Source organism: Phragmites australis, chromosome 7, assembly GCF_958298935.1.
Source record: "Phragmites australis chromosome 7, lpPhrAust1.1, whole genome shotgun sequence".
Taxonomy (NCBI): domain Eukaryota; kingdom Viridiplantae; phylum Streptophyta; class Magnoliopsida; order Poales; family Poaceae; genus Phragmites; species Phragmites australis.
Genome location: NC_084927.1, coordinates 7,580,283 through 7,652,371, shown reverse-complemented (window position 1 = coordinate 7,652,371; position 72,089 = coordinate 7,580,283). Strand labels below are relative to the sequence as shown.

The 72,089-nt window shown below is 44.8% G+C and overlaps 1 protein-coding gene and 1 non-coding gene across 2 annotated transcripts; both read right to left on the bottom strand.

Moving 5' to 3' along the window:
* Positions 1-25,663: 25,663 nt before the first annotated feature.
* On the bottom strand, positions 25,664-27,629 carry LOC133923938 (putative inorganic phosphate transporter 1-13). Its single transcript, XM_062369247.1, has 2 exons — positions 27,113-27,629; positions 25,664-26,936 (listed from the first exon to the last, which is right to left on the bottom strand). The coding sequence occupies exons 1-2, from the start codon at positions 27,608-27,610 to the stop codon at positions 25,917-25,919; spliced, it is 1,518 nt and encodes a 505-aa protein (XP_062225231.1). The 5' UTR covers positions 27,611-27,629; the 3' UTR covers positions 25,664-25,916.
* Positions 27,630-32,649: 5,020 nt separating this feature from the next.
* Positions 32,650-32,788, bottom strand: LOC133925676 (small nucleolar RNA Z247). Its single transcript, XR_009910950.1, has one exon. It is a non-coding gene; the product is annotated as a small nucleolar RNA Z247 (small nucleolar RNA).
* Positions 32,789-72,089: the final 39,301 nt, after the last annotated feature.

Below are 72,089 nucleotides of genomic sequence, written 5' to 3'. Positions count from 1 at the left end.
ACCTATCCGTGGTAGTATAATCTCTATAATCAACCAAGTCCTGAATTTCACGTCTTAACCCTGAATAAAAACGAATCAGTGTATCCTCATCATTTTCTTGTATACCATAGCAAAGGACATCAATGTGTAGTTCATTATAGTATTCATTAACAGATCGACTACCTTGATTGAAGCGCTACAATTTCTTTATTAAATCTCTTTTGTACTCAGGGGGTATAAATCTACTACGCATGGCATGCTTTAATCTCTCCCAAGTAGTAGGTTCTAATCCAGCATTTACCAACCCATTCCACCAAATAATTGCATAATTAGTGAACTCACTAGTGACTTGTCTAACTCTATGTATGTCAGGAACCATGTGAGAATTAAACTTCTTCTCAACTATCATTTCCCAATCTAAATAAGCATCAACATCATATGAACCATCAAAAGAGGGTATCTTAAACTTGACCTTAGCGTAGTGATCATCATTACCTCGAACATTACCTCCCATGCGGTGGTTATGGTTGTTGTTATTGTTGTTCGACCGGAGCTGATGTTGTGCCCTCCAATCTTGTCCCACAAAAACACCAGCATCATCATCTTCATGTCTAGCATTGGGATCATCATTGTCAGAAGCATCTTTGTCGTGTGGATCCCGCAGCTCAATGTCGTTCACCCGTTTGACTAGATTAGCAATGCTTGCTCTCATGTCGTTCATCCTTGTGACAATGTCATTCAATGTTTGATTTTGTCTTTCCATCATGTCGTTCAACGCTTGATTCTGTTGCTGAACGAGGGTGTTAAGTTCTCCCTTGGAGACACAGTCCTTGAAATCCGTCGAATCATCTGCCATGGTTAGTAGAAAGCAAAGGACAAAACAAAATTATCCCTATCACTATTAGGTAGTGGAATCACACACACTCAAGCGTCTTACCACGCTCTTACAAGTGTTCTTACTAATGCAGCAGGTGGAAAAATCGGCGGCTACTTCTTGATAACTTGTCGAGCGAGGGTATGATTGCAAGAGAGGACCTGTTTTGATCAAGAGAAAGTGTAGCTTGGCACGGCACAATATGGTAGCAAGGAGTAGCAAAATCGTAATCAGATTAGTAAAGCTGAATAAATGTCCAAAGTAGTTATCGTTGCTGGTCCCTAGCGTGTCCCTAGACCTAGCACAACAAGCTGAAACAAAGGACCAAGCACAAAGAACACAGTGTGTTGCCACAGTCTGATTGCCTTCAATATTTCTGATTTTTACCACAATATTTTTCTCTTTTTTTTGCACACTTTCTTTTCCAGATGTTGTAGTACACAATTATAAAATGTCTAAAAAAGATAGGAACAAAATTTGGAAGCAAGCAAAGCCAAAACAGATCACAAAGAGGTAGACAGTAGGATGTGAAAAACGGGTGTTCAAACTTCTGGGCCCCGAAAGAGGGTCTAAACAGTCGAATTTGGGGGGTCAAACAAGGCAACGAGTCAAAGACAAGTTACTTTTCGTACGTCAGGAAATTAGCTTTCCAACAGCGTATAGAACATCCAAATCCAAGTTTGTAGGCAAAAGTTACGCCCGATTTAGTGAACATTGCTCAAACTAGGATTTCTGCGCACTTATTTTCTTCTGTCGGTTTAGGTCAAAGCTTCCCTATCAACCGAACACAGGACATGGCTAAGTAACTCTGCTTAGTGATGTAAACACACCTAGGGCAAAGCTTCTCTGGGGTATGGATGATAACAACAGCAGAAAATTAGGGCAAAGCTTCCCTACTCAATCGGTAAGCCCACGAAATTAGGGCAAGCAAGCAATCGGATCGCCAGATGAAAAAGGAGGGCTGCGATGGTAGGGTGAGTGATACAAGATGGCTTGTGACCAATCTAGTGCTAGCATGGCGAGAATTAACACAAGGCAGTTCGCGAGGGCAAATCGAGTGATGTAGTGGCTCGACTTGTTGGTGGGGGTGGGGGTGGTGGGAGAGCGGCGCGACAAATAGCACGGGTGTTGAACTAAGACCAAGAACACTACTCTAGACTAGCAACAAGACTCGCCCATGATGGACACAAACTCAACAACACGACACCAAAAACGAAAGTGCAAGGCCCAAAGGGTTGTAGGACAGCGGACAAGGGAAATATTTTTGGCTTTTTGTAGACTCTATGTGATGAAAACAGAACTAATATAAGGGAAAAACGAAATTACCTAGTGGGCAATCTGAAAATCTGATACCAGTTGATGAGAGGATTAGGCCAAATCTTCCGTTAGGTAATGGTAAGTTGATTGGTGGAGACTCGACGTTGACGATCCAAGGCTTCCAATCAGGATAGAACGCAACCCTTGCAATCGCTACACCACTGCTCCGTTGGTTATCATTCGTGCGTGGCACGATTGACCTCACCAAGAAGGCTAATTCCTGCAACCGAAATAAGAACACAAGCAAGAACACGGAACAACACAATTTGAAATTGCAAATATGATTAAGCTCATGAGTTGGGGTTTCACAAACCGAACGACGGTGAAACTGTTCAATGACAGATTAATCTAAGCAAAACCAAAAAAGTCTATGATGATGGCTATTAGATATATGAAGAGGGGCGTGCTAGGGTTTTGGGCGACCAGGGGGCGTCCACAACTTGGGCTTAGACCCGAACACATTTACAAGCCCGATATGGCCCAAAATAGTGACACAACACATTGTTTTGACGACACAAAATAATCCACCATAAATCTGAATCTGGCACTAGTACCAAAACAAAGCTATCATCCTTAGCTTTCCAACGCATCAAAGAACAACTTATTTGGACTCCATATGAAGAAGTTATGGCCGTTTTAGTGCGGCATTGTCTGCTTAATCCGAACCGAGTTCCGACTCTGACTTGAAGTTGGCTTGAGCCCCGTCCGACTTAGCTGTTCCATAGGTGCTTCTCCCATATTACTAAGCATAAAAAATTCACAAAACTTGAGTAGCATCTCATTCTTATAATTAGTAGTATAGACAGCGAGTAACAAATTCACCTCATGAGTTAAATGACATGCTCAAGTCCGTGTAATCGGTCCTTGTAATGGATCAATCACCGGAGGATCACTTGTAGCACGTGTATCTAAATGAGTGATTTCCTCATCAATAAAGGTAATAAAAAGATACTCTCTCTTTCTCTAAACTTTGGCTACCTCTGTTTGGGCTATCGAGTGATAATCTTTGTCGGACAATGCTCAATATGATGAGTTCGTAGGATGTCCAAGAGCAGCCAGAAACAGATAGACTCCAACTAGGTTGTAGAGACGAAAACAAGTGGGTAGTTGAATCTGACTAGGCGGTTGAACCCGAAAGGATGGTCAGATTCGAGAAGGTGGGCGATTTTGACTAGGTGGTTAGAGTGACTGGTCGGGACCCTGAGTGGGTGGTCGAAGCGACTAGTGGTCGAACCCGAGTAGATGGTCGACTCGACTAGTGGTCTAACTCGAGTAGATGGTTTAAGCAACTATTGGTCGAACACGTCTTGATGGTCAACTCGATGAGTGGTCAAAATCAAGTAGATGGTTTAAGCGACTAGTGGTCGAATATGTCTTGATGGTCGACTCAACTAGTGGTCGAACTCAAGTAGATACACAATCTCAGCTATAGCAAATAAGGCCAGACCGAGATACACGATGACTAAACAACAAGACTCGACACTAGAAACTAGAACATGATGACTCAACCAACAACAAAGACACCCATGATGGACTCAAACTCAATGACCCGGATACTGAAAACAAAATTGTGAAGGCTCAAAGTGGTATGGACAGTAGAAAAACTAAGAACTAAACATTTTTGTGGGGCAATTTTCTGGACTCTAGGTAATAGAAAACGATGAAGCAAAGGGGATAACTGAGATTACCTAACAGGCAACCGAGGCTCTGATACCACTTGATGCGCGTTTGCCTGATCTTTTGAAAGGTAATATGATAAGTTGATTGGTGGAGCTTCGACGTTGATGATCCAAAGGCTCCGAAAAGAACAGATCGAGAACCCTCGTAACAACTACACCACTACTCTGTATTTATCAACCGTGCCAAGACACCACTACTCCATGAATCATTAGGACGAGTAGCAAGATTAATTTCAATAACATTTATACCTCAAGTGGAAGTCTTACTTCCCTTCTTCTTGAGTTTTTCCAAGTATAGCTTGGAGTTCCTCCGACAATGGCCAGGCTTATGGCAGTGATGGCAAGCATCAGAAGCACCAGGGCCAGCCTTGGACTTTCCAACAGGTTTAGGCTTTGAGCTTGAGATCTCATCTAACGCTTTAGCCTTGGCCTTGCACTTTCTCTTCTTACTATCTTTCTAAACCATCATCATATGACTAGTGCTTTTCTTAATGCTTTCCTCAGTAGTCTTAAGCATCCCATGCAATTCAGGCAAGCTCTTCACCATGCTATTCATATGAAAAGTCAAAATGAACGACTCGAAGCTTGCAAGGAGCGGCTGGAGAATTACATACATAGAGAACTCAGGACCAAAGGGAAAACCAAGTTTTTCCAGGCTCTCAATGTAACCAATCATCTTGATCGCACGAGGACTAATTGGACTATCTTCTGTCAACCTGCACGCAAACAAGGACTTAGATTGAACCTCTCGGCCCTAGCTTGGTTCTCAAACATGCCTTAGAGTCCCACAATCATATCGTGAGCATCTGCGTAGGGCTGACTGAGTTGACACATGGGCAAGTTAGCTGACTTGGCGATGAGGTGGCAGTTGATATGGTTGGGTGACATGGCTTTAGGAGCTGACTTGGTTAAAGAGGCAACACGTGGTGACTTGCTACTGGTGGATGAAGAGGTAAGATATGATCTAATCTGGATGATTAAGGGAGAGAGACGGTGAACTGTCTATAGCCGAGGGGCGACTGGGGTTATATAGGCAGCACGAGAGGGTCTCGAGGCATAGTGGAACTCTCGAACGGCATCGATTCAATGTCGGACTCGGTGGCGGCACGGTGAAGTCAACTTAGAGACGACAACTGAGGCAGAGGTTTAAACCGTCAGGGCATTTTCGGGCAGAGGGAGACCGAAGGTGGGCTGGCATGGCTGTAGAGCTAGATCGGGAGCAGGCCCACGCAGGTAGAGTGGCGAGCAGGAGAGAAAAGTGGGCTGGTTGGCCGACTGGGCTGAAGGGAGGGAGAGAGGGGTTAGACCAGGGCAGGCCGGGTGAGGGAGAGGGTTCGGATTAGACAAAAGAGTGGACTGGGAATTAGATTAGGTTTCCTTTTCTATTCCATTCCTTTGGTTTCAAACCTAAGCAAAATCAAATCAAACAATGCCAAGTAAAACCAAACAAAACCAAATAAATCATACATGCCTATTTCTAGCATGGATGCATTCAAAACAAATAATAACCCTATTCAAATTTGAATTTTAATTTTGAAAATAGGCTTTTTTTATTCTAATTATTGAACCTATAATCTAATCTTGAAAAAGTTTAGAAATTTGCAAAAATTGAAAATCAGGGTGTGACACTATCAAACTCTTGCAATAGTATAGGACTTGTTGAGTACCTTCTGTATTCATTCTTGCTATCACTCGGATGAGGAAGCAGATGCCAATTTCGCTGGAGATGAAGTCACGTATGAGGACTAGATTAGTGGTCGCATTTGCACCCTAGCTGCCTATGGCTTTGGGTTGTTGTTTCGCTGTGTTTCTATTGTCTAGGATTGTAATATACTCTATGGTTTAAGACTTTTGTATTATTGTAACCTTAATACTTTATTATATGATGTATGATTGTGATGCCACAAATATTGTACTATACTACTACAAAAGCTATTTTTCGAGACACCCAGGGTTCCTTTCCACAAGAGGTTCATATCACAAACCGCCTGAGTAGTAGGCTAGGGCCCCATGCATTTTCGGTCGGCATATGGAAACTAATTTCTAAAGGCTGTTCCTTATGTGAACCGCCTCTGGAAATATCTCCATTATCATAGGTGGTTCACATACGGAACCGCCTTTGAAAATGATCTTTTCTATAGGTGGTTTCTTATATGAACCGCATGTGATTATGCAGCCTTTTTCCCCAGGTGGTTTACATAAATAACCTCCTGTGGAAATGGAGGCCGTTATTTATGTAAAACGCCTGTGAAAATGGAGTTATTTCCAGAGGTGGTTAACATAAGGATCCGCCTCTGAAAATTAGTTTTCACAGGTGGTTCTTTATGTGAACTGCCTGTGGTAATCTCTCCATAAACAGTATCTATCCGCGGGGAGCTCCATTCAGAGCGAGCTCACTGTAACCGAATAGTATAGCTCAAACGTGGCCGCGAGATTTGAAAACAAAGGGGGAGATTTTGTTTTTGAATTCCTTGGAGGAGCCATTTAAGGTAAGAGTATCCCATCCCTAGCTAGCATCTTTTGAAGTGTAAATTTAGATTAAAGGTTTAATTAGGGTTTGAATGTGATCCAGAGATGCTTGTGGTTCTAGCCATTTAGATCCTCGAATTAACTAAAACTTGTGGCCAATTTTGATTCAATTGTGTTTATTCACATGATTCTAGCATTATATTTCAAAAATGTAGCTTCAAGTTGATGTTTTTAGCAACTAGGAGGTTTTAACATGAATGGGGAATTTTTAGATCTAGATCTCGATCTTGATCTAGATATAGAGGGGGAGAGAGTACAATGAATCCATATTGTTTTGACCTATAAATTTGCACCAATGTAGATTCAATTGCGTAGACATATTATAATCATAACAAGCCCGATTTTTCCATTTTTTAAAAAACTTTTTTATTATGGTTTTCTTATTAATTAATTTATGTATCTAAATTTGTGATTGAAGTTAAAGATGGACAGAGCATGGATGTACGATGCACCAAGACATAAAGAAATATACATCAAAGGACTCTCTACTTTTATTGAAGCCACCGAGAATGACACTTTGACTAAGAAGATAAAGGAAATGTATTGTCCATGCTCTAACTGTAAAAACAAGAAATTGTGGGACAAATCAAGCAAAATCAAATCACACTTGATCATGAAACGTTTTGTCGAGGATTACACATGTTGGTCCAAACAAGGCAAAAAGTGTACATGTGAATCAAATGATGACATCGTTACTGATGAAGTGGATGGTGATGATAAGAAATTCGAAGGTGACATTGATATTATGATGGATGATGATGATAAATTTGATCAGGAGGAAATGTTGCACCATGAAGGACTGCATGTTTAAGGGACATGAGAGGTTTAGATAATTTCGAGGCATTACTGAAGGCATCAAAGGAACTTTTGTATGAGGAATCGAAGGGTTGTGAAAAGGAGTTTATAGTGTTCCATTCGCTGCTTCAACTTCTAAGGTTGAAGGTCAGCAATGGATGGTCTGACAAGAGTTCCTCGAATTTGTTTAGTCTCTTAGCAAACATGATTCTGAAGCCTAACTCCTTATCAACCACCACTTATCAAGCGAAGAAGCTTATCTACCTGTTGTCACAGGATATGCAAAAAATGCACATGTGTCTGAACCACTGTATCCTCTACCATAAAGAGTACAAAACCTTGGATAGATGCCCAGTGTGCAATGCGAGTTGGTACAAGAGGAATGATGATTCTTAGGATGAAGATGCTTCCACCAATGCGAAGAAGAAGATGCGTACTATTGGTCGTGACAAAGAAGATACTTCCTCAATGTGGAGAAGACGGGAAGAAGTCCTGCATGGTGATGTTGTACTTGCCAGCCATCTCTCATTTGCAGCCTTTGTACTCGAACCCTAGGGACTCTAAACGAATGCATTGGCATTTCGATAAGTGCAAGAAGGATGGTACTAAGCTTCAACACCTCATTGATGCTAGCTAATGGAGAAAGTTCGATGTCATGTATCCAGATTTTGCTAAAGAACCAAGGAATGTAATGTTTGCGTTGAGTACCAATGGAATAAATCCTTTCGGTGACATGAGCACCTCACATAGCACTAGGCCAGTGGTCCTGACTATCTACAACCTTCCTCCATGGCTGTGTATGAAGCGGAAGTACCTTATACTGTCCATTCTTATCTAAGTACTAAAACAACCTAGCAATGATATAGACATGTTTTTGGAACCATTGATGGAAGATATGGTGAAAAATGTGGAATGATGGGGTCCGGGTGTGGGATGAGTTCCGACGAAGTACTTCACACTGAAAGCCATAATTTTTTTTACCATCAGTGATTATCTGGCACTTTTTTGCCTATCGAGATAGGTTAAATCGAAGTAAGGATACACTGGACATCTATCCAAGCCTTGGATGAAACCGTATCTGTGTACCTTTCGTACTCATAGAAGGTAGTGTACACGCAACACCGATGGTTCTTATTCAAAACTCACAAATACTGTAAGATGGAGAAACGTTTTGACAATACGATTGAGGAAGGTACTAGTTCAAAACCTCGAAGTGCGGTACTAGTGTTGGAAGTGGTCAAGGAACATCAAGGTTGTTTTTGGGAAGCCACTAAAGGGTAAAAACAAGGAAGAAAAGTGAGACTCTGACCGGCATGTTGTGGAAGAAGATGCCAATTTTTCTTTAAGTATTTTCCCTACTGGAAGGACTTAGACATTCGCCACAACATCGATGTCATGCACGTTGAGAAGAATGTGTATGATAGCATCATTTGCCTCTTACTAGAAAAACCGGGCAAGGCAAAAGATGGAATCAAGTCACGTAAGGACTTGCTACATTTTAAAATCAGGCCAGAGCTACACCCTGAAGACACACCAAATGGGAAACATTAACTTCCCCTAGCTAGCTACTCTCTGACACCTAAGGAGAAAAAGGCACTATGCAAGTGCTTACGTGAGGTGAGAGTCCCGACTAGTTAGTCATCCAACATCAAGAAACTAGTCATGATGAAAGATTTGAAGCAAATTAGCATGAAGTCTCACAATTGTCATGTGATGAAGATTAAGATGCTCCCTATTGCAATCATTGGTATCAAGCTAAGATACATAAAGGTGGCCATCACAAGGTTGTGTCACTTCTTCAATGCAATTGCACAAAAGGTAATCGTTGCTAAAACAACTGGGTGCTCTATATAGTTACCTGATAGAGACTCTGTGCCAACTTGAGATGTACTTCCCTCCATCATTTTTTAATGTCATGGTACACCTCTTGGTACACATCATGAATGAGATAATTGCATTGGGCCCGGTATTCTTACATCTGATGTATGCGTTTGAGCGGTACATGGGCATTCTCAAGGACTATGTACAAAATCGTGCTCACCCAGAGGGTTCCATGATTGAGGGCTATGGTACTGAGGAAATCATTGAGTGTTGCATTGATTACATAAAAGGTGTGAAACTAATTAGTATACATGTATCTCGACATGAGGGGAGGTTGTTTGGGAGAGGGACCAAAGGAAAGAAAAGATCCATCAATGAGGATTAGAAAGCAGTGGAAGAAGCACATTTCACCATCTTGCAATAGCTCAAGATAGTGGAGTCGTACATCGAGCAACACCTGAATGAGCTTCACATAGAAAATCAAGGCCGCTCAGATGATTGGATGTTGAAAGAGCACAAACGTCGCTTCACCGCATGGTTCAAGAACCAAAACCTACTAGATGGTGAATCCGTAGATAAAAAAATGATGAAAATGTTGGCTTGTGGCCCATCAAGTTTAGTTACGTCATGGGAAGCATATGACATTATTAGGTTCACATTTTATACCAAAGCAAAGCACATGAAGAGCATGGCCCAAAACAACGGTGTTCGGACAGAAGTCTATGACACAATAGGGGAAAAGAGCACCTACTATAGCACCACACCAAAATAGGTCAATCGTGCCAGTTCCAAAATCGCATTAGTGTTAGTTTTAGAATCGGCACTCTATGAGGGTCTGACTATCAATGTCAGCTTAACAACCAATACTAATGAGGTTTTCTAGAAAACAAAAAAAGGAAAAAGACTAGGCAAACAAGATGACTCGATGCATTGAGCTGAGTCTGTTGCCAGCCCCACATGAGAGAGCTCATCATTGCCGTTGGGCTCCCGCCACTGCTGATCCTGGTCCTTCACTCGCCAAGGACACCACCATCGCGGATCCAGGGCCTCCACTCGCTAAGGATGATGCCGCCATGGATCTGGCCCCTAGGCTCGCCGAGGATGCTCACTGGTAGACCCTTGCTCTATCTTGCACAAAGAAAACACAGGGCACGAAGACCGCTGCCATAGAAATCGCAGGGCACAAAGGCTGCCACCGCCATAGAAACGTGGGGCACGAAGGCCGTCGCCACAGAAACCGTGGGACACGAAGGCTGCCACCACCACAAAAACGTGGGCCATAGTGAGTGTGATGCGCGGGGCTACGGTGAGATGCTCTTCACAGGGACACAGCGAGCGGATAGGGCGGAAACCATTGCTCCACTGCATGATGGGTGACAACGACTAATGTGACGGTGTTGAGGTGGCCCCTGCCTTATCCATTCACTCACCACCACCTGCTGCCTCTTGCTCCCCCACTGTTGTTGGTGCATGGATCTCCGACCCTAGTGAGATCTATGGGCGGATCCCACCATGGATCTCACAAAGGGCGGAGTTGCTGGCCGGTGGGAGAGACTAGGAGGAGGAGGCCAGTGAGGGCATGAGGGAGAGAAGGATCGGTCAGGGAGGCTGGGAGGAGGAGGCTGGTGAATGGATGAGGGAGAGAGAGAGAGAGGTTGGTGGGGCAGGAGGAGGACGGCGACGGGGAAGAGATAAGGTGGAGAGAGAGGATGTGAGGGAGAGAACATGCGAGGAGATAAGGTGGAGAGAGCCGAGCCATGAGCGGACATGAGGTATGCTAGAAAATGATTCAATGAAAATTTCGGGTTCAATCCTCTCATCAGTGCTGTCGGAGGGTGAACTCCTAAAGTAGGGATCCAGAGGGACCCCCTTTGAGATTCGGCCGGGGGGATGATTCTGAATCTGTTTTGCGGGTGAAATAAATGGGCGTAAATGCGATGGCAGGTGGGATGGAAGGATCAGATGCGGAATGTAGTAAATGCTTAGGAGTTTTTTAGACAGGTTCGGGCCGCACTGAGCGTAATACCCTATTCCTGTGTGTGCTATAAATGCTCTGAGAATGTCTCTCAGATGTATTGTTGGTTACAAGGATGTTTGTCTATCCTAGAGCTTTGGGCTCCTTGTTCTTCGGGGGTCTCAGCTTCTGTGCCTTCTTCCTCGGCTTCCTTCGATCGAACCCCGTCCGAGAGTCATTCTCAAAACCGTCCCCTCTCCAGGGTGCCCGCCCGGCTTTAAATAATAACCGGGCAATAGCGTGCTCAGAAAGGGGATGGTGCGAGTTTCAAGGCACCATAAATGGAAAGCAACCATCATGGGCTGCTGCGTGAGGTGACGGGGAGGGTTGAAAATGCGCCCCGTCTGGTCTTGTTCGTTATCATGCCGTTCTGCAACGGGCGCTGTGGAGAGGGCCCACCAGGCAGCCACCGAGCAGCCCGGCGTGCCCGTTCGGTCTTGTACACCTGCCACAGCCGGGCAGCAGGCGGGGCGTCTTGGGCCCTGTGAGGTTATCCCGAGGCGCGCCGGATGTCGCGGGATGGGACCTGTGCATTAAATGTCCCCACGCCTCCCTGCCAGGCCGGGACAGGGACTGACACCGAGCGTGGCAAGAGCAGTTGGAAGTGACAAGCCACGCGCCCTCTTAAATGTGGCATCGGGCCTTTCACTGGTTGACACCTGACCGCTGGACCTCTGTGGGGGCCACCGGTGAATCATCAACGAGGAGGGGGCGGACATGGTGCGGAAGCTGATGGTGCCTGAAGGTCAGCAGGAGGCATCGGTGGTAATTCCAGCGAGCTTCCCGCCCGTCACGGACCGGCCGGAGCGCATCGTCGTCTTTGTCTCCTTCGTGGTGGCCATGCTGGTGCCACCATTCTCGACATTCTTCCTCCAAATCCTTGACACATTCGGGATCCAGCTGGCGCACATCAGCCCGAACTCGGTCGTCATCTTGGCCATCTTCGCGCACTTCTGCGAGATGTTTGTGGGAGTGCCACCGTCGGTGGTGCTGTTCCACCACTTCTTCGTACTGCGGCCGGCCAGGAAGAAGAGAGGCTCCTGCACCGCGGACGTCACTGGCTGCTGCAACTTTCGGCTGCGGGACGGCTTGACGGAGCTGTACATCCCCTAGGTGCTGCGGAGCAAGTGGGACGACTGGCGGCATGACTGGGTCTACGTCGACGTCAGCCCTCACGACCGCCTCACACTACCGGAGGTGGTGGCGGAGCCCCAGAGGTCCATCTGGGAAATGGTGCCGGTGGAGGACGAGCGGATACAGCCAGTGCTAAACCACATCGACAACCTGCGCCAGGCAGGGCTGACGTCGGTGATGGTGGTGGCGGATTATCTGTGCCGCCGCCTGGTGCCCCTGCGGGAGCAGGCCCGCCCTAGGTGGATGTACACGGGCCCCCAAGACATCACCAGGACCTGGATCAGCGAGGACGGGGACCTGGATGAGGCGGCACTGGCAGGCCTGCTCCGGGTGGTGACCGGTGTGGAAGACCTGACCTGATCGGTGCTTCCCCGGGAGCAGTTGGTGCTCTGCACGGACCCGGGCTGGGTGGTGCTTCAGGCGACGCTGCCCGTGTTCGACGCCCAGGGTCTGGTCGACCGGCTAGGGCGCCAGAAGCCCGGGACTATCCAGATCCCCGGGGTAGACGAGGAGACTAGCGGCGGATGGAGGACTAGCGGTGGGACGTCGCAAGTGGCAGGCCGCAGGCGAGCGGCAGGGAGGCTGCGGGCGGCTGGATGCAGACCAGTGGCAAGGGCGCCACGGGCGGTAGGCCATAGGCCGGCTGTGGGGCTACCGCAGGCAGCAGCCATCAGGGCAGCGGAAGAGGCACCGCCGACGGCAGAGCGGTGGCCCCGGGGGACAAGGGAAAGCGTCCCCGGACATTCGTGCCCCAACCGTCGTCTTCGTCGTCGTCGTCACCTCCATGATAGCGGCCGTCGGTGGGTGGCGCGAAGGAGGGAGGCCGGGGTGGCCAGTCATCCGGCGTGGAATCCGCGACGAAGGCAAGGTCCAGGGCGCAGGAGCCCGGAGACCAAGGCCGGGCCAGTAGCGCCACAGCAGGCGCCTGGGCCAACCCGCCATCGGAGACGGGCTCCACGGCGGCCCCTCAGCGGCTCGAGGGACAGAGCTCCGCACGGAAGAGGAGGAGGCCAGACTCCGGGCCAAAGCCGCAGGGCGAGGAGTTTAAGATTCTAGAGTCCCGAGCGTGTTTTGCCTGGAGTAAGTTAGGGGACTAACCTTTGTTTGCTTTCAGGCCGCCCAAGGACGCCGCCGAAGACCAAAGGCGACAGGAGGTGCTAAGGCCAGCTCCTGCCCCTGAGCCGAGTGCATCAGCCGAGCCGGAGCCGCAGGCACCGCCCTGCCCCGAGCCGAGGGTAGCAGCCGCGCCCGAGCAGCCGGCGCCGACCGAGCCCGCCCCAAGTATTTCGAAGGTGGGGCAACTGGCCGCGACGAGGGCGGTGTCGATGTGGCAGCAATCGGGGACCCTAAGTGCCTCTGCAGAGGGGGCTCGGAGGGGACCCTGCGCCCGACTGTCGTCCAACCAGGCCACAGAACCCCTCCCAGACGTGCTAAGAAGCGCTCGGTAGGTGATCGAGCGGCTGTAGGTGGCCGTGGCAGGGGAGCGGGGAGCGGGCGCAGCTCGAGGCAGATTGCGCCGCCCTCGTCGAGGAGAGGGGGCACCTGGAAGAGGTCGGCCAGCTTTTGGAGGCCCGTATTGCCTCGGCCTGTGCAAACCATGAGAGGGAGAAGCATGCGGTGGCCGAGGAGCGAGAGGCCCTAGAGGAGGTGCGCGAGGAGGCAGTCGCCGTGCAAGAGGAGGCCACCCGCTTGGGGAAGATATCGCGGCGGCGGGCCGCGGAGCTGCTTGCCAGGGAGCGGCTGGTACGAGCTCGGGAGGAGGCCATCGTACCGCGCGAGAAGGCTGTGGAGACCAACCAGGCAAACTTAGCCCGCTGGAACGACGAGCTCGAGTGGAGTCGCGCGGAAGTCTAGGGTCAGGAAGAGGAGGTCGCGATCCGCGAGACTGACGTCGAAATCACGGCGATGGCTCAGGACGCCCGGGAGGAGCAGCTCACTCATAGCGAAGCGGAGGCTGCCTCGGCGTCGGTGGCCCTAACTGCCCGGGAGGTGCAGGACACCAAGTGGGAGGCTGAGCTGACCGCCCGGGAGCAGGCCCTTGCTGCCCTCACCGAGTAGGTGAAGTGGGGACAAGCTGAAGCCCCGGTGACCCGCAGCATCCCAGCCAGTGCAGCCGAGGGGTTAAGCCTTGAGCAGCAGCTGCAAATCATGAAGGACGAGCTCGAGACCGTCATCGTCGAGCGGGCCAACGTCAACCTGATGATGCGGGACATTCTTCGGCAAGCACGGAGGTCCATGAGGGTGGCCGGGCTCGGGCGAGTCAACGTGGGTGAGAAGGGGATGGATCGAGAGACCATTGGCCACATCACCCTCGGCTTCGAGGAGATCAGCCGGTGACTGAAGGTTCTTCCCCGGGCCGTGTAGGAGTTAGCCTCCCGGGAAGGGCGCGCTCTAGCCCAAGCGGTGGCCGAGCACGTCCTGGCCTGTTACCGAAGCCAGGATGCCAACTTCTCACTGGACCCAGCCCGGCAGGGGGTGGTCGAGGCTGAGGAAGGGGCCGCCCGGGAGGCTGTCCGGGGCGTTGCCGTCGAGGTGGCAGCTTGCTTCACCCGGGAGCCGCCACCGGTACCGAGCAGTGGCAACAGCAGCGAAGACTCCTTGCCGCCTCCAGAGCCCGCCGACCTAGATTAGGCTTTTGTTTTTTGTTTTCTATTGACTTATTGTAAATATGGGAGTGATCCCTCCGAATGGCTCTTCTTTTTCGAATATAATGAAAGCTTTTCCTTGGGATCGCAACTCCAATGTTGTTTTGATGCTTGATGAAGTCTTTTCTCTTTTCACTTGATGACCCGAGGAGTACTTAGCCGGACCGAGCCCGACCTTTCCCCCCTCCCCCCGTCCCCCCCCCCAGAACGAAGTCGCCCCGACCACTCATCGTCCGAGTAGTGAGGCCTCTCCGCGCGTTCAGCCCCCGAGCCCTCGTGAGTCCGCAGCAGCTAAGTCAAGAGATAAAGGCACAAACTTCCTTGCTCGAGAGATAGGTCGATCCAGCACAGAGCACGCCACGACCAGTGAACGTTTTTCCACTTTGCGACCACTCAAACAAGCAGACCAGAGACACGTGCGGGCGGAAATGCGACCAAAAGTCCCCACGGTTTGGTGATGTCCGGGCTAGGATGGACGGGACCGAGCACCGATAGCCCACCCCCAGGGTCTAGGCTCCCGACCGCTCTTTGCTCAAGCGGTAGGATTACCCGAGAACCCCAGAGGCTCGGTAGTGCCCGAGGTACTGCCAAGCGGGCCGAACACCACGACCACCATGAGGGCCTTCGGTCAGACACTGCCGTTCGTACGATACACCTGTCTACTATCCGTTCAGTTGTTCCGAAAAAAACAAACACGTGGGCAGGGTTTTGTGTGCGAGGAGACCATCTCGCCGAACAGATTAGAATGCGAGGGTCCCGAGGATAGCTCGGGAACAATAGATTGCTGAATAAGTAAGAATGTAAATTCGTATGACTTTAGCCACTCACCGGACAGCTGTTAGCCTTTCGCCGGACCGATCTAGGAGGGGTACGTGCTCCGAGCTCGGGGTGCCCGGGAACTTAGTTCCTTTGGATGGAGCGCCCAAGCATTGGAAACCATGAGGGAGAGCCAGGGGCCAGGCGGTCCCGACCACTCATGCCCGAGCGGTAGGACTACCTGAGGACCCCCTAAGCTTGAGCAGCGGCCTGGGCACTGAGGCCCTTACGATCGGGCTGCTTTTGTTCTTGGTTGTTGATCTATAAGCTTTGGGAAATAGGAAAAGATATTTTATTTGGTGCGCTTTGCTAGTACGGTACTCATTATAGACTGCTCTCGTTTTTGACCCGAGACCTCTCGAATACCCGGACCGGCGAAGTATACAGACAGAGGCATAACCCAGAGGTCCTATGGTTCGGTGGCGCCCGGGAAGGACTGACCAGACCGAGCACCGACAGCCCGCCCCTGGGATTTAGGCTCTTGACCACTCTTTGCTCAAGCGGTAGGATTACCCGAGAACCCCAGAGGCTCAATGATGCTCGGGGTACTACCATGACACCGAACACCACAACCTACCACAACAGACTTAAGTTAGCGGCAACTGCTTGCACACATACCGATCGGGATTCTTTTATCAACAGGAAAAATGAGAGAGCATGTTTTTCTCGCACAATCAAGCATCTCACCAGATAGATTAAACATATGGATTCCAGAGAGAAAATAAAATTTGATATAAGAACTAGACAATGATAATATGTATTGACAATTTTGTACAGGATTGGGTAACTTACATGGTTGGTGGTAGCCCCCGGCCAACTTGGGCGGGGGGGACCCCCGGCCTGGTTGGCCCGAGCAAAAACATGCCCAACTAAGGATAGAACTAGCGCAGATGCTCGATGTTCCACGCGTTAGGGAGCGGTGCCCATCCTCCACAGCCAGCTGAAAAGAGCCTTCTCGCGGGACACCGATCACGGTAAAGGGGCCTTCCCACATAGGGGACAGTTTATTCCTTCCTTCGTGCAATTGAACGCGTCGGAGAACTAGATCCCCAACCTCGAGAGACCGGGCCCGGATGTGACGCTGATGATAGCGCCACAAGCTTTGCTGGTATCGGGCTGCTCGGAAGGCGGCACGCCGCCGGCGCTCTTCCAAGTAGTTGACATCGTCGCGCCTTCGCTGTTCTTGTTCGCCTTTGGAGTAGGCATGCACCCGAGGGGAGCTTAGAGTGAGCTCAGAGGGGAGGACCACCTCAGGGCTGTACATAAGGAAGAATGGCATCTCCCTAGTGGCGCGGCTTAGCGTGGTCCGTTTGGCCCATAGCACAGCAGGTAGCTCATTGATCCACCCTTTCCTGTGCTTTGCGTGCACGTCGTAGGTTCGGGTTTTGAGCCATTCAGTATCTCAGCATTGGTACGCTTGACCTGCTCATTGCTCCAAGGATGAGCGACAGAGGCGAAGTAGAACTTGATGCCGAGGTCCTCGCAGTAGTCCCTAAACAGGGCACTTGTGAACTGAGTGCCATTGTCGGTGATGATCCTGTTCGGGACGCCAAAGCGACTTGTGATACTGCGGATGAACCGAAGCGCTGTGTTCTTGGTAACCTTGATGACTGGAACTGCCTCTAGCCACTTGGTGAATTTGTCGATGGCGACGTAGAGGTACTCATAGCCCCCGATTGCTCGGGGGAATGGACCCAGAATGTCCAGCCCCCAGACCGCGAAGGGCCATGATAGGGGGATGGTGTGAAGAGCCTGAGCTGGCTGGTGAATCTGCTTTGCGTGGAACTGGCACGCCCTGCAGCACCAAACCAACTCGGAAGCATCCTGGAGAGCTGTAGGCCAGTAGAAACCTTGCCGGAAGGCCTTCCTGACCAGCGTGCGGAACGATGCATGGCCACCGCACTCACCCTCGTGGATCTCAGTCAGAAGCTCACCGCCTTCTTCCCGGGTGATGCATTTCAGGAGGACACTGTCCGTGCCGCGCCGATAGAGATCCCCATCTACTATGGCATAGCGTTTGGACTACCGTACAATCCACTCGGCAGAGGCATCATCCCCAGGAAGGAACTTTTCTTTCAAGTACCCTCAGATCTCGTCGATCCACGAGGCATCTTGAGAACCACCGGCAAGCACAACGCACTCGCCTAGCGGTGGCACCTTGATGGGGCTCCCCACTGAGGGCGCCACCTGGGTTCCCTCAACATTCTCCGTCCAGAAGATATCTCGACTCCCGAATGCCCAGGCGTCACCCCGTAGAAGGGGAGTGACGGCTTTAGGCACCTAGAAGGCACCTGCAGCTTCTCGAAGGCCTCCCGGGAAAGGAGGTTCAGGCCTGCACCCCCGTCGATCAGCACTCTGCTGACCTTTACATTGCAGATGATGGGGGACCCTACCAGGGGTAGTCACCCCACGCCTGCAATACTTGCGGGGTGGTCGGCCAGGCTGTACATGATCGGGGAGTCCAACCATTTCAGAGGCCTTGTGGCCTCCGTGCCCGGGGTTGTCGAGCACACCTCGCGCCGCATGGTCTTGACGGTGCGGCAGAACGAGGGCGTGTATGCGCCTCCATCGATGAGAGTGATGGTGTGCTCAGGCTCTTGAAAGCCGAGCTCTTGGTTGTCGGGGACGGCTTTGTCTTTGCCGCCCCTGCGGGGCTCTTCACGGTTCCTCTGGCGCTGCTCAATGAGACCTTTGACTGTGCGGCACTCCGTGAGGTCATGCCACTCGGTCTGGGGGATCTGGCACCACTTCCCCAGCTCGGGCCTCGCAGAAGCGGGGGCCCTTGCGGGAGCAGGAGCCCTCCACGGAGCCGGAGCCCTCGGAGGGGCTGGAGCCCTTGCGGGTGCGGGCCTTCTGTCGGCGGCCGCCTGGCGCGCTGGCTGGCGGTCAGGCTCCTGGGCTGGCCCATGGGCAGGGCCCTGGGCCGGCACGACAGGGATAGCCTAGCGCCTTCTTCTCTTTTTCTTTTCCCTCCTCTTAGAGCGGGAAGGACCTGTTGATCGGCAGCGGGTTGCTCAGGGCGCGGAATGTGCCACGCCCGAGCCTCCGACGCCTTGGCGCACTTGTTGGCCAATGCGAAGAGTTCCACGGTGGTCTCGACCTCGTGCGTGCCCAGCTTCTCGAGCATCCGCTCATCACGGACACCCTGCCAGAATGTGACAATGATGGCGTGGGGGGTTATCTGCGGGATGGTGTTGCGGACCTGGCTGAAGCGCTGGATGAAGCACCGCAACGTCTCCCCCTCCTGCTGTTTCACGGTGTGGAGGTCGCACTCTAGGCCGGGGCGCATGAACGTGCCCTGAAAATTAGCCACAAATTGGTGGTAGAGGTCATCCCAGGAGCCGATGGATCCTGGGGATAAGTTCATAAGCCAAGAACGGGCAGAGCCCGTCAAGGCTACATGAAAGTAATTGGCCATTACCTTTTCACTACCGCCAGCCTCTTGGACAGCGGTGGTGTATATTTGGAGGAACTCGACGGGGTTGATGGACCCGTCGTACTTCTCCGGCAGTTCTGGTCGGAACTTGGTGGGCCATTTAACCCGGTGGAGCTCGCTGGTGAAGGCGCAGCAGCCTGTCCCATACCCTGCTGCGTGGGCAGTGCCCTTGGGCGGTGAACGCCGGCGAGCCGGAGAGCCCCGGTGGTCATGGGCCGGCATGGAGGAGGCCTGGTCCTCAGCTTCGGCCTCATGCCGGTACTCCCGCTGGCGCTCAAGGGTAACACGCGCGTCTTCGACGGCCCTCTGCTCATTGAGGTGCAAGCATAGGTCCTGAGCTCTGGTAGTGGCCAGGGGGGCGGCACTCTGATTGGAGGCCCCCCAGCCGGTTCGGCCGCCACCCGAGGATGGACCGGCCTTGGTTGCGCCACGGTGGGAGGTAGCGCGGGAGCTTTCGGCCAACACCTGATGGTGAGCTGTGCCCACCAAGGCGGCCACCTCCTGGAGCCAGCGGCCTTTTGGGGTTTCCCCCACGCGCCTGTGGGTGCCTGAGGAGAGCTTACGCCACAAGCAGCGCGCTCCCAGGACTGGCATCGCCGAAGGCTAGCCTGCACCACAACAGCACCCGGCGCTGTCCAGACGTGGACCTCGCGGCAGGAGTTTCTGCCGCTTGCTGAGGGTTAGGCGGTGTGCTTGCAACGGCGACAGCGGCCCTGCTGGGCTCGGCGCCATGGTCCCCATGAGAGGGAAGCGCCGTGCGGGCAGACCGTGGCTGCTGCTGAGGAGCAGCAGCGACTGGGGCCTCCTACGCGATGGGCTCCATTTCCTCACTGGAGCTGGAGCCGGTGCGTCGGAGACGATGACCACCTGCCATTTTTCTGCAGGAAAATAAGACAAATTCAGGGATGCAACCCCCCTACCAGGTGCGCCAGTTGTTGGAGGGTGAACTCCTAAAGCAGGGATCCGGAGGGACCCCCTTTGAGATTTGGCCGGGAGGATGATTCTGAATCTGTTTTGCGGGTGAAATAAATGGGCGTAAATGCAATGGCAGGTGGGATGAAAGGATCGGATACAGAATGCAGTAAATGCTCAGGAGGTTTTTTAGACAGGTTTGGGCCGCACTGAGCGTAATACCCTACTTTTGTGTGTGTTATAAATGCTCTGAGAATGTCTCTCAGATGTATTGTTGGTTACAAGGATGTTTGTCTATCCTAGAGCTTCGAGCTCCTTGTTCTTCAGGGGTCTCAGCTCCTGTGCCTTCTTCCTCGGCTTCCTTCAATTGAACCCTGTCCGAGAGTCGTTGTCAAAACCGTCCCCTCTCCGAGGTGCCCGCCCGGCTTTAAATACTCATCGGGCGATGCTCAGAAAGGGATGGCACGAGTTTCAAGGTGCCATAAATGGAAAGCAACCATCATGGGCTGCTGCGCGAGGTGACGGGGAGGGTTGAAAACGCACCCCGTCCGGTCTTGTTCGTCATCACGCCGTTCTGCACGGGCGTCGCGGAGAGGGCTTACCGGGCAGCCACCGAGGAGCCCAGCGTGCTCGTTCGGTCTTGTACGCCTGCCACAGCAGGGCGGCAGGCGGGGCGCCTTGGGCCCCGCGAGGTTATCTCAAGGCGCGCCGGATGTCGCGGGATGGGACCCGTGCATTAAATATTCGCAAGCCTCCCTGCCAGGCCAGGGCAGGGACTGACACCGAGCGTGGCAGGAGCAGTTGGAAGTGATAGGCTACGCGCCCTCTTAAATGTGGCATCGGACCTTTCACTGGTTGAAACCTCACCGCTGGACCTCTTTGGGGGCCACCGGCGAAGGACTTCTTAGGCCATAGGGGAACCGAATGCTCGGGGGTCAGTGTTCATAGCCCCGAGCACTCTCTCCTGGATATACCCTTTCTTGGTCCTTGGGGAACCGAGTGCTTCGGGGCCACTGTTCACGGTCCCGAGCACTCTCTCCCAAAATTGACTATTCAGATCCGCAGGGAATCAAGTGCTCGGGGGTCGCTGTTCACGGCCCCGAGCACTCTCTCCCGGAACTAATGTCCTTGGGTCCTCGGGGTACTCGGGTGCTCGGGGACCACTGTTCGCAGCCCCGAGCACACCCTTCCCGGTACTCGACTTTTCTGGCCGTTGGGGAACTTGGGTGCTCGGGGGCCACTGCCCGTAGCCCCGAACACTCTCTTCTCGGCACTTGGTCTTCTCGGGTACCCGGGGACTACTGTTCATGGCCCCGAGTACCCTCTCCCGGGACTTAGTCTTTTCGCACTTCGGGGAGATAATCTCCGTGGGAGGGTGCCACGTGGCAACCTGCTGATCTGGCCTCGGGACTCGGGGACCCCTGGTTCTTGTGTCACCGACAAGTGCCAGTTCAAATTAAAAACAAACACTGATAGTATCAGTACTGGTTTTTAGTATGAACCGACACTGATAATAACTTATCAGTGCCGGTTATTTTTTAAAATTGGCATTGATACTGATTTCCTTATGAACTGACAGTGGTAATCGCATTAGTGCTGGTTCTAACTAAACCGGCACTGATGGCCTGGCATGAGTGACTTTTTCTATTGTAGTGTGGGTTCATAGATGAAATCTAGGAACTCGACTATAGAGTGAATCTGCAAATCCCTGTCTTTCAGTGTATTAAATCGGTCAACCACCCAAATGGTGTGGAGGTGAACAACTACAGGGTTCACAACTATTGACCTTAGCATTGTAGGCCACAAAGATGACCCGTAGGTACTGGCTGATTACGTTGCACAAGTTCTATATATAATTAACCCCGTGAATGAAAAGAAGCACATAGTCTTTGCCGAAAAAGAAAGAATTGTTAAAGTTGACAATTTGATGATGTGCCGCTTTTCGGAGATCCAGAAAAGATAAAACTTGTAGAAGCAACCCTCGATAGATCTTTGATGCCCTACATGCACCTTGATGGTGTAGGGAAAATAGTTCAAGGCAAATAGTGCCATGTTATGTAACTTAGTTTTCAATGTGATTTTTATGTTATGCAACATATTTTCTAATGTGATATTCATGTTATATAACTTAATTTCCAATGTTATAATAGATTCGCAAATGTGACAAAAATAGATAATATTTAATAAATCTAACAAAAACATATTTAAAACATATTTAATTTATGTTGAGGGCATGTATGGAGTAATAATATGCTTTAATTTATATTTAGGGCATGTATTAACTAAGAAGCTTAATTTTTTTATTAACTATACACATTGCCATAATAAAAATATGTATTGCAATGATATGACATAATATACGAGATTGTATTAAGGACATGTATTAAATATATGCATATTGTATATGTATTAGAAGAATATTTCCTAGGAATAAAATAAAAAACATATTTAAAACTTTTCCACATGCGAGTACTATAGTCTATCGCATGTGGAAATGAATTTCCATAGGCGGTTCATTAAGTCAAGGGCCTATGAAAATGCATTTCCGCAGGCAGTTTCATAAATCAACCTTCCATAGGCGGTTTTTTAAGTAAACCGCATATGAAAATGCATTTCCATAGGTAGTTTCTTAAGTCAACTGCATGTGGAAATGAATTCTATATATAGCTCGCACGAGATGTTGTGAAACCCTAGTCCCGTTTACAAACTTAGATAGCACTGTGCCGACAAGCTGCTTAAGTTCCGCTGTCGTGCCCTCTCCCTCTGACCATAGTTCCACCGCCGTTCTCCACTGCTGACGCCGACACCGCCCTGGAGTCCAAGAGCTGACGCCCTCGCCCTCGATGCCATCCTCCACTGTCACGTCCTCTCCCTCTGGCCCCCGTTCCACTGCCATCCGCCACCACCGACACCAACACTGTCTCGAGTTTGAGCGTCGATGCCCTCTCCCTCCGACACTGTCCACCACCACCTCGACTCCCGAGGGACCTCCTTTGATCCGCACGTCTGCCGACGCGTCGTCCACATTACCGACAACAACCTGAGTGGTGAGTGCCCTTCCCCCTTCTCTCTCTATTTATACCCGGCCAAACCATCGTAGCAGGTGCTCTGGCTAAGCCGTGGTCCTTTCTTCTCTTGTGTGATGCCCGACCATCGCGCCGATGTGCTCTGTGTGATACTCGGCCATCATGATGTCGTCCTCTATGTTCTGTATGATGCTGTCATGCTCTGTCTATACATCTATATAGTAATTATTTATAAATTGATAATTACTTCTTGGCATTCGAATATAGCCTACAAGTGGTACGTAATGAAAGGTGGGAGACTCGATACGGCCAAGCCAGATGCGATGGTGGTCTATACACACTTTCAGTAATAGCACACCTCTAATGTTTGTATCTCACTATATGACGAATAGTACTATTGAACTAACAAATATGTTACATTTATTTGAAGTGTCACCAGCAAGGTTTCAACTCTGTTCTTTGTGGATACTATATTTACCAGTTTCTTAGGGTAAACAGGAGGTACATAATGAACTCAAGGATGTAAGTCATCATTGTGCTTGCACGTTCTTATTTAATCTTATTTCCATTGTCAGTAGTGTTTAATTCTTTTAGTTGTGTTTTCATTGCAGGCACGGAGGATCGAATATACTAACACCTCGCTCACCGATGAATATATCCAAAACGTCCAACGTGACATATGCTGGTTCATCATGCACGAAGTCATCCACAAGAATGGTAGGTTCTTTGACCACAGAGGTCAATCGGCTAGCCATCCGAGGCTTTGTGAGTGGGAGAGAAAACAATATGTGTTGAATATTTGGCTTGTGATGTAAATTGACTTGTGATGTAAAAATATTATACTTGTGAATATTATTATACTTGTGTTAAATCTTGAACTTGTGTTGATTATTGAAATACTATTAAAATCTGTGATGTAAAAATCTATCTTAAAAATGTGATAAAATCTAGATGGAATAAAATATATGCCTATTATGAATTTTTGAATGAAATGCATACCATGGGTGGATCCTTATATCACCCGCCTATGGTATTCTATATATCTGCAGACGGATGTTAAAGTGCATCGCCTGTGAAAATCTATTACTAGAGACGGCTTACTTAAGAAACCGTCCGTGATAATAGATTTTCACAGGCGGTTCCTTAAGAAGACTACCTATGGAAACAAATAAACACAGACGACCCCTTTAAGTAACCGCTTATGGAAATATATTATCACAGGCGGTTCCTTAAGTGAACCACCTATGATAATAGATTTTTACAGACGGACTCTTTTGCCTTTGTGAAAATCGTCTATTTTCATAGACCTTCGATTAGAGGTAGGTGGCTAAACGTATGTGGAAACGGGTTACCACCCGCCTCTGAAAATTATTTTTATAGTAATGCTATACGTATCAGCTACTTGATTTAGAGACTGATACATGATGTATAAGAGACTCCCATGTACCTAAGACTTGGAATATGCGTGGGTTAGAACTTTTTATTTAAATTGTGTCACGCACCCAAGAACATGAACTCAAGAACTTTGGCTGTAATATCGTACTGAGATATGAGAAGCATATGTGGATTGCTCTCGATTTCTTGTGAGCTTAAGCTTTTATGTAAATCGGTTGGTACATGCAACTCAATACATATCGGGTAAGATAATTAGGTGAAGCATACGTTGGCTTTATAGGTAGGCCCTGTTCCCCAATGTCTAGGCAAAAAGAATGAAATTAGAACATTATAAATTTATAATGGCACGAAACTACTTTTTAGACAAGTTTACTCATCATATTCCATCCAAATACTAATAAAGGTAAATCTTCAAAAATAAACCCATGAAGGTATGGACGACGGTGAAGGTTAAAATATTATTTATGGGAAATGTTAAAATAGTTTTGATTTGACGTACTGTAGAATGTCTATGTTCACGGGGAAGCTCGTGGCTTCTAGTGGAACAAGGGGTTTTTTTTCAATTAATGATATGATAAAACATATAAATGACCTCAGTGGCTGTGGCTCAGAATCGTTGAAAGGTGGGTATTGAGCTCGTTCCCTACCTATGAAATGGTTATGAAGCTTTGCCCCGCTTAGCTAAACGGAGACATGACGTAAAGACTACCACGAGCTTTTCAATTGATGATGTTTTAGCCAATATAAAAATATGGGATTTAGCTAACATATGAACAAAGTATAAGGGATTTCAATTCCAACCCTTTTTACCGATTTTTCCTCATATTTACTGTCGTATTGATTTCGTAGGAAATTGTAGGCAGGTTACCAGGATATGTCGCAAGCAATGGATGTCCTGCAATAGCATTGCAAGCATTAATTAACACGCTATGTTCGTTGGTCGCTGGAGTCATACGTGGAGATTATTACGAGAGTTACAACAAGATATTGGACAAACTCTTGTTAGGAATATACCGCGGATCTGCTGAGATTACCCAAGACTAGTATGCAGTACATAACATTGACACTGACTCGCCCGTAGGGATCGAAGAGTCCGTCCATGCAGCTGGGTCAAGGTCAACGTGGTTTTATTAGCATACAGCTATGTCCTATTTTTCTTTTCAAAATGGCTGCAGAGCTACCTATTATATTGAAAAAGAAGAAACCATCATAACGTGTGAGAGTATAAAAACAAGTTTCTTACAAAAAGGAAAGCGGGAGTTACTGATTTCAAAACTTCCATTGCGGCAAACATACATAATATTTATTGGACCTACCCCATGGTTGTAGTCTTAAGAGGAAATTACAAAATTACCATTAGACAAACCCTAGGTTGCCGAATTACCATTAAAGACCGCGGCCTTGGCATCATGGAACATTTGCAAGGAACCATGAATAAAAAAAAGCTCATGGCACATTTGCATGGCAACATCAATAAATAAACATATATCGACGATGTAGTAGCACACATATATACCGATGTATGTACCGTGAAGAGAACTCGACTAAATAGCCACCACGCGTATACACTCAGCCGCAGCAACCGCTGCGGCGTCATCCTGTGGCTGTTGTTCTTCCATTTCTCCTGTTATATCCTCTAGGGACTTCCCTTTCGACTCGGGCAGCAGGAGGGTAAACATAAGACCAACTAGGTTGCACCCAACAAGCGCAAACAGCATTCTTCGGACGTCTTTTTCCGTGTTCACAAAGCCAAACACGCCGATGATGGCGCCGATCTTCCCGAACGCCCCAGATATCCCGTGGCATGTCGAGCGTAGCCATGACGGGAAGATCTCCGCTGGAATGATGAATGTTGTGGTGTTGGGCCCAAAGTTGGCGAAGAACAAGGTCATTCCATACATGACAGCAAAGCCGTACTTGTTCCCTTGTTCGATCCAGTGATCATAAGGGACGGCGAGGCAGAGTATGAAAATGGACATCATGGTGAACCCGAGCAGCTGGATCTTGACACGGCCAATGCGGTCCACGAAGATGACGGTGACAAAGTACCCTGGCAATGTAGCGCAGAGTGCGATGGCCGTGTGCACTTCGGTTATTTTGATCATGCGCTTGAGCGGGTTGTCTTTGTCCGGACATGGAAGCAGCCCTACCTTGGTGAAGATGTCCTTCATGAACAGGTTAAGCGAGTAGAAGGTAATGTCGAGGACGAGCCAACACACGGTGGTGCCGAGGAGGTGGATACCGTGGCGGCGGAGGAACTCCGCTGATAAGAGACCATACTGGTCTTGCCTTGTGAGCTCGTTCACGGCTTCTTCTTCGGGGATGATGTGTACGTTGAGCACGGTGGACATGTCTGAGGCAGCCTTTTTCGCGTTCTTGGCGACGAGCGCGGTGTACCGTGCCGTCTCGGGCATCTTCATGCGCCAGTAGTAGGTGAGGGCTGCCGGTATGGCGCCGAACATGAGAACAATTCGCCAGACAAAGTCAGCGTTGGATGGACTGCTGTTCTCAAAGGCCGCTGACACCACCATGCCAACGATCCCAGCTGCAAGGTTGCCAAAACCCTGCAAATCCATCAATGCAGATGTGTTAGCTATCGCCTATCGATCGGTTGTGCTCATTCAACATTCATAATTGCAAGCAAAGATCTTCTTAATTAGGACATCACAAGAAAGCATCATCGATGCCAATTCAACATCCATAATTTCAGAAGCAAAGAATGGGCCATATATGTGCTCACTTGCATGGCGAAAACAGCCGCGATAAAGGCGCCGCGCGTCCTCTTGTTGGCGTACTCCGACATGATGGTTGCCGAGAGCGGGTAGTCACCGCCAATGCTGACGCCGAGCCAGAAACGGAAGAAGCAGAGCACGGTCACCACGTTCTTCCCCTTGCGCTTGCTGAAGGAGAGGCCGGAGGCGAGGGAGCAAGCGATCATGAGGACGAGCGTGACCCCGTAGATGAGCTTGCGGCCCATCTTGTCACCGAGCCAGCCGAAGACGAGCTGGCCGGGGACGGCGCCGCACAGCGCGATGCCGTTGATGGTGGCGGATACTACGCGAGGAGTTGATCCCTGGTAGTACTGGTAGGTGAGGAGTTCGGCGACGAGGGAGATGGAGAAGAGGTCGTAGGCGTCGGAGAAGAAACCCATGCCGGCGATCATGGTCGCCGTGAAGTGGTAAAGCTGCGTCCTTGCCACATCCAGGGCGTGCAGTACTCTCAGCTGGCCGCGAGCCATTGGTCTCACCGACACTACTCTTTCTTCCTTCCATTGTTATTATTGCCGACGTGAAAATAAATAGAGCTGCACAAATGGTTGCTTTCAGGCGTTCCAGGGGTAACGGTTGTCTCCAAAGAGATAAACATAAATAACTGCCATAGGCATGTAATTTTCTGTTCTGTCCTGGAATGTTTCTACTATCAGACGCTAACATATGGATAATATGAGTGATGCTCCGAACTATAATAAAATTGGTTATTGAAAGCTCAAAAACGTATAATGAATTTCGATAAACATCGGATGCTTGTTGCAATATAGCACTTACCATTGCAATAGTTCTCTTAAAACATTGCCTTCGTGTTCCAAAGAAAGCGTAAAAATAATTGCCTCCTAGACATTCCATTTGGTTCGCCTGTTTTTGTTTTTTCCGAAGACACCTTATAATTGTGAATGGTCTGATGGAGACAATAAAATTCTTGGATATTTGTCTTAACATATGTACTATATTGAATATAGTTTTGAGGGATTTGAAGAGAAAAATGTTGCAAACCTCGCAAATTACACTTCAAGGTACACTCTCTCCCTCTCTCGCCCTCCTTAAATATAAATATTTTAATGTCTATAGTGTGTTTCAAAGAATGACATCCAATTGGAGTGTCGTGGTGCTACTTTCGCCTTGAAACAAGTGGTTGTAGAATAACATGTTGCAGCATATATACTAGACCATGTAAAAAGTGAGAGAAAAAGGAAACTGGTAGGAAGCTGATAGAAATCAACAATACTGAAAATTACGTGCTTGATTCTTCCTTCAACGAAACTGGTAGGAATTTGCTGCTAGTCGATCGTCGTACAAGTCATCCCGGACGGCAGGAACAAACAAGTATTATCTTTCAATCCGGCAAATGATTGACCTTTTTTTTCTCCCATCTGGCCAATAGATTAGGGTGTGTGACGTACAGGATGACACCTTGGGATTGTACGCGTCAAGAGCAATATCCTCCGAATCAATTGCAGATACCAGATTCTGTAAGACTGATGATATGCCAATGCCGTTGACTGCACGCGTTATTATATATGGTCTGTGTGAAATAATCAGAGGTGCGGAAGTTTGGATGGAAACGTAGTGCCTTCTCCTGGCGGGCGTGTACGTGTTAATATAGGCGAGGAAACTCCCCTCGCATGGATTACAATTGGTTTGCATGTCTTGCGGTGATCACAACTAACTCTATCTAGAGTACAACAGATCTAACTAATAGCTGATCAACCTTGCACGTCATGCAAACACAAACTCTGAATTACATTTGTTTATCTAACACTCCTCCTCAATCACAACCGCGTGAGAGGTTGAGATTGTGCTTGAAGTTCTCCAGCTGTCAAACAGTCATTGCTTTGGTGAATCCATCTGCCACCTGATCACCTGAGGGAACAAAGTCTATCTGCAAAAGATTTCTAGAAACTCTTTCCCTAACAAAGTGATAATCAACCTCAATATGTTTAGTTCTAGCATGAAACACTGGATTAGACGAGAGGTACTTAGCTCCTAGATTATCACACCACAATTTGGCAGTCGGTGGAGTATAAATACCAACTTCTTTTAATAATGTCTGAATCCACATTATCTCTGCTGTTGCATTTGCAATGGCTTTATATTCTGCTTCGGTGCTTGATCTGGAGACTATGGCTTGTTTGCGTGCACTCCAGGATATTAAATTTGACCCAAGAAAAATAGCAAACCCTCCAGTAGACCTTCTGTCATCTAGAGAACCTGCCCAATCTGCATCTGTAAAACCACTGATCATCATTGAGTTAGACCGACTAATCTTGAGACCTACCCTTGTATTCTGTCTCAAATACCTTAATATTCTTTTTACTACTGTCCAGTGAACCTCAGTAGGTGCATGTAGAAATTGACATACTTTGTTAACAGGGAATGCTATATCAGGTCTGGTGAGAGTTAGATATTGCAGAACACCAACTATACCTCTGTAGTTTGTAGCATCTTTAGTACCCAAAGGAGATCCTTCAAACGTAGATAACTTCTCACTAGTAGAAAGTGGTGTGCTAACAGGTTTACATTCTGACATATTTACTCTTTTAAGTAAATCAGATGCATACTTATCCTGTGTTAAAACTATACCATCACGTACCTTGCTCACTTCAATTCCAAGGAAATAACGCAATTCTCCTAGATCTTTCAATGCAAAGTCCTGTCTCAGATCATGTAGCAGACTTGTAGTGGCTTCTGTAGTTGAACTGACTACTATAATATCATCAACATAGATCAACACAAATACTGTTACTCCTCCTTTGTTAAAATAAAACAAAGAAGTATCTGCCTTTGATGCACTAAAGCCAAGTTTAATCAATTTAGAACTGAGTCTAGCATACCATGCTCGTGGTGCTTGCTTCAAGCCATAAAGAGCCTTGTCCAATTTGCATACAAAGTTGGGCATTGTGATGTCTACATAACCAGGAGGCTGTTTCATGTATACTTCTTCTTCTAGTATCCCATGGAGAAAAGCATTTTCTACATCTAGTTGCCTCAAACTCCAACCTTTCGAAACAGTAATAGATAAAATAGTCCGAATTGTAGTCATTTTTACAACTGGACTAAACGTATCTTCGTAGTCTATGCCATATCTTTGTTTGAAGCCTTTAGCTACCAACCGAGCCTTATATCTGTCTAGACTCCCATCAGCTTTAAGTTTCGTTTTATATACCCATTTGCAATCTATGACGTTGCTGCCTTTCTTAGGTGGAACCAAGTGCCAAGTTTTATTCTTCATTAATGCATTGTACTCTATATCCATAGCTTCTTTCCAATGTTTGCTAATTAGAGCTTCTTCTACACTGTGTGGTTCATCACTAATAGCAGCAAGACCATAGCGAATACGACCATCAGTAAATACCTTAGGTTTCGTGATGCCATCCTGGAGTCTGGTTCGTGGCCGTCCTTGTGAAGCTTGTACCGGTTCTGGAGCTGCATCTGATTTAGGATCCGAGGCCTCCGGCGTAGAAGATCCGGCTTCAGGCGGCGACGCAGAGACTCCAGAAGGCGACGCAGAGACTCCAGAATCAGGCGGGGCAGATCGGGCAGATCCCGAGTGGGATTCTATCGGAGTAGCACGGTCCCCCTGGCGCTGGACTCCGCGTGGCGTCCGCACGTGGAGACGAGCCCGGATTGGCCCATGTGTCGCCGGAAGAGGTGCCTGCCGATCCCGGAGCTGCTTGGCGTGGGAAAAAGGACGGACTCGTGCCTGTGCCATCTCCGGATGTTGTGCCCTGTGTATCATCTGTTTCTCCACAAAAATTATTAGAGTTTTCACCATTAAACATATGATCAACTACAAATTCTCCCCCTGTTGATGGATTAAGCAAGGAAGGAGGAAGAATAAGAATTTCAGAGCGAATTCGAGCGCCTGCATTGGCATGTAGTTTAGCAAAAGGAAAAATATTCTCATCGAATATTACATCGCGAGAAATATAAATACGTCCTGACGTTATATCCAGACACTTAAAACCCTTGTGGAGATTGCTGTAGCCAAGGAAGGCACATTCCTTAGACCAAAAGGCAAGTTTATGCTTGTTATATGGGCGCAAATTCGGCCAACAAGCACATCCAAAGACGCGCAAAGCTGAGTAGTCAGGTTGGGTATGGAACAGGTGCTCGAGAGGGGTCTCAAAATTGATGACTTTGCTGGGTGTTCGATTGATGAGGAATGTAGCCGCAAGGAAGGCTTCATCCCAAAATTTGAGAGGCATATGTGCATGAGCTAAAAGAGACAACCCTACTTCCACAATGTGTCGGTGTTTTCGCTCAGCGGTGCCATTTTGTTGGTGAGCATGAGGACAGGAAACTAGGTGAGAGACCCCAATTTTTGTAAAAAAGGAGTTCAGTCTCTCATATTCGCCTCCCCAGTCGGTTTGAACAGCAATAATTTTTCGACCAAAAAGCCTTTCAACAAGATTTTGGAAATCTTTAAATTTGTCAAACACCTCAGATTTGATCTTAAAAGATAAATCCAGGTAAATTTGCTATAATCGTCAATAAAACTCAACGTAGTATTTGTACTTGCCCACAGAATCTGGCGCAGCACCCCAAACATCAGAGAATATGAGCTCAAGAGGATAGGTGGAAGTACTCGTAGCTCTAGGATACGGGAGCTGATGACTTTTTGCTTGTTGACAAGCATCACACACAGAACCTTTGCTTGAATCAAAAGAATATGGAAATTTATATGTTTTAAGAATCCTTTCAACAATAGGAAATGCAGGATGTCCTAAGCGACTATGCCATCTATCAAGTGGCACTTTATTGATTCCAAAGACTTGCTTGGGCGTAGGTGCAGGAGGAAGGGGATACAGCCCCTTTCGACAGGGTCCCTTAAGAAGAGTGCTCCTCATGTCCCGATCCTTTATAAGAAAGAAATTGGGGTGAAATTCAAAGAAGACATTATTGTCGGATGCAAGGCGATGAACAGAAATAAGGTTCTTTTTGGTAGAAGGAAGATGTAAGATGTCATGAAGATGTAGATTACGATCTGGGGTAAGAATTGTAGATTGACCAATATGTTTAATGTTCATACCTGCACCACTAGCGGTGTGGATCTGATCAGCACCATTGTATCTGTCACGGACAGCCAGCTTCTCAAGCTCTCCTGTGATGTGGTCGGTAGCACCTGTATCGGTGTACCAACTGTTGTCGATGGTGTAGGAGTTCATTGCAGCCGCCACATGTCTCTCTTCTGGAACGTAGCTTTCATCAAACCGGTGCCAACACCGATCTGCAGTGTGGCCGGTTTTGAAGCAAACTTGACACTGTGGTCTGGAGTTGCTACTGTTGGAGCCACCACGGTTGGAATTACCGCGGCCAGTACCTGCACTGTTGCCTTGTCGTTGATTGGTGTTGACGCTGTTGGTGTTGATTCGTCCGCGTCCACCAGAGCCCCGGCCACGGTTGGTACTGCGGCCACGGCCAAAGCCTCCTCCACGACCACCTCGGTTGGCCATATTGACCGAAGATGCAGAGTGACCATTGCCTAAAATCTCCATGCGAGTCTCAAAAGCAAGAAGTTGAGTATAAGCATCTCTTACCGACACAGATTCCTTGCTTGCAAGAAGGGCAGAGACTATGGGATTGAAATCTAAGTCAAGCCCGGTGAGGATGTATGTCAAGAGCTCTTCATCTTCAATTGGCCTGCCGGTAGCCGCCATCTCTTCTCCAAGGGTACGCATCTTGCCGATGTACTCCGTGATGGTCTGGTTTCCCTTCTGCGCCGTGGCCAATGCGAGCCGTGTGTTCACAGCCTGAGCTCTATTCTGCGACGAGTACATTGCCCCGATCGCAGACCAGAGATTCACCGCCGTTTCTTGAGCAGCGACTTGGGAGAGAACATCTCGTCCTAGGGAGCCGAGGACGAAACTCAGGACCTGTTGATCCTTGGCATACCATTCATCGTATGCTGGGTTGGGGATGAGAATTTCCTTGCCAGCGGCATCCTTGCCATTAATCTCTTTAGCAGGAATTGGTGTTGCCCCGGTAAGGTGTCCCTCCAAGCGCGATCCTCGGACGGCAGCGAGTATCTGCGCCTTCCACATTGTGTGGTTGGATTTGCTGAGTTTTTCGGTGATGGCGACTCCCACCAGAGGATTGACAATGGCGGAGGAGGAAGCCATGATGGTGGTAGATGGATTTCAGTTTGTGGAATTGGCTCTGATAACCATGTGAAATAATCAGAGGTGCGGAAGTTTGGATGGAAACGCCGTGCCTTCTCCTGGCGGGCGTGTACGTGTTAATATAGGCGAGGAAACTCCCCTCGCATGGATTACAATTGGTTTGCATGTCTTGCGGTGATCACAACTAACTCTATCTAGAGTACAACAGATCTAACTAATAGCTGATCAACCTTGCACGTCATGCAAACACAAACTCTGAATTACATTTGTTTATCTAACAGTCTGGACACTACGTTCAGTTCAATTGAGAAGCCATAGTGCAGTCCGATGAGACTAGGTACCCTGCTCGTAATTACCCATTTTGTAATAGTTTTGTTCTAGTGCCTACCACCTTTCACTATAAAGTGATCAACAATTCCCGAGCGCTTTATTTTAAATGGCCAATGGTGTAATACATATGCTATACATTTTAGTCTTGCTGGCAATTACGTACATGTTGGTGATTTTTTTATCAATAATTTACTTTCACTTTCGGAAAATATCCAAATTATACTAGAAATAGTGTCTTAGTCATGTATTTTCATTCGAACTCTGGTACTGTATAGAATGATGTTATTTTGCCACTTTCGTAATGTTGACTACTTTCGTAGTCGTTGAATTTGGGACGAACTATGAATAATTAAAATGCTAGTTGTGAAGTGCTATTAGAATTGTCACTGTGCAACATTTTTTTTTTTTGTCGTTGATCGTCTTGATCACTTATCTGTTTCTAGTGGCTAATAAAACCTTCGCGCACAAAATTGGATGATGGGATATATAATAAAACCGTCGCATACTTAATATCTATTTTTTTTTTTTAAAGCATACTTAAATATCTGATGGTCTAACAAAACAGTCACATACTTAAACCACGACGATCTAATGAAACCGTCGATAGGCTAATGAAACAATCTTGTATTGATATAGCCGTTGGGCGGATAATACCGTCGCGTACTACAATGACTGACGGTTATACAAAATCATAACGCATATGTATGACCCATGATGTTCAATCGCTGACGGTGTCCCGTTAGCAATACATATCCCCACTAGTACACAACACAGCTACACAGGCAGGTGGAAACATTTTTTCACAGGCGTTTAACGCACCCACCTAGGAACAAAGGCATGTGGAAATGAATGATTTTCACGGACGCAAAACTGACCACATGTGGAAATGGATTCTACAGACGGTTGGCATAAGGAACCGCCTGTGAAAATTTATTTTCACAGGCGGTTCTTTATGTCAACCGCCTATAGAAATACATTTTCACACCTTTCCACAGACGGTTTCTTAAGTCATCCGTCTGTGAAAGTACCTTTCCACAGATGGTTTCTTAAGTCATCCGTCTGTGAAAGTTTCACAAGTGGTTTGTTAAGTCAACCGCGTGTGAAAATGAATTTTCACATGTTGTTCCTTAAGCCAACCGCTTGTGGTATGTATTTCTTTCAAAAAAATAATTAGAATATATTTTATTCCCTCCAGATTTCACACAGTTTCAATAACATCACAGATATCAATAGCATCACATGGCATCACAGATTTCACAAATTTCAATATTTAACACAAGTACAATAATATTCACAACATCACAATCCTATATTGCTAAAGTCTTTCTTCTCCCACTCACAAAGCCTAGGATGGCTAGCTACTTCGCCTCCGCGATCAAATAATCTGCCATTCTTGTGGATGACTTCGTGTATAATAAACCAGCACATGTCATGTTGAACGTTTTGGATATCTTTGTCTGTGAGAGATTGGTTGGTTTTATTTTGGACCATCCGTGCCTAGATTGAAAACACAACTAAAAGAGTTAAAACACTACAGGCAACGAAAACATAACCAAATAAGAATGTGCATGCGCAATGATGACTTATGTCCTCAGGATTTGTTATGTACGTCCCGTTTACCCTAAGAAACTCGCAAACATAATATCCACAAAGAACGCTATTGAAACCTTGCTTGTGGCACTTCAAATAAAAACGCAACGTATTCGTTAATTCAATAAGACTCTTCATCATAAATAGCGAGATGGAAGCATTAAAAGTGTGTTATTACCGGAAAGTGTGTACGGATCGCCATCGCATCCGGCTTGGCCGTATCATGTATCCCACCTTTCGTTACGTACCACTTATAGGCCATATTCAAATGCCAATAATTAATTATCAATTCATAAATGATTTATAAGAATTTAATGTATGGGGATTTCTTTTACCTCTGTATAACGTCAATGAAATCTTGGTAGGATTTTTGTTGGAGATCGGCTGAGTCAAGGACCACGAGTTTGCTCGACTTGGGCATCAGTATTATATAAATATAGTGGTCGCTACATGAATACTTATGTTAGATTCTTGATCGATCAACTAAGTTGAATACTTATGTTAGGTTCATGACGTATCACACTTACTTAAAGTTGTAGGGAGCCAAGATGTAGTACTTGTCCTGCATTTCTAGTATAGCCCTTCCTATGTAGGCTGACATTTCGAGCCTTTTTTATTTGGCCAAGTCTTTTAGGACCCTTGCTTTATCCTTTTTACTCTTCCCCTTAATCTGAGGGTCATCAGTCCTCAAGTTCACGACTATTTTGGGCTGGGCAATTCGTTGCGGATTAATGAATCCGACGGGCCTCTTCAACTTTTCTACATCGTTAAATTGCATCCTACAGAACAAGTCACTAGTCATTAGCTTCTATAGCATACATTGGTAGATATATGAACGTAGGGGTAGATTGTAGGCACTTACAGGCACCACACGCTTATGAGATTGATGTCGAGTTTTTCACGGCGGAACAAAGCGCGTATGTCCTTAAAATCCAACATGAGATAGGAGTCTCCGCTTAGATAAACGTTAGCGGGGACAAAAGCAGTGATTACGGAGAACCCCACGCGACATGCCCTCATGTACCATTCGTGGAATTTCCTCATCTCCCATGTACCTTCTTGGAGTGGAAACGATGGCAGAAATGGCTTGCCATGCTCATATTTCTCAGGAACATCCGGTGTAGGCAAAAATCCATCTGAGGGGTACTTAATGTTTTGCCAGTCTCTTTCGCAAGATCACCCTTCGCTGGAGATTCCTGAGCGGATGATGCCTTTTCTTTTGAGGACAGAAGCCACCTCTTCACCGGATCAGGTAGAGTCTTCTCATATGGGGTAATCATTTTAGGGACTCTCCGATGCTCAGGTGATGGATGTGCCGGAGGCGCAGACGCTGGAGGCGGAGGTGCCGGAGTTGTAGACGGTGAAGCACGATGCGAAGTTGCATGAGGTGAGATACCGGGCGCGGGGGCGATGGTGCCTGAGGCGGAGAGGCTTGGATCTCGGGCTGAGGTGCCTGAAGCAGAGAGACTTGGCTCTGAGGCTGAGGTGCCTGAGGCAGAGAGGGTTGGCTCTAGGGTGGAGGTGCCTGAGTTAGAGATGCTGTGCACTGGGACAGCCGTGACGCTGGCGATTGTGACTTCTGACAGCTGAAGATGATATCCCGTCTGGGCCATAGAATGAAGTTGCCAACAACCTCATCGAGAATCTCGATACCCTCAGGTGTGCTGATGTCAAGCTTGTACTTCATGAAAACCGGCTGCACCGAGTCGACTTGTACCTTGGCGTAACCGGCCGGAATATCTTGATTGTGAAACACACGGCCTGAAATGGCCTAGCCAGTGGCAGCCTCGACAGTGAAGTCTCCCTTGCCGACCGGAACATGTAGAATGCAAGGGGTAGCCTCTGTGATATCATCCACAGGATATCTCTTGCTATCGACATGCGTGGACCCAACGCTTCTCCGAAAGCCTGGGCTGGTTGGTTGCTCTATCAGCATTAATGCCGCCCTTTTCTTTTCCTTTTAATTCCACATCTTCATGAATTGGATCTTAACATATTCTTGTATTTGTTCCTCTAGGGTCTTCTTATATCTATTACGGATCTTGTACTATCCCGCGGCATCTGGGAACCCATGCTTCCAGCCCACTTTTGATCCGATGCCTCGAGTGTGACCCGGGTGTTCCTTGTTCCCCAAGGCCTTGGTAAGCAGGTCATTCTCCCTGTTGTGCTCTAGAGACCCTTCATTAGCAATCCCTTGGATGGTCTGGGTCACCTCCATGGTCTTGGGGCTATTAAAGACTAAGTCCCCAGACTCGGTTCGTTGTGACCGAGCGTAGACCCAGTTCCTACTTCGCTCGTCACAATTTTCCAAAGGGTTGGGTTTCTCAGCCCGGGCAGCCTCTTCTTCTTGCCTCCTCCAATCAGGAATTTTGGGGGCGTACCCAGACGAGCCCAGATGATGGTGGTGCTTGTTCTTTTTCGCAAGGTGCTTGAACGATTCACCCAGTTTGATGGCCTCAGGTGTGGTCTTCTACCTAACAAACTCTGCCCATTGGTCTGGTGTAATTTTTCCATATTTATTAAAGGGTACCAGGTTCTTCTTCACGAATTCCTTATTCAGCTTACTCTTCCAGCCCTGGAAGCTCTTTCCCATAGTTTTCAATGCATTCTGTTTGGCTACTTCCTCTGTTCCCAAGGGGAATTAGATGGTTCTCTGCAATGTTACCCAGAGGAACTCCTTCGTCTCATCCGGCAGCAACCACCAATCTGTTATAGTGAATGGGACATACTCCTTGACAAGAAATCCGCAACTGTTGCGAAATTTGGCGCAAGCCTCACGAGGTGCAACAGGCTCCCCTTCAACACCGACCTGTGTTATTGTGTAAATGCCGGACGGCAACTTGTTTCTACTACGCTCGCCCCTTCTTCGTTTCAGCATAGGCCCAGAGGGACCCAAAGTTTCGGGCACAGAGGTAGTGGTGGGTTGTGGCGCAAAATGTTGTGACGCAGATGATCTACGCGAAGATCTTTGCACCCTCACCCTCTAGAGAAAAAAAAGGAGAGTTGACATAAGCAAAAGATATTCCTCAATTTAAGAAGTATAAAATGCATTGACTTAACTAAATACCTCTTCGGCGGGATCGTAGTCGTTGTCACTTTCCCGACGTCGGATCTCCCAATCGCACGAAACAGGGCTCGGGCTGTGATACAAGCCCGAGCTTTCACTGCTATTGGAGGACGGCTGGTGCGGGCTTGGGCTCCTATCCAACCTTCTGCTTGCATCCGCCCCATCTTGTGCCAGGACGTCCTCTATTGGGAGTGGCCTCTGTGCCGGGTTGCCCTCTATTGCAAGCGGCCTTTGTGCCGGGGCGTCCTCTCTTGGGAGCGGCCTCTGTGCTAGGGCGTCCTCTATTGGGAGAGGCCTACTTGCTTCTGGTTTCTTAGGCTCCATGATACTTACTCGACAACTGGATTATTGTTACATCGAAATATGCAATAATATTATTTTAGAGGAACGAAAAGGAATCATTGTATGTGTAAAAGAACAAGTTATGAACACACCAGAATAAGAATCATCAATTTTATGGTTAAATTGCTCAAGTTCAAGGATTCAATTCCATGCTTATATGATTTATTGCCTTGGGTACTTAGACCTTGGATGGTTTTTGGTAATCAGATTTGCCTGATGTGACTGCCTGCTTAGTTCACTCGACTAATGCCATACTGGGCTAAAAAAGTCACTTTTTTAGTGTCCTGTTATTACACTTAGTTAAATGCTATTCTTTTTAATACATGAAGTGAATTTCGGATGCTTGCAATGCCATCTATCTGCTTCTGTCGCATATATGTGAACTTCATTCAATTTTAAATATTTTGTTGTTCAGGTTGAAATCATTATATAATGAGTCGCCCGAGGATAAGACCATTACAGTATATAGGTGTGATCCTTTAGTTGACCTTTGCCGTGGGCCACAAGTCCCAAATACTTCCTTTGTCAAAGCTTTTTCATGTCAAGGTAATCATTTTTTGTTGTGCAATTAACCTCTGTGTTTTTCTTTTGAAATGGAATGTTTTAGATTTGAACTTACAAATAAACTTTCAGGCTTCATCATCATACCGGAGAGGAAAAGTAGACCGCGAGAGCCTGCAGAGACTATATGGAATTTCTTCCCCCTGATTCTAAACGTCTCAAGGTATAGCATATAATTTCTGCTATCAGTTCTTCACTGATCATAAGGACAATCGTAAACTAATACACAGTATCTAACTCTGGAAAACATGTCATTCATACTGCATAAGTTAACAATAGGTGGTAGTGCACTGAATCACCTTTGTGCTACTGTGGCTCATTTGATTCATGAACAATCATGATGACAAAGGTCACTAGGTTATTTTCTGGAAACCTTAGGTGCTGCCTTGTGCTGTCTTGTACTAACTACCCTAGAATAAGTCATTCTCATGACATATATTAGAAGTATGTTCTTTTCAGTCAACAAAATTAGAAGAGGTAGTGAAGCCAAATATACTTATCCTGCATAAGAGTCCATAAATTTCATAAATTCCCTAATAGAACGGAGTATTCGGAACTTCCTCGATTATGTGAAGTTTCTGATAAACGAGGTGCAACAGGCTCAAGTTCAAGGATTCAATTCCGCAGCCAACTAATAAGCACAGTCCAACATTTCTCTAAACCGAAATTGATTGTTGGTCAAGTATCTGTTCTCTCTTTTCCTTCAAATAAAAAATTGCTTTACAGTAGCAGTTGTCCTTTTATAGAACTAAAACAAAAGGTCAAAATACCTATGTACAATGCAGCATGTTTCGATAACTCAAAACATCAGTATGAACTATGGGATATAGAGAGGATATGCAATTTTGTTAAACATACATGTGAGTTTGCAATAAGTTTTTAACTGCACAGATCACAAATATGTTGAAGAGAGAGATTTGGATCTAAAATCAAATGAATTTATCCTGATATTATGCAGCTGAATAATGTTCTACGTGCAAGTGCATATACTTCAAAATCCAACTTTATAGTATCAAGAATCTCATGAAGGGAAAAGCCACTGATACATGTACGACATTTGGCGGTTTGGAGGGATAGGACATGAGTGTAGTGTACCAACAAATACAAGGAGAAATGCCGTCTCTTTTTTCTTTTTCTTGATATTCAACTAATGTTCATCATGGACGACCAAATTACCAAGAAACGCATCACAGTTGTCTTTGCACCCACTAGGCTTTCCAAGGGAAAATTATAAAAACATACCTACAATTTGCAGCGTGCTCCTCCTCGGTGGGTCGTCGTCGGGGTCCTCCTCGGCGGCGTGCACCTCCTCGGTGGCGTCGGCGCGGTCCTCCTCAGTGGCAGCGGCTCCTCCTCGGCGTCGACGCGGTCCTCCTCGGCGGCGTGCAACTCCTCGGCGGGTCGTCGTCGGGGTGGCCCTCCTCGTTGGGGGCGGCGGTGTCGTGGGGTGGCCCTCCTCGTCGGGGGTGGCGGACGGAGGGAGAGCGCGGGCGGCGGCGAAAAGGGAGAGCGCAGGCGGCGGCAGTTCAATCGGACAGCCTGAAGGAGCGGTCGAAACTTCGTCAAAGTGCTAGGGTTTTCGGGGCTGTGCGCGCTTATATAGAAATTATTTCCACATGCGGTTCTTAGGTCAACCGCCTGTGAAATGATTTTTTTCCTTGTTTGGGAAATATTCTTCTATTACATATTAAAGCATCTTAAATTAAAACATATAATTACCCTAAATATAAATTAAAGCATATTATTACTCTATACATGCCCTTGATATAAATTAAAGTATAATCTTTCTTACATCATGCATACAAGTCCTCAATACAAATTAAAGCTTATCCTAATTTTATACAAATTTCAGATTCTGTCACATTGAAAAATAATTTGCATAACATGATACTATTTGCCTTGAACTGTTTTGCCTACACCATCAAGGCGCATGTAGGGCATCACAGATTTATCGAGGGTTGCTTCTACAAGTTTGATCTTTTTTGGATCTCCGAAAGGCGGCACGTCGTCAAACTGATTGTATTCTTCCTCATCCTCCACATTCTCAACTCCGATAATTCTTTGTTTCCCGGCAACAACTACGTGCTTATTTTCATTCACGGGGTCGATTATATAGAAAACCTATGCGACGTGATCAACGAGTACCCACAGGTCATCTTTATGTCCTATAAGGCTGAGGTCGACAGTTATGAACCCGTAGCTGTCCACCGTCACACCATTTGGGTGTTTGACCCATTTGCACCGAAAGACGGGGATCTGCAGATTCACTCCATAGTCGAGTTCCCAAATTTCATCTATGAACCCATAGTAGGTGACCTTTTCCCCTGTTGTGTCATAGGCTTCTATCTAAACGCCGCTGTTTTGGGTCGTGCTCTTCTTGTCCTTTGCTTTGGTATAAAACGTGTACCCATTAATGTCATACACTTCTCATGATGTAACTAAACTTGATGGGCCACAAGGCAATATTTTCACATTTTTTTTATCTACAGATTCACCATCCGAAAGGTTTTGGTTCTTGAACCATGTGGTAAAGCGACGCTTGTGCTCTTTTAAGATCCAATCATACGAGCGGCCTTGATTTTTTGTGTGGAGCTCATCCAGGTGTTGCTCGACGTACGGCGCCACTAACTGAAGCTGCTGCAAGATGGTCAAATATGCTTCTCCCACTGCTTTGTAATCATGATCGATGAATCTTTTCTTTTCTTTGGTCCCTCTCCTAGACAACCTCCCCTCATGTCGAGATACAAGTACACCAATCGAATTAGAATCTTTTATGTAATCGATGCAACACTCAACGACTTCCTCGGTACTATAGCCCTCGATCATGGAACCCTCTGGGTGAGCAGGATTCTGTACATAGCCCTTGAGAATGCCCATGTACCGCTCAAACGCATACATTTGATGCAAGAATACAGGGCCCAGCGCAATTATCTCGTTCACAATGTGAACCAAGAGGTGTACCATGATATCGAAAAAGGATGGAGGGAAGCACATCTCAAGTTGGCACAGAGTCTCTACCAAGTAACTATGTAGAGCACCCAGTTTTTCAGCATCGATCACCTTCTGAGCAATTGCGTTGAAGAAGTGACACAACCGTGTGATGACCACCTTTATGTATCTTGGCTTGATACCTCTGATAGCAATAGGGAGCATTTGCGTCATCATCACATGACAATCGTGAAACTTCATGCCGATTAGCTTCAAATCTTTCATCGAGACTAGGTTCTTAATGTTGGATGAGTAGCTAGTCGGGACTCTCACCCCACGGAAGCACTTGCATAGTGCCTTTTTCTCCTCAGGTGTCAGAGAGTAGCTAGCCAGGGGAAGATAATGTTTCCCATTTGGTCTGTCTTCAGGGTGTAACTCTGGCCTGATTTCAAAATGCACCAAGTCCTTACGTGACTTGATTCCATCCTTTGTCTTGCCCGGTATGTCCAGTAAGAGGCCAAGGATGCTATCACACACATTTTCTCAATGTGCATGACATCGATGCTATGACGGACGTCCAAGTCCTTCCAGTAGGGCAAATACTTAAAAGAAAATTGGCATCTTCTTCCACAGCGTGATGGTCGGTGTCTCACTTTTCTTCCTCTTTTTACCCTTCGGCGGCTTCCCAAAAACAACCTTGATGCTACTGACCATTTGAAACACTAGTGCCCCGCTGCGAGGTTTCGGGCCAGTATCCTCCTCAACCGTGTTGTCAAAATGTTTCTTCATCTTCCAGTATCTATGAGTTATGAGTAAGGAAGGTACACAGACATGATTTCATCCAAGCACACTGCACATCCTTGCTTCCCTTTAACCTGTTCCGATAGGGAAAAAAGGGCGGGATAATCATTGATGGTAACGAAAATCATGGTTTTCAGCATGAAGTACTGTCGTCGGAACTCATCCCACACCCGAACCCCCCTCATTCCACAGTTTTGCCATATCTTCCATTAATGGTTCCAGAAACACATCTATATCGTTGTTAGGTTGTTTCGGTCCTTGGATAAGAATGGACAGTATAAGGTACTTCCGCTTCATGCATAGCCCTGGAGGAAGGTTGTAGATGGCTAGAACTACTAGCCAAGTGCTATGTAAGGTGCTCATGTCACCGAAAGGATTCATTCCGTCGGTACTCAACGCGAACCTTACATTCCTTGGTTCTTCAGCGAACTCTGGATACATGGCATCGAACTTTCTCCATTTGCTAGCATCAACGGGGTGTCGAAGCTTAGTTCCATCCTTCTTGCGCTTATCGAAATGCCAACGCATCAGTTCAGAGTCCTTAGGGTTCGAGTACAAACGCTGCAAGCGGGAGATCACCGGTAGGTACCACATCACCATCGCAGGACTTCTTCTCTTCTTCTCTGCGTTGGAAGAAGTGTCTTCTTCGTCACGACTAGCATTACTCTTCTTCTTCTTCGCGTTGGCGGAAACATCTTCGTCCTCACAATCATCATTCCTCTTGTACCGACTCGCATTGCACACTGGACATCTATCCAAGGCTTTGTACTCTTTACGATAGAGGATACAGTGGTTCAGACACGCGTGTATTTTTTGCACATCCAATGACAACGGGCAGATAAGCTTCTTCGCCTGATAAGTGGTGGTGGGCAAGGAGTTAGGTTTCAGAAGCATGTTTGCCAAGAGACTCAACAGATCCGAGAAACTCTTGTCGGACCATCAATTGCTGGCCTTCAACCTTAGAAGTTCAAGCACCGAATGCAACACCGTAAACTCCTTATCACAGCCCTTCGATTCCTCATACAAAAGTTCCTTCGATGCCTTCTGTAACGCCTCGAAATTATCTAAACCTCTCGTGTCCCTTAAAACATGCGGTTCTGCATGGCGCAGCATTTCCTCCAGATCAAAATCAGTATCATCATCCATCATAACATCAGTGTCGCCTTCGATTGCTCCCTCATCATCACCATCCACTTGATCAGCAGCAATGTCCTCGTTTGGTTCACTTGTACATTGTTCTCCGTGATTGAACCAACATTTGTAATCCTCAACAAACCTCTCAAGATAAAGTGTGATTTGATTATGCTTGATTTGTCCCACAATTTCTGGTTCTTGCAGTTAGAACATGGACAGTATATTTCCTTTGTCTTCTTAGTCATAGCGTCATTCTCGGTGGCTTCAATAAAAGCAGAGAGTCATTTGATGTATATTTCTCCATATCTCGGCGCATCGTACATCCATGCTCTGTCCATTATTAACTTCAACTACAAAATTAGATACATTAATTAATTAATTAATTTGAAAATCAGAATAAAAAAGATTTTTTTTTAAAAAAATAAAAAAATGGGCTTGTTATGATTATAATATGTCTACACAATTGAATCTATATTGGGGCAAATTTATGACTCAAAATAATGTGAATTCATTACTTCCTCTCCCTGGAGATCTAGATCTAGATCTAAATCTACAGAAAAAATCCCCATTCATGATGAAACCTCCTAAGACTAAAAAATATCAAATTCTAGCTACATTTTTAAAATATAATACTAGAATCATGTGAATCTACACAATTAAATCAATATTTGCAATAAATTTGTGCTAATTTGATGATCTAAATGGCAAGAACCATAAGCATCCCTAGATCACATTTAAACCCTAATTTAACCTTAAATCTAAATCTGAACTTAAAAAAAATACAAGCTAGGGATGAAATACCTATACCTTATTTGGCTCCTCCAAGAAATTCAAAAACAAAACCTTCCCCCCCCCCTATTTTTCAAATCCGCCGCCACTTGAGAGCTCTACTGTTCAGACAACAGTAGAGCCTGTCTGAATTGAGCTCCCCTAGATGATGCACTATTTATAGAACTATTTTCATAGACGGTTGACATAAGCAACCGCCTGTGAGCCTGTCTGAATCGAGCTCCCCTAGAAAATGCATTTTCATAGGCACTTCCTTATGTGAACCGCATGTGGAAATGGAGCTATTTCCACATGCGGTTGGTATAAGAAACCGCCTGTGAAAATTAGTTTTCACAGGCGGTCCTCAACTGCACGGGGCCGTAACCACTTTTTCAGACGGTTGGTGCTATGAACCGTCTTTAAAAATAAAACTAAGTGTCTCGAAAAATAGTTTTTTAAGTAGTACCCAATGGGTTAAACAAACCGTCAAGGAGACAAATCCTCAATTGGAAACCCATTGTCAATTCATGTCGGGCCCACGTTGGAAATGGCAGGTTGACCACCTAGTTGCTGCCTGGTAATACACCATCTGCCAGAGGATAACCGCGGTACGGTAGGCATACGGGTGAATCTCCGACCAAGAGTGCCCGGCGGGATGTTGCCAACGATCCATGCTCAGGAATTGCATCTTCAGACGGTGTATCATAATTCCGGATGGTTTAGAAACCGCTGGCTATTCTTGGGATCCTAGTAGTGATGAAATGTTTTTTACTCTACCGGATTCCAAATTATTTGTTGTTTTATACATATGATCTTTTCTCTAAATACAGGTTATTCCACAAATTGGAGAAACGACCCGTTTCTTCCTAATATATTCTTATTATTTGAATTAATGCTTATCTATATTCACAAAAATAAATGTACGTAGTTTGATATATCAAATTTCTCTACTTCAATTTCATCGTATTTAATAGGAAAAAAAGTCATTAGTGACGGGTGATAACTGGCATTAGTGACGGGTCATGTACCCGTCACTCTTATCGCGTCACTAATGCTAGGTTATTAGTGACGGGTTATAATGACCGATGAACATTTTTCGAATTTTTCGACACAAAAAATCAAAAAAATATTTTATCACCCGAGCCATCCTAATGCAGACCCATCTCCCATATACCTCACAAGCCACATTTTTTCACATTGTTTTCAAGTTTGCGTTCAATAGAAATCGAACCTGCGACCTCCTCCTCGCGCGTGTAGCCATCTTACCACTTCTGTTATCATATAGTTATGATAGAAACCAGATATTTATTCTTTTAACATTCTTTGCCTAAGGTCATTAGTAACGCGTCATAACCATGACCCGTTAGTACTAGCTAATTTCGCTAAATTTCAATGATGGTTATAATTTGATAGGTGACCCAGAGTGTATTCGGTAAAACAGGCATAACTTTTGCATACGAACTCCGATTTCGATAGTTTTTTATTCTACGGACATTCATAGAAAAAGCTACATCTATTTCTCCCCCACTTTGTCAGGTTTAGAGAATTTTTCAAAGCCAAAAATAGCTTTGAAGATTGAGTTCTCACCCCTGAAAAATAGCCAAAAAATTTTCACACACGCTTGTGTCTATAGCCATCACACCTTACATCAAAATTGACTAGACATGTATAATAGTTCCTATTCTAGTACTGCTGAGGTGAGAAAAAATAATAAAAAAATAAAATAAAAATAAAAAATATTTGGAAATACCGTCATTAGTGACTGGAGTTGGACATTAACGACGGATTACAAGTTGACTAGTATAGGACGATCCGTGACTGATAAGTTGATCATTAGCGATGAGTCAAGTTGTGACCCGTCACTAATAACTAGCCTAGGACGACCACTGATGATCTAGTCATTAGTGAGGGTCACAACTTGACCTGTCACTAATAACTAGCCTAGAATGACCTATCATTGATAACCTAGTCATTAGTGACGGGTCACAACTTGACCCGTCACTATTATCATCAGTGATGGGTTATGTTACGACCCGTCACTAATGACCACTCATTAGTGACGGGTCTATATCTGATGCTGACCAGAAGGCACGTTAGTGACGCGTACTTATTAGACCCATCACTAATAGACCATTAGTGACACGTGTTAATAAGCTATCACTAATATGGTGTCTCCTTTGCTGGTTTCTTATGTAATGAGAGTAAATGTTCAAGTATGAAAGTAAATTAAGGGTACAATCATCATTTGCCACTACTCCTTAACACCCTGTTTGAAACACATGATTTTCCATACGAACCGTATATATGAAATTCATATCCAGCAAAAGTGGATGCTACCAATACGATGAAATCCTAACGTGACTTAATTCATGAGATGGCTGAAACGACTAGAAATATTTGGGAATAATCTCATAGGGCAATAAGTTCCAGGAAAACAAAAAAAATCAGGTGCTCGTTGAGCAGCTTATACCTTGGATGAATCAAGTGAGTAATATATAGTGTTGACGTGGAAAAATGTCACGCCAAGCACCAAACACCTCATGCGCAAATCGAACTGAAACCTTCCTGGACGAACCAAAATTTCCGGACTCCTGATAAGAAGTTCCGGTTTTGGTCACCCCACGGGTAGCACATCGCTGGGCCTTCATCATCACCAATGCTCGAAAGGGACCCCATCAGAGTGTAGATGGCCGACGGCTTGTTCATGATCGTAGGGCATTGCGCAACTGCTCCCATGAGTAAATGGATCCTGGAGGCAACGCGGAGTACCACGACCTCGCTATCCCCTTGACCGCTAACACAAAGGCCTTCGCCAATGTCATGTCGTCTCCTCTTGCAGATTCAACTATCGCCTCGAAACTCATAACAAAATCCTTCAGATCTGACTCTTCGTCAAGCATTACCACCCTAGACATCTTGAAGCCCGAAGGCCACGGTTGGTTCTGCAAGTCAACAAAGAGCGGTGATTCTGGATCACTCGCGCATGACCTATGCCGAAGGTCCTGCGCCGGTCGTGCTGCAACTGCTGATGGAGGAGTCATGTGGCGAGTCGGTTCATCTCCGCACTGGAACATGTCAATCCCTTCTTGCATTTTCTCCAGTGTTCTTCTAGCCTCATCGGCTCACCGGCGATACTCTACGGCCTTCCGACTGAGTTGTCTGCCTTCGTGTGGTAAGATATGATGCTTAGTTTGTACAAGTCTCACTTATTGAGAATTTAATTTGATATTGAATTTATACCAAAAAATTTGGAGATCTGAGTTTGTCTTCAAATGTGATGCTTAGTTTGTACAAGTCTCATTCATTGATAATATAAGTTGATATTGAATTTGTACCAAAAACATTTGGAGATCTAAAATTGTCATTTCTTCTATCTAAAATAAAAGAATGTACCACAAAGTGAAGAACATGGTGGTGTTAATCCTTGCTCATAGTTTCATATTTGTAATTTATGTTCACATTTAACACAATGGCATGCATATATCAAGTGAAACTCCCTGTGGACATTGTGGTGTCAATCCTTGGTCTTACTTTTCATAAATTTTATTTTTTGCCATGATTAATAAGTCCATAGTATGGAAATTATGTAGGGATGGCACTACCAAAAGCAAGTCGCCCCCCTTAGACCAGGGTGCAACCTCATATGGAAATGAACATGTGAACATGGAATAGACAAGAAGCGGAAGCCAAAGTGAGTACCTCAACTTGGATCACCCTGACGATCTAGAGGTTCAAACCTCGGCTGATGGTACATATTGTCAGACATCCCAAGTACAGAGAAGGCGTGGCCAAGGTCCTAAGAAGTTGCCTAGAAGATGCTTCGTCATCATGGACATTGACAGAGTCGAGGAGCCTTTGAAGCCTTCGAATGTAATGGGGCTGTACAAGAAAGCTTGCATTGTTCTCATCAGGGATCATGTCCCAATCAGTTATAGATGTTAGAGAGGCCGCCCAGATGACCAGTGGCTCATTCCCAATGGCATCAAGAACCTCTTGTGGGAGAAATTGATAGATAAGTTCGAGTTTCCTGAAGGGTGCAACCATGAGTGAGGGAAGGCCCAAGCATTAAACGTAATGGCCAAGTCATTTAAGAATTGTAAAGGTATATTGTACAGAGATTATGTGAGGAATGACCGAACACCAAACTTTAATGTTTACCCTAAGTTGCAAGATTATTGGAATGAATTTGTGCTGTACAAGTAGTCATAGGAAGCAATTAAGGAAAGTGAGGGAAACAAGGCCAACTCCGAAAAGAACATCTGCCATCATATACTAGGCACGAGCTGTTACGTGAAGAAATTACCCAAATGGGAGAAGAAGAAAGAAGAACTAGCCTGCAATTGTGTTACACCTGTGATGGCTTAGTCAATTCCGTGAGAAAAATACTATTTGTACGTGAGGGGGTGACTCCTTCAGATGAAGGCCAACTATGCTTCAGAAAAAAAAAAGATCAAGAGGTAACGCAAAGTATTGCGGATGCCACGCCCAGAGTTCCCAAAGCTCTTTTAGGGCAGATAGGGAGTAGGACGAGCTAACCTTGGCACTATGAAACAAGGAGCACCATGGTTGTACGCAAGACCAAGGTTTAAGGCCTTGGAAAGACTCCTACCAAAAAGACTCTGAGAGTTATAGGAGTTAGAAGGGAAGTAAACAAGAAATGCAAGATGTCTTGGCTCTTGTATGAGAAGAACTCGAATAAGAAAGACAAATGATAGTAGCCCATATACGGCAAGCCATCCAAGAAGCCATCACCCAACAGAAAGTACAAGACAATGTTGCTATTCTCCACAACTATAGTGTTGGTGATTTGCCCTAGAGACGATCGCATATGAAGACTGGATTTGCAAGTGGGATTTAATATGATTAAAGGTCCATTAGGGTTTAGAGTCATGATGGGCTTTAATGTGATTAAAGGCCCATTAGAGTACTCTATATAAGAGGAGGCAGGATCCATGGGCGCAGTTGTTGATTCCACCACCAAAACCCTGGCCACCACCTCTTCCCGAACTCCTTGTGAAACCCTAGTCAGGCGCATGGTGCTAGCACACCGGCACTCAACGGATACCGTAGAGGCACTGCTACGATTATTGCGGTGCTGATTGGCGATAAGGACACTACTACAGGTTTGATTACTTGCTCATTGTGATCGAGGATGTGGTTGAGGGTTCTTATTCATGGTCGATGAGGTTGTTGACGTGATCGACTACTTCCTCTATGTGGTTGCGAAGCTAGTCAAGGACGCAGTGTCTATAGTCAGAGCTGGTCGAGGACGTGGTGCGCTTGGTCGGAGCTGGTCGAGGATGCAGTGCCTGTGGTCAGAGCTGGTCGAGGACATGATACACATGGTCGGGCATGGTCAAGAACACGCACGAAGTTGGATCGTTCTACTTTAATTCTTCTTCCACTGCACCACACGTCTAGTGATAACGATCTATGATCCCCTACTCACATGGTTTCAAGGTTGAACGCGGTAGAGAAATTTTGATTTGTGCTAGTGTAGCCTACCCATTCCTCAACATTGGTATCATAGTCTACATGCATATTTTTTTGATCTAGATCGGTCACATATATATGATATGTGGTGGTAATAGATAGGATCTATTATTGTACTTGTGACCAGTTCATGTGATGGATCGGTCGATGCATAGTTTGGTAAAATTGGGATTGGAATGAGGTGTGAGTCGATGGAATCACACAACCAAATAGATTAGCTCAATCTGTCACCTGGCCGCGTGTGCAACTTGCCCCTACCGGCTAGAATCACAATCGGGGCTAACAGCACGCGTTACTGCATGGTTGGAAGAACAGCAAATCGAGGTTGTGTTTGTTGTCGTCGTTTCTAAAAAACCTGATGCGTTGATCAATATGATTGATCTAGTGGAAATTGAGGCATTGTGAATGACTTAATATTGGCTTGATACGATCAATTTGATGAGATTTTCGTAGTGATTTCATAGATACAATCTATGTATTTCCGAGTGGTTTTCAGGGAGCTGCTCTGAAAGTCGTTGCATAGCATACATGCATAGATTGTTATAATAACATGTTCATGTCACGGCATTAGAATTTGTTTATAAGCTTAATTAAGTTTTGCAGAGAATATTGTGACTAGTACGGCCTTATGATGTATGTGATGCAGGTGTGTAATTTTCATGGCTTGCATGTCATGGTTAATTGCAGCTGTTGTGTTATTGTATAACGGCCTGCGTGCCGACTTGTGATGCTTCATATTCTCATGTAATTTGTTGCTAGCTATTAAGAGTAGTAGTCTAGTACATGATCATGGAGACTTAAAGCATGATGACTTGGAGGACAGGACCGTGGCGATGGAGATCACCATGTGAATGGGCCATACTATTTCATAGTTAATATGATTGCTTGTGATGTTTATCTATGTTCATGTCATACTTTTCCTTCATGTTTTATATGCGGTGGATATGATTACTATGATAGAATAGCTTCTCTAAGAAAAATTAAGAGTAATTGATGCCCTTCCAATAGCTGCATCGACATAGGTTTTGATCATTGTTTAGTAGGTCTGTCAAAGTAGGGTGCCATCATTTATCTTAACCAGTTAGGGTGGATGTCGGACATCTACATGAATAGTGTTGGTTTACTTAACAAAGCTATCAAAACAGTTTTGTGCTTTGGGGAATGGAGTTGAGCGCCAGGGCATTTGATGCCACGCAACAAACAAGTGTTACATAGATATATGATTAGCAATGTGTTTCTTACCTATGTCACCTAGGTTTCTAGCAGTGATGCCAAAGCTCACTATAACCTAGTTGAATATGGATATTGTCCCATTGTATGGCATTGGAGGCAAACGATTTCAAAACTTACAATGGGAGTATATTTTGATAAGTTGTTTATTAGAGGATACACAAAAACATAGTGTTGAAGTGTTGCATATATTTTGTTGTATATTTTAGAAGTAGTTCCCCTTACAATTCCAGATTAAATTGTGATGATTGATATGATATTGAATTGTGAATTGTTCTCACTCAATGATGCAAAGGATGTGTTCTAGAGGTTCTTGTCCTGATGAAATAGCTCAAAGATGCTATCTTGTAACTCAGAGAGTTTATGAGAAAAACCATGATCACTCACTTTATGTCCATTGCCTCACATTGAATGTGACTTCAATATGATTGGAGGGCATATTGCTTTGTGGAGAACCAGGCTTGGCTAAAAGATACTTGATCATGAAAGCCTCGCTTGTGTACATGTTTAGAAAGTGGTGCATAGCACTTAAAGAGCCATAATCATACGATGAAAGTTCAAAGGGAAACCATGAATGCTTGGAAGTTCTCGAGAAAAGGAAAGGAAGTATGACTTCTAGCCCTAGATACCAATGATATAGACTTGGATCTTGCCACTTTCTCTTGTTACTCTTGGGTAGTTTATACTAGAATCAAACTTGAGTTTTTGGCAAAATATGAAGTTAATATGTGCATCGGCAATATAGCAAATGGTTGTTATGTTGGTCGATTGGCACTATAGCTTCATTATTACCCTCGGAGTTTTGAATGGAATAATTGTTATTCCGATCTTAACTTGCCTATGACCATAAAATCTGCTTTGGAAGTAGAGGATTGTGGACAAATATTGTTTAGCTTTCTAGCAACTTGGTCTAGTCATGATCCATTGGTGAATGGATTTTGAGGATATGTGGGTCTATAACATTGATATGCCCCACTTTTATTTGGCATTATTGCTTGTGTCATATGAATAAGAGATGCATGGAGAAGCTCCATAGAGATGGTCTTCAAGATTCATTTGATTTTGAATCATTTGACATGTGTGAATCTTGTTTACTTGGCAAGATGACTAAGTTGCTTTTCACCGGTCTAGGAGAAAGGGTGAGTGGTGTGACCATGCCTGCTCATATAACTGCAGCTAGTGTATCTAGTGATGCTCTAAAAATTGATAAAGTTACAGTTAGTGTTTCTAAAGAAGTACTAGTTATTGTTTTTTAAACTTCTTGTAAGGATTCAAAAATTGCAGCTACTACTGTCACTTAAGATGTTTCAAAAGTGGCCTCTACTATTTTTGAAATTGCTTGTAAGGATCCGAGTAAATCTTCCTTTTGAGCTTGGTTCCACCTCTGATTTATTGAAGCAAGAGATGACGATGGGAGAAAGCATATATACTGCAAAGAAGGTTGAGACATTCCCTGCAGCAAAGGAGATGTCCGAGAATACCTCAAAGCTGAGGATGATTTGTTTAAATAAGGGGATGATGATGAGCACATGGCTCCTCAACTCATTTAAACTAGTCATCCTGAATTGAAGTGCAATGATTTACATATTTCAAAAGGTAATGTTTTGCAAATTGAGCCTATTCAGTTTGGTTCTTTCCCTAATTTTGAGAAGCAATGCAAGGAGGGAAAGAACAACATGGCTGCTGATACTTGGCGCAAGAAAATATTCATGGGTATTAATTTGAGCAAAGAAGAGAAGCAAGGAAGGAAGGAGCACACAGTTCAGATTGGCTCTATATTTTTACGTGTTAGCTAGAATTAGGCTTGTTTAATTTGGAAAGTTAAACTAGGAGTATTAGCAAGTGGCCGCATTATTTTAATATTTTCTTTGTTTGAGTTGTGTTGGGTCCAGGTTTGGTCTGGTCGAGTCTTTTGTGTAAAGGAGCATGCATGCTGCTATTATGAGTCAGTATTATGGTTTTCGAGTCCAACTTCATCTTGCTGATCAAGTTCGAGCCTGGTTTAGGTCGAGTTTAGGGCTTGCGTGCCATATATATATGCCTAGGGCCGGTGGCCTTTGTAACAACACGTGATTTTTATCTTCTGTTTCTCATCGAGGGTTTCCTCTAAAGAACAAACAAGATGGCGATCCCATCTTGAGTACTTTGCTAATCCATTATTGGGGTTATTGAGTGCGTGATCAGGTTGAGTCCTATATGCGTTGCTTGATTCCTAGGGAATCCCATCTCTCTAATCATGTTTCTACTGGATGCACGGGTGGAGGCAATATTTTCTAGGGTTTTGGTTTGTTCTTCTCCAACAATTTCAAACCAATCCAATCTGCTATCGCTTCTGATTTGCCTCAGTTTATTCTTGATTGCTTCTTACTAAATTGGTCGGCTGAGTAAGGATTAATCTCATTTCCATAAATTCTTGTTGGTTGACTGTTTTACCACGTCGATCATTTACTCAAGTTTGACCACTAGTCGAGTTGATCATCTACTTGGGTTCGACCAATAGTCGTGTTTGACCCCTTGCTCGAGTTCAACGATCAAGTTGAATTCGTCCACTCACTTAGATTCGCCTCTATGACCTAGACAAAGTCTACCTGTTTTTGGTTGCTCTCGAACACCCACACACTTCCATCAAATCGAGTATTCTAGACAAAGTTCAAGTAGAAATTCCATAGCCAAAACAAAGTTTGCCTAAGATAAGAGAAAGATATATACTACTGTTTGTGGTACCACGAAAGATTGGGATAAATTTCGGGCATCGCAAGCATGTGCTGATCAGCTAGTGAGTTATTAGCTCTTGTACATATAGATGTATACAGGCTGAGGAGCTTTATATCTAAAGTGGCTCTCGTACAAATCTGAATCCTCAAAAAGTTCAAGGAGTTTCATAATGATGTACAAAATCATAGGGGCAAGATAATTACGTTCTAGTGATTGGATCATGGAGATGAATACTTGAGCCATGATTTGATGGTCGTCTAAAGCAATGTGGAATTATTTCACAGTAGACTCTGCACGACATGCCTCCATGAAATGGGTGTCTAAATAGATGAACCATACTTTGTTAGATATTGTTTGGTGTATGATGAGCCAATTTGATATTTTATTGTCTTTCTAGGATAAACTTTAGAAATTGTTGCTTTCACGTTAAATAGGGTTCCATCTAAGTCTATGAAGGAGACACCATATGAGATATAGGCTAGGAAGTGTCCTCTGTTGTCTTTTCTTAAGATCTGGGGTTGTAAAGCTATGTAAAACGTTTGATGTTCGGTGAGCTCACTCCCAAATCAGATAAATGCTTCTTTGTGGGGTATCCTAAGGAAACCAAAGGATATTATTTTTATAACCGGGGAGAAAGCAAATTGTTTGTTGCCCAAAATAGTGTGTTTCTAGAGAAAGAGTTTCCCTCAAGAAAAGTTAGTGGGAGCACGATGCAACTCGAAGAGATTCAGATATCTTCAGAAAGCATTTCAGATCCTACTAAACCATAACTAGATATGCAAAATTATGCAGAACCTATTGTGGAGTCGCCAACCCATCAATTAGAAAGGGTCAATCGTGCACCTCAGAGGTTTTTATTCCTTACCACGGAGTAGCCGATATATTATTGTTGGACAATAATGAGCCTAATGACTATACGGAAGCAATGGTGGGTCCATACTTTGAGAGATGGCTTGAAGTCATGAGATCCGAATTATAATCCATGAGAGAAAACCATGTTTGGAACTTGGTGGATCCACCCAATGGTATAAAAACTATTGAGTGTAATTGGGTTTTAAGAAAAATGGGTAGATGTTGATAGAAATGTTCATGTATATATGGCATGATTGGTGGTGATAAGTTTTATGGTAATTCAAAGTGTTTATTATGATGAAATATATTTCCCATCGCAATGCTAATGTCTACTGGGATCATCCTAGAGATGTTGTATATGATGTCAAAACAGCTTTTCTTAATGGAAACCTAAGTTCAGCGTGTATGACATATAGCCTGAAGGTTTTGATGATACTAAACATGTTGAGAAGCTATACGCAAGCTTCAAAAGTCCATCTGTGGATTGAGGTGAGCATCTTCGAGTTGGAATTTTCATTTTGGTGAGATGGCCAAAAGAGCTTGACTCCATCAAGAGTGAGCAAGAACCTTGTGTTTACAACAAAGCTAGTGGGAGCACATTTGTGGCTCTGATCTCATAAATATGGATGACATATTATTGATCGGGATGACAACCCAATGAATTAAGTCTCTCAAATCTTCATTGAGAAATGGTTTCAAGATGAAGTTGTGGGAAAGGGAATATAAATAGGGAATAAAGCCCTATAGAGATAGATGAAAGGAGGTCAAAGTGTTGACACTTGCAAGAATCAGTGTGTGGTGATACCTGATGAGGATGATATCGTGAATAAAATGCCCGGAAAAAGGCCAATGAAATTAAGCAGAAGAACGCACATTGATAATGTATTCAAATAGTTCAATATGCATGATTGCAAGTAAGGTTTCTTGCCAATGCCATGTAGCATCAGTCTTTGCAACACTCAGTGTGTTGTGACACCTGATGAGTAAGGAAATCTTGATACCAATCACAAGTCTTGTTGATAGTCATCAGGAAAAATCATCCTCTAGTACTGATAAGAATGAGGATGTGATCATAGTTTTTGGAGGAAATAAAAGATCATTGTAAATGGTTACATCGATGCTAGATTTCAAACCAACAAAGGAATCATGGTGTGGAATTTGGTTTTATGTAAATGATGGAACAGTTAGCTAGAAATGTTACATGCAAGAACCGTTGCCTACTCTATGACTATTGCAAAGTACATCACCGCTTTTCCTAAGGCCGGCCATAATAAGCACTCTGACTACTGATTAATGCATCCTGAACTAATTAAAGGAAGAAGTAAGGAAAACACTATAAGCTGATTATTGTGTCCAACACGGAGTACTCCCATAGAATGTGAAAAGTGTTCAAGATAACAAATCCCCTCAAATCTAACAAAGCTACCAAATCTTTATTATAGAATGGAGGGAAAAATTTTATGGTATGGACCCAACTCTGAGGTCCATCTCATCCACACAGTCCTTGGCTGGCCCAGTCACCTCCTCCACCTTCTGTGATGACAACTCTTCTGATTCGTCCCCAAATTCCCTTGGAGAACTTCTGTGTCGATGCTCAAGTAGTGGGCCTTTAGTGTGGCCAACATGAAGGTGACTGCTTGTTCCACACATTGCCTGGCTTGGCACGAGAGGTTCTTAGCAACATTACCTTGAAGCCCTCCATAAGCTGTGGTGAGATGGGTTTCCTGGGTAGCCAGCCCAGCAGTGTTACCATCATCGGTTGGCTCCGCTGGATCCCAACATCGGCAAGCGCCTCCAGAAGACATCGAGGGTTGCGGCGAGTTGTTGCTGGGTGGTAGTAATTTAGGCCCCATCCTAGCACATGGCTTCCTGGGTATCAGATAGTTCTATAGAGCATTGTGCTTAAAGTTATAAGGTGAAGAGGTGGAACATTTGGGTTATCAAAGACTCACCCTTCGTCTAGCCCTCTAGCTCAGCACATGCCTTTTCCTTCTCGGCAACTACCTGGGAAAGTTGGTGGTGCATCTCAGTGGCCTCCCTCTTGAGTTCGACTATTCAAGTGGTTGCCTATTAAGCTTCCTTGCAGACTCTCTGCAGCCGAACCATGTATAGCAGTCGCCTATCACATCATCTACTAAGACGTTATTTTGCAAGAGAACACTCCCTGTTGAGAAGGAGGTGAAGACGTGGTCTGGGTCTCGGCTGCTGGAACCTTCGAGGATCTCCATCTGGGTCAAATCCCGAGGAAGCATGTGCACTAAGTTTGGCGGAAGAGATTGGGGAATAAGAAGTTCCTCTTCCTCGCTGTCGACGACTGATGATGGTGGCTCACTAGGCCTCTTGTCTCCCTTGGAGGAGGTGACAGCTAGAACTTGAAGAGGCTAGGGCTTGAGGCTACAGGCGGCGCTTCGAGCAGCTTGTGAAAATAAGGATTTGAATGTGGTGCTATAATTAGCATATTGTAGGATCTATTACATTCTAATAAGGCAATCAGAGGGGGGTGAATGATTGCAGAAACCAAATTCAATGATTAACTCACCCAAATCAAAAAGGGATTTAAATTCAGTATTCTACTCGAAACAGATGCCTCTCGAAAGCATCCAACAATTGTTTTCACGATATCCCAAAACAATCCTCTCTAGGGTTTCTCTATCTTTCTCTCTGCTATGTTGTCTACCTAATATAATAGACATCTCTATTTATTGGATAGCCGCATGCTCAAACATGACAGAATCAAACTACAACTCCAAGTTGTACTCAACCTGGTCCATATCCTCCTCTAATCATAAGAGGACAAACAACTTCCACTAATTAAGCTAATTAGCCAACAACTCTCATGTAATCAAGCATGCAACATCTCAAATGCATACATGCATGTACGTAACCCACTCGGAGTTCATTTCCGACACTAACTCTTGTCTCAAGCCCAACCACCACGTGACTCCCTCTTGCTTGCTCTGACTCAAACACGAATTAGTCTTCACGTTCTCTCATGATCAGATCGCCTCTTGTGTTCAATGTGTATTCTCTCACATCAAATGTCTCGCATGACATCCTCAATCACCACAACCTTAGTACCTCCTGAACCTAGTCGTTGAACCTTAGTGCCTCTCTAAACTTAGTTTGTCAATCTGTCATCGACCATGTTCTCCTTTGAGCAACACCATCACATGAATCAAATAACAAACAAGTACGAGCACAAGTCCTTCCTGACTTGACTCAAAATCAGTTCACATAACACTAGTCACACGAGTATATTGCATCATATCTAAGCTAACACCACCGTATAACCATATCTAAGCAGCATCTTATCAACTCATGAATATTATCATAATGTTATTATGCTAAATCACTTTACTTTGCCAATTGCATCATTCAAACCAATTTTTCATCATCTGAATTCACAATCCCCACCTTGATGAAAACATTGGCAACCCTCATGTGAACAGTGTCAACCTCTTAACAGACATGATTTGATTTTAAAATCAAACGCAAAGTGAAATTAAAAGATCAACAACAAAAAACCAAAAATTTCCAACACTGAAAATCTCTCCCCCTTTGAGGAAAAAATAAGACAAAATTCTCCTGAAATGAGTAACTCTCTCGCCTTTGGCAATGATTTCATAAAAAATTCAAAAGAGAGAATCAAATATTTTTGTTGTTTTTATCATAATGAGCATCATATATGTACCACAAATATAACATATAGTCAACCAAACCACACTATCACAAATATCTACACCAACCCGTCTACACATGTAAAAAAATAGTGTGAGCATAATTTATCAAGTATAATTAACGTTTATTTTCAAGGCATGGTCTTGCAATCTCAATTACTTGAATCTTCAATTTATATGCTATCCAAAACATGGATACAAAAGTATGTCATTATTTTGATTAAAGAAACATATTCTTTTGCAAGGAATCATATGCACCATCAGCCTTATTCATTCCAACCATGCCAAGCCTATGTCAAAAAAAAAACCAGAAGCTTAAGACATTTGTTATGGTCATACACAACTTCTTCCAAGTTCATATCAACGTGCAATGGTAAGCAGTCTCATAAAGAAGAAGCGCAATAGTGCATACTTCCTTGATATTTTACCTATCAACTATTATTCAGCACCTTTTCATTTCTTTGAATCTTACACATATAGCATTTTTATCAAAGATCATAGCAATCAAGAGAGTTTAACCATGACAAGATTTAATTCAAGTTGTCATTCGATTTAGAAAGTAATGACAAAACTACACCCTACATATATAGATATGAAGGTGCAAAAACTCCCATGTAGAATAAGCATTGGCTTTAAAAGTCACATATGTATTAGATATGATGCTCATCATATTTCATTGTTTTCTCATTTTTAAACTCAGACAAGCTCCAAGATATAAGAACTCCCCCTGAAAACAATCTCATAGGATGAATAACACCAAGTTCTCCCCAAAGAAAGCAAAACGAGAAGAATCCAAAGATTTTCTGAAAATATCTGCCAATTGGTGTTGAGTATCCACACGGAGAAGTTCAATGTTCCCTTTTTCCAAATTGTCTCTAAGAAAATGAAGTCTAATAATAATGTGATTAGTCCGAGAAATTTGCACCGGATTTTTAGGAATACTTATAGCATTAGTGTTACCACAGAAAAGTGGAACGCTCTCTAAAGCGTAGCTCACAACTACTTGCTTACACCTTAAGCAAGCGATCCAATGTTGACCCGTGTACTCCATCTTGCAATCTTGACCCACCGGCAAGTCTCTCCTACTCCCGATCCCTCTGGGCTGGCTTGTCACTTACACCTGCATCCTCTTCACTTGACTCATTAATATGTCATCTTCGTCCTTCCTTCCTTCCAAGCTTTGCTTGACCTCCATGTGCACATCTAGGATCACCTTTGACTCCTCCCGGCCTCCTCGATCGTCTGGCACCAAGCACCCCACTTGGGTCCGATCATCTTGCCACTGGCCACCAAGTTGCATCTATCACCTAAACAACACATGACAAGAAAACACATATCTCCAGATAGTTCCAAATCGAAATATTTAGAAAAATTCTAAACGTCATATGATCCAGCGTCTGCACCTCCTGAGCGTTGGACCATCCGGCGTGTACTTCTTCTCAGGACCACCCATCTTGCAACCTCTTTGGAAGAACGCCAAACCATCCAATGAATACAAGTTCACCAGAGCAAGTTCGCAACCTCTCTGAAGAAAAGCCCCAGGGTTCACTTCACTTCATCGCCAGACCATCCAGTGTACACTTCAATCTTTGCCTCTAGAATGAAATACTCCGGCGTGTACATATGCCCATTGCCAAACCATCCGGTGAATGTAAGTCCACTAGGGCTAACTTGCAACCTTTCTGCAAGAAATGCTTTGGCATTCACTGTGTCCATCGCCAGACTATCCGGCGTGTACTTCAACTTTTTCTTCTAAGTTGAAATGCTCTGGCATGTACACCATCTAACGATAGACTATCCCATGAGTTCAAAATCTTAGGCACTAGATCATCTGGCATGTACTATTTTTCTAGACTCAGAAAAACATGCCAACTCTATTTCCTCTACAACTTTGGTTAGTCATGGTCATAATTGCAGTACATATACATGCTCATGCAATCCAACAATTATCAAACCAAATCCACAACCTTGTCAATCACTCATCACATATAAACCAAGGCACATTTCAACTTGGCTTCTCAATCTCCCCCTTGATGAGTGCATTGACAACCCTTAAAGCACAAAGATTTTTTTTTTGAAAACTTCCAACAAGAGAAGCTTATCCAAGTGACCAAAAACTCATGAAAAAGCAAAAGATGTCAATTCGTATAAGAAGCAACGCAAAATATCCCCCTTGATAAATGCACAGATTCATTATAGCATATTTTCTCCCTTTTTCATTTATGTAGGATTCATTGTGTATGGTAAATTTTCTCCCCCTTTGGCAATGCAAACATCAAGGACAAAAGCACCAAGCAATGCATGAAAAATGCAATCCTAATGAGCTTTTAAAAGTATACCACAAAGCATTTACAAGAGCTAGAAGCTTCAAAGGGCTATGAAGAGTAGAATGTGGAGCTCATAATTGCATAAAGGCTCAAAAAGAGACAGTGACATAAAAGCGTGAAGCTTTACAAGCTAATCCTAAAGAATTGTTGGAGTATTTTATGTTCAAGTAGCCGAATCATGTTAAAAGTGGCCACCACATAAGCATCCACTCGTGCCGAGGCAACACAAGCATCAAGAACTAGCAAACTTCAATCTCAAACTAGGCAAGCAAGTATTCATGACAAAAGGCTTTTCAAACGCTCACATATAAAACCAAGACTTAGTTAGATTGAGTGATTAAAATAAAATTGATCATTTAGGCACATTTCTTTGTGATTCAAGTTATCCTCAAGTTGACTTTAGCAACCATAGGTTTGTTTCTTTGGCAAACCATATGAAGCATCAAGACAACCATATTGGATCATATTTTATCAGAAGAAACTTGATTGCTTAAGACTATTCAAATTGTACACATTATCAAGTTATCACTTAGATAAAGTCAACTAGTGTCTTTGCGACACAAGGAACACATGTTCCCCCAAGGTTCTATCATGAGCTAAATATTTGACAAAGACAGAAAACATAGTTCAATGTTCCCCAATCCACTATCTTGAACCAAGAAGCCTAGAGCAAGATATTCATCAAACTAGCCTTAACACAAGCATTGACTAAGCCAAAACAATTATGAATATGGTGATCAAGAATGTAGCATTCCCCTTCACACAATGCCTTAGGGATGGATCACTCCAAGATCTCCCATCAAATAGGCAAATCTTGTTACATCTAGAGGCTTGCTAAAGATGTCGGCAAGCTGGTGTTGGGTATCTATGTATCTCAAGTCAATATCTCCCTTCTTATTATGGTCTCGCAAGAAGTGGAATCTCGCATCTATGTGTTTGGTCCTGGAGTGTTGGACTGGGTTATTAGCTAAGCTGATGGAACTAGTGTTGTCACACAAAAGTGACACAGTCTTGAAGTCTAACCAAAAATCCCTAAAGGTTGCAACCATCCACAAAATCTGAAAACAATAGCTAGCTACAGCAACATATTCAACTCTAGCAGTTGACCGTGCAACACTAGACTATTTGTGACAGGACCAACACACAAGAGAAGTATCCAAAAAATGACAAGTAGCAAAGATACTCTTCCTTTTAATTCTACAACAAACAAAATTCTCATCCAAAAAACTACGTAGAGAGAGAAGAAGAAGAATAGAAAACCAAAGACCATACTTAAGAGTGTGTTTGAGACACCTCAATATGCACTTTATCGCTTGGTGGTGAGATGTCCTTAGTGATGCTTCAAAGCGGGTACACAAGTAGATAGCGAAGTGAATGTTGGGTCTTGTCGCTGTCAGGTATAGGAGGGAGCCAGTCATGCTCTGGTACTAGCATTGGTCTACCTCCTCTCTATCTTCATCTAGATCAAGTACGGTTGAGGTAGCCATCGGTGTCGCTAGGGGCTTCGTATCGCTCATGTCGAACTTCTTCAGCAAATCCATGGTGTACTTCATCTGTTGGACAAATGTATCTTGCTTGTATTACTTGATTTGCAGTCCAAGGAAGAAGTTGAGCTCACCCATCATCGACATCTCAAATTCCCTGCTCATAGTTTCTGCAAACTTAGCCACAAGAGCATGAGAAGAGCTACCAAAAATGATATCATCCAAGTATATATGAACAAGTAGGAAATCATTGCGATGCCTAAAGGTGGACAAAATTTTATCAACCGACCCAATCACATACCCATGTTCTAACAAGAAGGACTTAAGCCTATCATACCAAGCCCCAGGTGCCTGCTTAAGCCCATACAAAGCTTTCTGAAGCTTGTATACTTTATGTGGGTGTTTGGGGTGCTCAAAACCAGGGTTTGCTTAACACAGACCTCTTCCTCTATGAACCCATTTAGGAACACGCTTGTGACATCCATTTGGTACAACTTGAAACCCTGAGATGCCGCAAAAGCAAGGAGGATCCTTATGGCTTCTAGTCTAGCTACCGGTGCAAAGGTATCTCCAAAGTCTATCTCCTCTATTTGAGTGAAACCTTGAGCCACAAGTCTAGCCTTGTTTCTCACTACAGACCCATTCTCCCCTATTTGTTTTTGAAAATCCATTTGGTGCCTATGGTGTGAATGTTAGGGGGTGGCTCTACAAGAACAAAAACTTAGTTTCTCTCAATGTTTTCTAATTCTTCATGCATGGCATTGATCTAATTTGAATCAGGAAGAGTGTGTCCAGAATCATGGGGCTTAAAAGATGCAACAGATGTAGAATTAATGAAATGAGCATTATTAGAAGATTTGGATCTTTTTACCCTCTCACAAAGGTCCTCAATAATCTATTGAGGGGGATGTATCAGCTGAATGTGCCAAGGGGCCTCACGTTGTGAGACCACCTCCCCCTCAAACATAGCTAGTGTACGCTCGAAAGCACCTGAAGTGGAAGTAGAAGCCGTAGAACCCTCTGCCAGTGTAGAAGAAGCAAGAGCTAGCTCGGGAGCATGTGGGAGTAGTGGATCATCTTCATGATCACCGAGAGCTGGAAGGTCGCCATCTGCGAAGATGCTTTCATGATGAGCCCATGACTCCTTCGGATATGATCAATACCTCTAATAATCCTCAAATCGTACAAGGTCCAATTACAAGAGCACGTGCACGACAATTAGACCACCAGGTGAACTCGTTTCTCGCTGTTCATGTTTTCTTGGATGGATTACTACTAAATTATTGTGATATTTTATTACTTAGGAACATGGGAGAAGCACTACAATCTTACCCAGACATCACCCCTCGAAGGACAAGTCAACTCAGACTCGAGGCTGAGCTCTAGTCAAAGTCATGGACATGGTCGAAGTCATAGTCGTGGTCGAGTCTCAAGATAGCATGTCAGTAAAACGGGCATAACTCTCTCATACAAAGTCCGTTTTAGACGTTCTTGGACTTGTTGGAAAGCTTATGTCGAGCCATTTCCAATGGATCTATGCTCGACCAAATATTCCTTATAGTTTAGTTGGAGTCGAAGGAATAATGTGCTACATCACCGTTCTAGACCCTGTCGGGTTTTGTAATCGTGTCGAGGTCGGAGTCCAGGTTGTGCACATCTCTTTCCATGGCTGCACAACCTTAGGTTGACCCCCTCATGTCCCCCTATAAATATACAGGAGCCATCATAGTTTAGGCTCGGGTTTAGCTTAGATTATTTACAGTTTCGCCATTTATCTATTTGTTGAACCCCAAACACGAGTACTGCATTGGTAATTAGCAATATCCAGATTGCATCTACCTATTCTTGCTTCTATTCTTCATTTGCTTGCAGGAAAAGCCTTCTTAGCGAGGTCAACCGCATCTTGGCACGGTTGATAACCACGGAGTAGTGGTGTAGTGGTTGCGAGGGTTCTCGATCTGTTCTATTCGGAGCCTTTGGATCATCAACGTCGAAACTCCACCAATCGACTTATCATATTACCTTCGGAAGATCGAGCAAATGCTGCATCAAGTGGTGTCAGAGTCTTGGTTGCCCGTTAGGTAATCTTAGTTATCCCCTTTGTTTGGTTTTGTTCCATTACCTAGAGTCCAGAATTGCCCCACAAAAATATTTAGATCATAGTTTTTTCCACTGTCCAAACCACTTTGAGCTTTTCGCGATTTTGTTTTCAGTTTTCACGTTGTTGAGTTTGAGTCCATCGTCATTGTCTTTGTTGTTGGTCGAGTCATCATGTTCTAGTTTTTAGTGTCGAGTCTTTGCTATCTTAGTCATCGTGTATCTCGATTTGCCCTTGTCTGCTTTAGTTGAGATTCTGTCACAGGCTGTGTCGACCACTAGTCAAGTTCAACCATCAACTCAGGTTCAACTACTAGTCGTGTTTGACCACCTACTCCGCTTCGACCACTAGTCGGGTTCGACTATCAACTCAGATTCGACCACTAGTTGTGTTCGATCACCTACTCGAATTTGACAATCTACTCGGGTTCGACCACTAGTGGAGTCGACCATCTACTTGGGTTCGACCACTAGTCACTTTGACCACCCACTCAGGGTTCCAACTAGTCACTCCGACCACCCACTTGGGGTCAGACCAGGTACTCCGACCACCCACTCGGGTCCGACCACCTAGTCACCGCGACCACCTAGTCAGATTCGCTCACCTTCTCGGATCCGACCACCATAGCCGAAACAGAGGTACCCAAAGTTTAGAGAGAGAGAGGGTATCTTTTTATAACCTTTATACCCCTGCTCTCCGGAAAAAGTTTGTGACCCATATACCTTTTTCGACTTAGAAAAGTCAGTAGAAGAGTTTTGAGTTTGTGTCACATTCGCAAAAAAAAAAAGCAAGAAGCAAAGAGTGCCAAAAAAAGAAAGAAAAGAGTGCAAAAAAAGAAAAAAAAAGAGAGAATTAGTTTGCATTGCGAATTTTGTTCCATTATGCCTTTGTCTGATATAGTCTTCGGCTTGCTTGAGCTAGTTCTAGGAACGTGATCGGGCCAACAACTGTGACGAGTACTGTGAACTTTTATTCAGCTTTGCTAATCTGATTTCATTAATTGCTATTCCTTGCTACTAAATTTTGCCTATCTAAGCTACACCTTCTCTCGATCAAAACGGTATCTTCCCTTGCAACTACCTCACTCGAATCCGATAAGGTATCACGAACTAGCCACCGGTTGTGCCAACTGCTGTGATTGGTAAGAACACTTGCAAGAGCGTGGTAAGACGCTTGAGAGTGTATACTCCACCTCCACCACCTAGTAGTCGATAGGGATAATTTATCTTTCATTGTTTTCTATCTTTGACTAACCATGGCAGGAGAAGCATCGAATGCACAGGAGTGTGTTTTGAGGGAAGAACTCACAATGTTGTTGGATGATCATCGACAGACTATTAATGATGACATTGACAAGAAGCTTGAGGGAACCAATACCATGTTGCAGCAACTCAATGAAAGCATTGCAATGCTCAATACACGCTTTGATCAATTGGTTAATCCACCACCGAACAATGGTCGAGTGGATCCTCATGGTGTAGCCTATGAACAAGAGGAGTCCGTCGGGGATGATGAAATTTTGAGACAAGAACGTGGCGCCTTTGATTAACGACAAAGGAACCGATTAAACTTCAACCATCAAGGTATGAGAGGTAAAAAATTTCAGCAACATAACCCACGTATTAATGATAATCCATTTGCTAAGGTTAAGTTTACTATACTATCTTTTAAGGATGCTTATGATGCTGAAAGGTATTTAGATTAGGAGATGATGGTAGAACAGAAGTTTAATGCTCATTTAGATCCTGAAGTGCATAGAGTTAGGCAAGCAACTTGTGAATTTAAAATTTTTGCAATCATCTGGTGGAATAGGGTATGCATTGACGGATTAGCGCCTACTACATGGAATGTTTTAAAGGTTGCTATGCGTAACAGATTTATTCCACCCTCTTTTAAACGTGATTTGAGTAAGGAATTGCAGCTCTTAAACCAAGGTGATAGATCCGTAGAAGAATATTATCAGGAGCTTCAAATTAGTATGTGTGTTGATTGTAGAGCCATTAATAATATTACTATAAGATATCGTCACCCTATCCCTTGGTTACATGATATGCTTGATGAGTTAAGTGGTTGTATAATTTTCACCAAAATTGACTTGCGAAGTGGATACCACCAAATTAGGATGAAACTTGGAGATGAATGGAAAACTACATTTAAACTAAGTTTGACTTGTATGAGTGGTTAGTAATGCCTTTTGGGTTAACTAATGCACTTAGTACTTTCATGTGATTGATGAACGAAGTTTTACATGCTTTCATTGAAAGATTTGTGGTGGTATATTTTGATGGTATCTTGATTTATAGCCAGTCACACTTTGATCATCTATGCGCTGTTTTTAATGCTTTGAGAGATGCACGTTGTTCGATAACCTCGAAAAGTGCACCTTTTGCATGAATCGAGTCTCTTTTCTTGGCTATGTTGTTACTCCACAGGGAATAGAGGTCGATGAAGCAAAAATTGAAGCCATAAAGAGCTGGCTAACCCCTAATATTGTTACTCAAGTGAGAAGCTTTCATAGTCTTGCTGGTTTCTATCGGTGCTCTGTGCGGGATTTCAACACCATTGCTGGCCCATTGAATGAATTGACGAAGAAAGGAGTGGTTTTCAAATGGGGACCTACACAAGAAAAAACATTCAAGTTGTTGAAAGAGAAACTTACCCATGCTCCTTTACTCCAACTCCCTGATTTTGGTAAGACCTTTGAGCTAGAGTGTGATGCTAGCGGGATTGGAATTGGAGGTGTGTCAATTCAAGAAGGTAAACATGTTGCTTATTTCAGCGAGAAATTAAGTGGGCCAAGTCTGAATTATTCTACCTATGATAAAAAATTGTATGCTTTAGTTCATGTGATTGAAACTTGGCAACATTATCTATGGCACAAAGAATTTGTTATACAATCTGATCATGAATCACTGAAACATATTAGGAGTTAAGCTAAATTAAATAAATGACATGCTAAATGGGTCGAATTTATTGAGTCTTTTCCATATGTCATAAAACATAAGAAAGGAAAGGACAATGTGATTGCTGATGCGCTTTATGGGCATTATACCATGTTATCTCAACTTGATCATAAGATTTTTAGTTTGGAGACCATTAAGGACTTATATGCTGCTGATTTGGATTTTAAAGAAGTGCTTTACATTGTAAAGAAGGGAAAACATGGAATAAATATGTGCTGAATTAAGGATTGCTCTATCGTGCTAACAAGCTATGCATTCCAGCTAGCTCCGTTCGTCTTTTGATGTTATAGAAGGCGCATGGAGGAGGATTGATGGCACATTTTGGAGCAAAGAAGACTGAAAATGTGCTGGTTGTACACTTCTTTTGGCCAAAGATGAGACGAGATATCGAACGCTACGTGTCCCGATGCACCACTTGCAATAAAGCTAAGTCTCGCTTGAATCCACATGGTCTTTACATGCCTCTTCCTGTTCCTAGTGCACCATGGAAGAATATTTCTATGGATTTTGTTTTAGGATTGCCTAGGACAATGAGGGGGGGGGGATAGTATATTTGTAGTTGTTGATAGATTTTCTATAATTGCACATTTTATACCTTTTCACAAGAGTGATGATGCTACAAACATAGCTGATTTGTTTTTCAGGGAAATCGTTCGACTACATGGAGTGCCTAATACTATCGTCTCGGATTGTGACACAAAGTTTTTGAGTCACTTGTGGAGATCACTTTGGAATTACTTGGGGATGAAGCTGCTGTTTTCTACTACGTGTCATCTTGAGACTGACAATCAAACAGAGGTTGTCAACCGTACATTATTGACCATGTTATGGGTTGTTCTAAAGAAAACTTTGAGGATGTGGGAAGAGTGTTTACCGCATATTGAATTTGCTTACAATAGGTCGGTACACTCTACCACTATGGTAAGTCCGTTCCAGGTAGTGTATGGATTTAATCCCCATTCTCCTATTGATTTGCTACATTTTCCTACTTTTGAAAGACTTAATTTAGATGCTAAGAAACATACAGAATTTATTCTTAAGTTGCATGAAACAACTAAAAAAATATAGAGAGCATGAGTGAAAACTATAGGATTGCTGGAAGTAAAGGTAGGAAGGAAATAAAATTTGAACCAGGTGATTTAGTTTAGTTGCATTTGAGGAAGGATAGGTTTCCAGAACTAAGAAAATCAAAGTTGATGTCTAGAGCTAATGGACCATTTAAGATAATTGAGATAATCAATGACAATGCATAAAAATTGAACCTACCTGTATATTTTGGGGTTAGTCCCACATTTAACATTTCAGATTTGAAGCCCTACTTGGGAGAAGAAGATGAGCTTGAGTCGAGGACGACTCCAATTATAGAGGGGGAGGATGATGAGCCCATGGCTCCTTCAGATACGATCAATACCGCCAATAATCCTGAAATCATATAAGGTCCAATTACAAGAGCACGTGCACGACAATTAGACCACCAAGTGAACTTGTTTCTCGCTGTTCATGTTTCCTTGAATGTATTATTACTAAATTCTTGTGATATTTTATTACTTAGGAACATGGGAGAAGCACTACAACCTTACCCAGATGTCACCCCTCGAAGGACAAGTCTACTCGGACTCGAGACTAAGCTCTAGTCGAAGTCGTGGACGTGGTCAAAGTCATGGTTGTGGTCGAGTCTCAAGACAGCACGTCAGTAAAACGGGCATAACTCTCTCATACGAAGTTCGTTTTAGGTGTTCTTGGACCTGCTGGAAAGCTTATGTCGAGCCCTTTCCAATGGATCTATGCTTGACTAAATATTCCTTATAGTTTAGTCAAAGTCGAAGGAATAAGGTGCTACGTCATCGTTCTGGACCCTGTCAGGTTTTGTAATCGTGTCGAGGTCCGAGTCCAGGTTGTGCACGCCTCTTTCCATGGCTGCACAACCCTAGGTTGACCCCCTCATGTCCCCCTATAAATATACGGTAGCCATCATAGTTTTGGCTCAGGTTTAACTTAGATTATTCTGATTTAGACAGTTTCGCCATTTATCGGTTTGTTGAAGCCCAAACTTGAGTACTTCATTAGTAATTAGCAATATTCAGATTGCATCTACCGGTTCTTCTTGTATTCTCGATTCTCTTGCAGGAAAAGCCTTCTTGGTGAGGTCAACAGCGTCTTGGCACAGTTGATAACCACGGAGTAGTGGTGTAGTGGTTGCGAGGGTTCTCGATCTGTTCTGTTTGGAGCCTTTGGATCATCAATGTCGAAACTCCACCAATCGACTTATCATATTACCTTCGGAAGATTGGGCAAACGCACATCATTTCACCAATCTCTTTGTGACATGCACACTCAAAGGGAGAACTAGCACACGGGGTTAATTCATCAAAGTCACATTAGAGGATTCCATGATGGTGCTAGTGTCAAGATTATAAACCCTGTAAGAATGACCATGCAAAGAATACCCCAAGAAAATCCCATCAAGAACATTTGCCACGCTTTAGGATGAAGCACCGACATCAAACAACTCTCAAGTGAGAAACCTTTGGCTTCCTTCCAAAGTGAAACTCATAAGAAGTCAGTTTCAACATCGATAGCAAGAAAATTTGATTGGAGATATAGCAAGCGGTGCTAATAGCCTCAGCCAAAAACTTTCTATGAGTCCTATGTTCCTCGAGGATCATCCTAGCCATCTCTACCAAAATGCGGTTCTTCCTTTCAACCACGCCATTCTACTAAGAAGCACGTGGGACAGAAAATTTATACTTAATGCTATGTTCAAGGCAAAAAGCATCAAAGAAATAGTTCTTGAACTCAGTTCTATTATCACCGTGAATTGCTTTCAATGCACCAGAGAGTCCCTTGAATAATCTCAAAGCTAAAATCTGAAAGTGTGAGAACACTTCAGCCTTGCTCACAAGAAAGAACACCGAAGAGTAGCAAGAGTAGTCATCAACAATGACAATTACATACCACTTCCCACCCACTAAACGAACCCGGGAAGGACCAACAGTGTCCATATGGAGAAGTTCTCCTGGTCATTTAGACATCACCAGATTGAACAATAACAGGAGACTAGAACGAGATGAACTCAATGATATGCAAAATCCACTCTCTTCATTAAGCTCAGAGGAACGCCCTCTTTTGGCAGATTACAAAGTGTTACTCTCACAAAAGCTCTCACCTAAACATAGGATAAGCACTCCTCTCTCTCTTCACACAACACAAGTGAAAGGCTCTCAGAAACTCTCCAAAAACTCTTAAAGGCTCAAGTGTTTCCACCAACCATACCCCTCTATTTATAGGCCTAAGGGGTTTGCCTAACCCTTGGGCAATCCTATCCCTAAACTACCCCTCACTTATAATGCACTTCCACCTACCAGCGGGGTTATTTCATCTGAATTTTTCTCCATCTATCGGATGGCCATGGCGCCTTCATGACTTAGTCTCGCCTCGACGCAATCTCATGATGATGCCACATACACTCCATCCTCCCACGGTTTTTGCAGCCAAACCGGGATTGCACACTGCTCAAAGCGTGACTCACAGCCACTTGGTTACCCAAGTGATCTGATATTGATGCGTGTACTCAATCTTGCTATCTTGATCGCCGACAAGTCTCTCCCGCTCCTGATCCCCCTAGGACACCTTATCACTTGCACCAGCATCCCCTTCACTTGACTTCGTCAACACGCCATCTTCATCCTTCCTTCCATGATTTGCTTGACCTCCATGTGCACAACTAAGATCACCATTGACTCCGCTTGGCCTCCTCGATCATCCAACACCAAGCACCCAACTTGGCCCTGATCATCCTATCGTCGGCCTCTGTTGGGACCGAGATCCCAGACAATATGGACCTTCTGTTACAGGAATATCGAAGGGCCCTCGGGGTGACACGTGTTAGAGGTGGAACAGTTTTTTGATCCTTGTGTGGGCACAGTATAGCCCTATTTATAGCCCGTACTTGACCACCCCAGGCGTGGATTACAAATCCTACCCCTTTACCTACTACATTCTCGGAATATCCGGGGGCATTATGGTACAAGTGAGCATAATTACATAATTACAACCCTGCCCTGAATGACCAAAATGGACCCACTATCCCGCGGTGATCTTCGTCTCCGAAGATCTGCCGAAGTCTTCTCCACTCAGTTGTCCGTCAGATGGCCTTCGGCCCCCAAGCGAAGGTCGGGTTCTACCTTTAGCCGTCGCGATCACTCAGGGCCGCAGGCACGAGCTTCGTCCTTCAGTCGAAGGCCTGCCTATGTGTTCGCCAACACGGGAAATCGAGGATGCGGGCGCACCTACACCCTTCGATCGACGGAGCTTCACAGTCTTCGCCACCTTGAGATGAAGTCCCTGAAACGAAATTGCAATGACAAGTATGTGATCTTTCCAATATACTTCGAGCTACCCTCCGAAGAGGGGTGGGGGGGGGGAGATCATCCCCAACAGTAGCCCCCTACTGGTAAGGTT

Coding starts and splice junctions, on each gene's coding strand:
- LOC133923938 (XM_062369247.1), bottom strand. CDS start 27,610: ATGGCTCGCGGCCAGCTGAGAGTACTGCACGCCCTGGATGTGGCAAGG. Junction 26,937..27,112: donor CGGCTGTTTTCGCCATGCAA/GTGAGCACATAT, acceptor ATGGATTTGCAG/GGTTTTGGCAACCTTGCAGC.